The sequence below is a fragment of the Herpailurus yagouaroundi genome, unplaced genomic scaffold (assembly GCF_014898765.1).
Source record: "Herpailurus yagouaroundi ecotype Mexico unplaced genomic scaffold, PumYag 222, whole genome shotgun sequence".
Classification (NCBI taxonomy): Eukaryota; Metazoa; Chordata; class Mammalia; order Carnivora; family Felidae; genus Herpailurus; species Herpailurus yagouaroundi.
Window position 1 is genome coordinate 6,471,441 of NW_024412453.1, and position 71,991 is coordinate 6,543,431.

Here is a 71,991-nt window from a genome sequence, read left to right on the forward strand (position 1 = left end):
TGAAGCTCCTAGCCAGGACAAAAGCAAGTAAAAGAAACAAAAGGAATAAAGTTTGAAAAGAAGTAAACTGTTGTTAATTACACAAAGATTTCTTTAAACCCCTGAAGTAGAACCAATGTCCAAAAAATAATGTATCCTTTGAATAAAATTTGGTGAATTCATTTAATAGACTATCTTCTAGTAACTGAGAATAAAATTCTATAAAGACTGTTCATAAGAGGAGAAAATGTTTGTTACAACCAGCTGTAAAAGATGTATGGAAATATGGACTCATTATTAGATGACTATAAGGAATTGTTTAATTTTGTTAGAAGTGATGGTGAAACGAGGTTATACAATTTTTAAAAAGGCATTTTGGGGACACATGGGTGGCTTAGTCAGTTGAACATCAGACTCTTGATTTCAGCTCAAGTCTTGATCCCAGAGTCATGAGGTTAAGCCCCATGCCAGGCTCTGCACTAAGGGTAGAGCCTGCTTGAGAGTCTCTCTCCCTCTGCCCCTACCCCATTCACTCATGCATATGCACTTGCTCGCTCGCTCTAAAAGAAAAAAGAAAAAGAGAGAGAGAGAGAGAGAACAAAAGAACGAAAGGCATTCTCAATAAGTTTGGGTAAAGTTTTTCAACATCAGCACTACCAACATTTGGGACCAAAAATTCTCTATTGTGGGGAGACTGTCCTGTGTATTATACGATCTTTAGTGGCATCCCTGGGGCTCTACCCGCTAGATGAGTACTCCCCTCACCATGACCAAAAATGTCTCCAGACATTGCCAAATATCATCTGAGTGGGTCAAAATCATCCTCAGTTGAGTACCACTGTTTTAGGGTTAAATATGACGTGTGTAACTTATTTTAAAACATTTCAGGACTCAAAAAGCACAGACAAAAGAAATAAAACATGTATTAGTGTTAATTCCAAGCGATGAATTTATGGTGTTTATTATACTATTCTATCTCCTTTTCAGTATGTTTGAGTTTCATAATAGAAATCAAAATAGGTGTAATATTGCATAAGTGGAAAATGCAATACTCGCAATTGTGTATGCACTACGATTACAAATATGTAAAATTATGGACAGAAAAATACACAGGGAAATTTATCAAAGTGGTTGTGGATGAATTAAAGTGTGGTTTATGGGTGATTTCCTTTCCCAAATTTTAAAGTAATCTATAATTATATGTTTTTCTATTGCAAAAAATTGACAAATCTAAGAGTGTTGAAATGCAATATTATTAATTATTAGTGCTCTAATATTAGAAGAGAATTAGCAGTAAACACAGCAGGGACAGAAAACTTTCAGACTTGGAATCTCTCCTCCTTCTCTGAAAAGAAATCATCTAAAGGCACAATGGCTTTGAATGAGCATACATCTGCATAATGACTTTCCTTTGTTCTTTCCTGGCTGGCTAATTGAGTAACGTGTTAAACAAACATGCCTTCAGACTTCACACCAGATTAGAGCCCTTTGTAAATAAAATTATAGTTGGGAATAGGCTTCCCCTAGCTGGTAAATAAATTTAGGAATTTAGAGATTTGGCATTGCATGTCAAGATGTGTAAGTAAATCTCAAATTCTCCCACAGTTACAAGTAACTGCCAAACATCATCAGATGTCATAGTTCATAAAGGCTGTCTCACCCCCTGAAGCAGAGCCACCTCTAATCAAAACGTCCCACCAGAGAAGTAGCCCCTTTCTCTACCATTACTTGCATGTGGGTGGTCATGATGTTGTGCGTGGCAGGGGTGCTGCCTGGTTTCTATGACAACAGGCCTATAAAACCTCTTAGGATTCTGTGGCAAAAGTCGCTTTTTCCTGAATGCATGCATTTATCCATGTCTCCCTTTAAAATGAGTGCCTCCTAGGGTGCCAGGCACTTTTCTAATCACTGATGTTACAATAGAGAACAAAACAAAAATCCCTGCCCTCACAGAGCTTACTTTTTAGTGTATTCTTATTTAAATTTCCCTAAGATCCCAACCTTCAGAGGAAGGATCCTGGGTATCTTTAATCAAGAGTTCAGATGTTTGGAAAGCAAAAATGAACTTTATTGGGACCTCATCAAGATAAAAAGCTTCTGCAGGGGTGCCTGGGTGGCTCAATCGGTTAAGCATCCCATTTCAGCTCAGGTCATGATCTCGCAGTTTGTGGGTTGGAGCCCCATGTCAGGCTCTACGGGGTCAGCTCCAGCTCAGAGCCTGGAGCCTGCTTCGGACTCTGTCTCTCCCTCTCTCTCACCCCTCCCCACCTGTGCTTGCTCGCGTTCTCTCTCTCTGTCTCTCTCTCTCTCTCAAAAATAAATAAAAACAAAGAAATTTTTTAAAATATCTTTAAAAAAAAAAAAAGCTTCTGCATAGCAAAGGAGCAAAGGAAACAATCAGCAAAACTAAAAGGCAACGGACAGAATGGGAGAAGATATTTGCAAAGGAAATATCAGATAAAAGGTTAGTATCCAAAATCTATAAAGAATTTATCAAACTCAACACCCAAAAAACAAATAATCCAGTGAAGAAATGGGCAAAAGACATGAATAGACACTTTTCCAAAGAAGACATCCGGATGGCCAACAGACACATGAAAAAAATGCTCAACATCACTCATCATCAGGGAAATACAAATCAAAACCACAATGAGATACCACCTCACACCTGTCAGAATGGCTAACATTAACAACTCAAGCAACAACAGATGTTGGAGAGGATATGGAGAAAGAGAAATCCTTTTGCACTGCTGGTGGGAATGCAAACTGGTGCAGTCACTCTGGAAAATAGTATGGAGGTTCCCTAAAAAATTAAAAATAGAACTATCCTACAACCCAGCAATGGCTCCACTAGGTATTTACCCAAGGGATACAGGAGTGCTGTTTCTAAGGGGCTCATGCACCCCACTGTTTATAGCAGCACAATCAACAATAGCCAAAGTATGGAAAAACCTCAAATGTCCATTGATGGATGAATGAATAAAGAAGATGTGGTGTGTGTGCATTCACACACACACACACACACACACACACACACACACACACTGGAATATTACCTGGCGATCAAAAAGCATGACATCTTGCTATTTGCAACAACATGGATGGAACTAGAGTGTATCACGCTAAGTGAAATAAGTCACTCAGTGAAAGGCAAATATAACTTCACTCATATGTGGAATTTAAGATACAAAACAGATGAACTTAAGGGAAGGGAAGCAAAAATAATATAAAAATAGAGAGGGAGACAAATGATAAGAGACTCCTAAAACAGAGAAGGTTGCTGGAAAGGTGTTGGGTGGGGGGATGGGCTAAATGGGCAAGGGGCATTGAGAAGGGCACTTGTTGGGATAATCACTGGGTGTTGCATGTAAGTGATGAACCACTAATTTCTATTCCTGAAATCATTATCATACTATACATCAACCAGGATGCAAATTAAAAAAAAATAAAAAACAGAAAAGAGTGAAGTTGTTTCGGCAGTGTGTGTATTCTCCACGTAAGGATGAAAGTCATTTCATTTTGTACTCATCACACAGCATTGATCTTGGGCCGTTTTAGGAGAAGCTGACCAGGAAGTGAACCTTGAAGTTTTCAGACCAGAATCGTATCTACCTAAGAGATGAAGAAGCTGAACATGGTCACGCTGTCATGAGAAGGGAGCTGCCTGCTCTGGGGAATAAATGTCCCACCCACCATGTCTTCCATCTTGTGGGACAGCCGGATCCTGACTCGTAATGCGCACGTCAAGGGAACAAGAAGTGGGAGTACAGGAGCCTTCCAAGACAGGCTTCTTCAGTCCGAGTAAAAGCCCTGCCACTTACCAGCTGTGTTGTCCTGAACAACACGCTCAACTCCCCGGCCTCAATCTCCTCATCCATAAAGCGAGGATACCAAAAGTACTCCACAGACTTGTCATGAGAGGTGAGAGGAATGTTTCATGGAAAGCAGAAGTACAGTGCCTGTACTGCTCAACACATGTTAGTTACTCCCCACTAATATAGGAGAAAATAGGATAGCATCAGTAATATAATATGATATGATACAATGCTGGTTAGTTATACGTCATTATGGTCTTAGTTACTCACTCAGAATCCCTAGTTACATGCTGAGCACCCACTATGTGTCAGGCACCATGCTAACTGCTTTCTATATGTTCTCCATTAATCCTCCCGGCAGCCTATGATGGAAACACTATCATCCCCATCGTACAAGTAAGGATACCGAGCTCAGGTGAAGCAACCCACCTAAGGCCACACAGCGATGAGTAGCATAGTCAAGATCCAAACCCAGGCCCATCTCACTTGAAATTCCATGCCGTCTTCCCAACACAGCCCAGCTTCCCCATCTTTTGTCTTTCCAGTGATGCAATTATCCCAAGCTTTCATCTTACCATGTTCTTTAAACAACCTACCATTCAGACATTTTTTTTTTTAACTGGCAACTAGGTGTCTTAGTCCATTCAGGCTGCTATAACAAAACACCAGAGGCTGGGTGGCTAATAAACAATTATTTCTCATAGTTCTGGAGGCTAAGAAGTCTAAGATCAGGTTCTGGCAGATCTGGTGTCTTGCGAGAGCCCACTTCCTAGTTCACAGTCATCTTCTCACGGAGTCTTCACATGGTAGAAAGGGGGAAGGGGTTCTCTGGGTGCCTTCTATAAGGGCACTAACCCCATTCACGAGAGCTCCACCCTCATGACCTAATCACCTCCCAAAGGCCCCACTTACGAATACCATCACACTGGAGCTTAGGTTTCAACATATGAGCGGCAGGGCGGGGGGAGAGGCAAACTATCTGACAGCTCATGCTCATTGCTAAATCAGCACCCCCAGCATCTCCGGACCGGACCTTTGGGCACTGTCAGAATCACAAATGCACTCACCCTTCAATTCAGCAATTCTACTTTGAAAAATTTATCCTACAGGTGCTCATGTACCCATGCAAAATGACATACATGCATGTTACTCATTGTAACATGGTCTGTAACAGAAAAAGACTGGAACTAACCTAAAACGTCCATAGAGAGTGGAAAAATTAACTAAATCATGATATATCTATACAACAGAAAAATATGTCATTATAAATAAGAAGAAAGAACTCTTTCTATCCCGATACGGAAAGATAAGCAAGATGTATTATAAGTAAAAAAGGCAGGATACTGAACTGTGTCATAAAATAAGAATGTATACACATTTGTATTTGCTTCTATATGCCTGAAATTCTACGAAGATAAATAAACTACTGACAACGGCTGCCTGTGAAGAGGGGGTGTCAGAAGTGGGAGGGACATTCTTCACTGTATACCTTGGCATACTCTTATTTTTAAACATTTGAATCATGTGAATCAAATGCCTATTCAAAAAGAAGAAAGAATTTTTAAAAATGGTTCAAAAGCATCATATTGGGAATCAGGAATCCAAACAATAGGGAAAACTTGTACAACTTACTTTATCTCCATCAGCCTTAGTTCCTTCATCTCAGAAAAACCTCCAAACCCTGAAATACTATTACCTAATAAGAGCATCATGCTTTCCATCATTGCTACCATTAATTAAATGCCTACTACAAGCCCTAAAAACACAGCTAGTATGTGGTAAAGTTAGAATGTGAACCCAGGTCTCTCTGGATGCCAGGCCTGTGTTTTGACCCCGTGGTTTGCTGCTCCCAATCAAACCAATCGATCTTCTTGTTGCTGCCCCTTCCACAAATGCCATCCACAAGTTACCTTCCCAGCACTGTCAACTTCCACCAGGCCTGGCCCTCACTCATTTCCAATCACCCTTTATCCACCATAGCGTTGGAAATGAACTGTTACTAATGGCTACTCATATGTCAGCCTAATGAATGGGATGCAGACTTCCATTAAAATAATGAAATTAGTGAGTTTCGAATTTGGTTACATTGCATGGCACACAGCCTCAAGTAATTACCACCCCACGCTCTTTCCCTCAAATTAAAGTCAGTTTATTTATTTTAGGTCTTTGGCTGGGCCATCTCTATTAAGCTCACATCATCTACATGGGGATGGATTTTTTTTTTTTTTGGCTTGTTTGTTTAAATGATGTTCAGGCTGTTCCCCTGATTAATAAAGTCATAAACACAGCCAGCAGCAGCTTCTGAACTGTGCAAAAGCAAAGACTATAAGTCAAAGAATAATTCTTTAGGGGTTTGGGTTTTGTTTGTTTGGTGTGTGTGTGTGTGTTTTTTTTTTTTTTTCTCCAAAGGATGGAAACAATGAGAAAGAAGCTCTTTGAGCTCCAGGAACTCCAATTATGCTGACATTTCTGCTGCAGAAATACACCAAGATCCGTTTTGCAGGAACCCAGTGAACTAGCTAATCAGATTTCCTTGGATAATTTGCTCCAAAGGTCAGCTGCCTTAAAAAGTACCCAGTGCCTCATTATTCAGTGAAGCAGGCTGTACACAGGCTAGGATTTGGCACTCTGCATCCCATGGCAAGCAAGTATATCTGGAATTTTTTAGCACAGATCCTGCTGCACTGGCCTTAGCCAAAATTTCATCCAACTTTGTGATGAACCTATAGGCAAAAAATACCTTCAGAGAAAGCACCTGATTTGTAAGATCTCGGTTTCCAAGAGGCACCAAAGATGGTGGATTCACCTGGAACTTCGATGCTGTTGGTAAATTTCAAGAGAGGTTTTCATTGATGTGGCAGGTAGGTGGCCAGACCTTGGTTAAAATCTCCAAATCCAATTCTATAAAACTCCTCAGATACGGTACTCTTCAAAACTATTGAGATCATGAAAACAAAAACAAAAAGCATAAAATACCTAGGAATAAATCTAACCAAAGAGGTGAAAAATCTATACACTGAAAACTACAGAAAGCCTATGAAAGAAACTGAAGAAGACACAAAAAAATGGAAAAAGATTCCATGCTCCTGGATAGGAAGAATTGCCCAAGGCAATCTACATATTCAAGGCAATCCCTATCAAAATAGCACCAGCATTCTTCACAGAGCTAGAACAAATAATCCTAAAAATTGTATGGAACCAGAAAAGACTCCGAATAGCCAAAGAAATCTTGAAAAAGAAAACCAAAGCAGGAGGCATCACAATCCTGGACTTCAAGCTATACTACAAAGCTGTAACGATCAAGACAGTATGGTATTGGCACAAGAACAGACACTCAAATCAATGGAAGAGAATAGAGAACCCAGAAATGGACCCACAAATGTATGGCCAACTAATCTTTGACAAAAGAAGAAAGAATATTCAATGGAATAAAGACAGTCTCTTCAGCAAGTGGTGCTGGGAAAACTGGACGGCAACATGCAGAAGAATGAACCTGGACCACTTTCTTACACCATACACAAAAATAAAGTGGGTGAAAGACCTCAATGTAAGACAGGAAGCCATCAAACTCCTTGAGGAGAAAGTAGGCAAAAACCTCTTTGATCTTGCCTGCAGCAACTTCTTACTCAACACGTCTCCAGAGGCAAGGGAAACAAAAGCAGAAATGAAGTATTGGGACCTCATCAAAATAAAAACCTTCTGGACAGTGAAGGAAACATCAGCAAAACTAAAAGGCAACGGACAGAATGGGAGAAGATATTTGCAAATGACATATCAGATAAAGGGTTAGTATCCAAAATCTATAAAGAACGTATCAAACTCAACACCCCAAAAACAAATAATCCAGTGAAGAAATGGGCAAAAACATGAATAGACACTTCTCCAAAGAAGACAACCAGATGGCCAAACGACACATGAAAAGATGCTCAATGTCACTCATCATCAGGAAAATACAAATCAAAACCACAATGAGATACCACCTCACACCTGTCAGAATGGCTAACATGAACAACTCAGGCAACAACAGATGTTGGCGAGGATGCGGAGAAAGAGGATCTCTTTTGCATTGCTGGTGGGAATGCAAACTGGTGCAGCCGCTCTGGAAAACAGTATGGAGGTTCCTCAAAAAACTAAAAATAGAACTACCCTATGACCCAGCAATTGCACTACTAGGCATTTATCCAAGGGATACAGGTGTGCTGTTTCGCAGGGGGATGTGCACACCAATGTTTATAGCAGCACTATCAACAATAGCCAAAGTATGCAAAGAGCCCAAATGTCCATCCATGGCTGAATGGATAAAGAAGATGTGGTATATGCATACAATCGAGTATTATTTGGCAATCAAAAAGAATGATATCTTGCCATTTGCAACTACGTGGATGGAATTGGAGGGTATTATATGAAGTGAAATTAGTCAGAGAAAGACAAATATCATATGACTTCACTCCTATGAGGACTTTAAGGGACAAAACAGATGAACATAAGTGAAGGGAAACAAAAATAATATAAAAACAGGAAGGGGACAAAACCGAAGAGACTCATAAATATGGAGAACAAACTGAGGGGTAATGGAGGCATTGTGGGAGGGCAATGGGCTAAATGGGTAAGGGGCACTAAGGAATCTACTCCTGAAATCATTGTTGCACTATATGCCAACTAATTTGGATGCAAATTATTTTTAAAAAATTAAAATTAAAAATTAAAAATTAAAAATAAACATTAAAAATTAGAAATTAAAAAAAAAAAGCAAGCAAAGACTGAAAAACCGTCAGAGGAGTTAGACCACAGGAGACGAAGGAAAGACAAGGCTAAAGGCCACAGGGAACTCTGGCTAAGATTCTGGACAGAAAAGGGACATTAGTAGAAAATTTGGTGAACAAATAAAATCTGGCATTTAGTTAACAGGTTCCAATGTTGGTGTTTTAGTTGTGACAGACATGCCCCATCAACATAAGAGGATAGTATTCAAGGAACTGAAACCAGGAACTTTCTGTACTATCACAGCAACTTCTCTATAAATCTAAAATTACTCCAAAATTAGAAATAAATTTTTAAATTGTATATACCATGAAAAACTCCACTGTGTATTATGTATAGTTTGATAAAAATAAGTCTAAGTTTAGGCTACAGTATACTTACATAGTGGTTTGAAAACAAGACAAAAACAAAACACCAAATCCAGAGAGAAGGGCAGTGCCAGTCTTGCAACTCCTTTTATTTATCTTTATTTACATATCTATATCTATTACCAAATATATATCTTTTAAAATCCCAACAAAACAAAAAGAAACAACAAAAAGGAAAACTAAAATTAAATTAGGATGCCATGGATGCTCACCCTCTATCCAGTGAGAAGGGAAACACCCAGACGAAGGATCTGGGGTTCTCAGTGTTTGCTTACCACTGCCAGTGGGCCTGCCACCCTGAGGGATTACTATATCCCAAGAAGAGCCACAAAAGCAAATGGCTCAGCTCCCACTCTCATGGGTTTATAAGACACGTAGCCCCAACCCTCACCCTCTGATCCCTACTGTCCCCTTTGAGCTACTTCATGGAAAGAGATACATGGAGGTGCCCATTTGTATCCCACCAGGTCAATTGAGACCACGTGTTGGTCTTAAGAAGTCATGGCAACCTTGGTGGAGGAGTGCCTGAGCTGAGTCTTGAAGGAAGAACAGAGGGAGTTGGCTAAAGAAAGGGCAGAGGATTCAGAGAGAGAGGACTGTGCATGCCAAGGCACCAAACCTCAAGGCTTAGGTGAATTCAGAGAAGTAGACGAAATGGAGGTGGAAGGAGTAAGAAAGGGCTCTCTCATAATGGTCTCTAAGTCAGCTTGGGCTGCTCTAACAAAACGCCACAGGTTGAGTGGCTTCAACAACACACACTTATTTCTCACAGTTGTGGAAGATGCAAGTCCACGATCAAGATGCTGTCAGATGTCCTGTCTACTGAGAATCCCCCTTCCTGGTTTCACAGACAGCCGTCTTCTCACTATGACCTCACATGGTAGAAGAAGCCAGGCACTAGCCCTGGGACGACCTCTTTCATAAGGGCGCTAATCCCATTCATGAGGAGTTCCACCCTCGTGATCAAATCATGTCCCAAAGGCACCACTGCCTAACCATCGCACAGGCAATTAGGCTTCTAAACAAAACCATTTTAGGGTTTTAGGGGAACACAGACATTCAGTCCATAGCAAAGGTTTTGTGTGCTAACGAATTTGAATTTATCCCGAAGGGGACGGTGCGTTCTAACCAAGCCAGTGAAAGACAACATCAGCATTCCAGAAAGATCCAACACATGGAACAGGGAGGACAGATGGAAGGCAAGACCACAAGGAGTGAGGCCACAACCCAGGCAAGAAACACGAATATCCTACCCAGAGACAACAGTAGAAAGTTCTCAACAAGGGATGTAGGGATGCCACCAGGAACAAGGGACCTTGCCCCAATAAGAAGTGAGGTTACTGCTTCTCTAGGAGCTTTGTAGCTCAACACCATCCCTACTCAAGCTGGAAAATATCCTCTGTCACCCTCCATTCCACATCGCAAGTCCCTGCCCTGTACCACCCACTTTTGCTGCCAATTGTCTGATGCTGTGTTACACTGCATCTTAAATCATCAACCTAAGATCTGTTTATTGCAAAAACCAAGGTAATCACAAGGGCTTAATAAAGTTACTAGCAGTATCGTATAGGCACTGACTATATCTAGGTATTATGCTAGCCTTTAACCTGCAAAGATGGATATAGTTATTCCCATTTCACAGATAGGAAAAATGAGGCTCTAAGAAGTTAAATAACATGATTGTACAGCCCTAAATGAGGGCAGGAACAGGACTGGAACAAGAATGACTCCAATCACACATTCCTCACTGTCTCACTTTTGTCTTCCCTTAGCTCCTTTATTGAATGTTCCTCTGTCCCTTGGAATCACATACAAGACCATATGGCTAGACCAAAATAAAGTCTGAATAGCTACATCTAGCTGTTTTTTTCAATATCCAGTCCTTCCAACAGATCTCTGACATTCCAACACTTCACTTTTGGAGAGCCTGGCTGAACAGCAAGGACAGTAGTTCCAAATCTTTTCCAAGGGATCAGGGGAACAAGGTTAGGCTGCCATCAAGTAATGCTTGCCTTTTCCTCATTTGTGAAAAAAAAAAAATGGATGGATGGATGGATGGATGGATGGGAGATTGATGGATGGAGTGGTGGGTGAGTGCAGGGATGAATGGGTGGATGGATACATGGGCAGTCAAACAGATAGTGGATATGTTTATACACATATTCTCTTTTATTTTTTTAATGTTTGTTTTTTTTTATTTTGAGAGAAAAAGAGACTGCACGTGCAGGGGAGAGGGGCAGAGGGAGAGGAAGAGAGAATCTTAAGCAGGCTCCATGCTCAGAGAGGAGCCTGACATGGGGCTTGATCCCATGACCATGAGACTATGACCTAAGCTGAAATGAATTTATTTTTGAGACAGAGAGACAGAGCGTGACCAGAGAGAGGGAGACACGGAATCCAAAGCAGGCTCCAGGCTCTGAGCTGTCAGCACAGAGCCCGATGTGGGGCTGGAACTCACGGACTGTGAGATCGTGACCCAGGCCGAAGTCAGACGCTCAACCGACTGAGCCACCCAGGCACCCCGAGTTTTCTCTAATTTTAAAAAGGATCCTAGGAAACTATCAACAATGGTTATCATTCCCAGGAGGGAAGAGAGTAGCCAGCACAAAGTGGGAGTGGAAACTACCTTTTACTATAAAATCTTTTGTATCTTTCAAATTCTGAGCTGTGTAATACCTACATTATAATAAATAACAGTATAAAATAATTTTGAAACACTATGTTAAGTAGATATGTGCATGAATGAGTGGCTGGAAGAATGAATGAATCCTAAAAACAGAAAAATTTTTAAATAAATAAATTTTAACTGTTAAATTTACATTTCTCTCCCATTGATTTTTCTTCCACTCTTGGCCCCAACTTCTACTTGTCTGTGTAAGAATCCAACATGAGGCAGCTGGGTGGCTCAGTTGGTTAAGCGACCGACTTTGGCTCAGGTCGTGATCTCACAGTTTGTGGGTTCGAGCCCTGCATCGGGCTCTGTGCTGACAGCGCAGAGCCTGGAAGCTGCTTCAGATTCTGTGTCTCCCTCTCCCTCTGCTTACGCTCTGACTCTCTCTGTCTTTCAATAATAAATGTTAACAAAAAAAATTAAAAAAAAAAAAAAAAGAATCCAACACAATGTGGTATCCAACTTGGCACATAATCAATTACGAAATTTGGTTATGTTAAGTCAAATATGTCAATAATGTGGTCTTCTGCAAGAGCGTCTAGACTTCAAGGTTTGCCCACACAAATCTATTCAAGGACTGCTCCACCGGTAAAGTGAGGGATAAGAGGGCTAAGGCTTGATACATGACACCACATGACTTCTTTACTTTACGTGTAATTTTCCTCTTGTGCATTAACCCCCACCCGTATGCTGGGCCTCTGAATACTGTCCCCTCCCTCCCTGGAGGAGCACAAGGAAGAGTTATGAGTAACTGGACCCTGACAAGGGACACACGGTGAGACAAACAACCTCCCCAGCCACCATCAATAGCACTTCTAGGAGGAAATGAAAAGACGTGACTCTTGGCAGTAAATGATCTATTGCTTTCCTTTCCATCCGTATGGAAATGGAGCAGAGTTGTTTCAAAGCCTGGGGTTTATTTTTTAGCTTTCTAAGGGGCCGCTTGGATTTTACACTATAGAGAGGTTGACAACATTCAACAAAACTTTACAGAGCTTCTACTGAGTTACCATGGGCCCCATGTACTGCCCTCAAGAGCTTTACACTCTAATCCAAGATATGAATGCAACCCAAAAAGGGGGAGGCAGTATTTGGATGTTAAGTGTCAACAACAAGTACCAAATTACTTGCAAGGAGGGAGGATGGTGACGAGTATGTGACATGTTCCTTCTAATTCCCCTGGATGTGGGGGTGGAATTTTTAACCGTGGTTGATGTGACTGGACTATCAGAGGTATGTGAAAACACCTGTGTTCACTGTGGGACACAAGACAGTGCATTTCTTCTGGGACAGTTTGGAAGTCACAAATTTCTCATCAATAAAGAGAACGAAGGGTCTGTCCAGCTCCAGTAGACACACAGTTCCTCGGAGCAAAGGGGCGTGGTTTGGTGTAGTCTGGACCCACCTCCACTATGGGCCCTGGGACTGACCGCAGCCACAACAATTTCTTACTCAACACGTCTCCAAAGGCAAGGAAATTAAAAGCAAAAATGAACTATTGGGACCTCATCAAGATAAAAAGCTTCTGCACTGCAAAGGAAACAATCAACAGAACTAAAAGGCAACCAACGGAATGGGAGAAGATATCTGCAAATGACATATCAGATAAAGGGCTAGTATCTAAAATCTATAAAGAACTCACCAAACTCCACACCTGAAAAGCAAATAATCCAGTGAAGAAATGGGCAGAAGATATGAATAGACACTTTTCTAAAGAAGACATCCAGATGGCCAACAGCGACATGAAACGATGCTCAACGTCGCTCCTTACCAGGGAAATACAAATCAAAACCACACTGAGATACCACCTCACGGCAGGCAGAGTGGCTAAAATGAATAAATCAGGGGACAATAGATGCTGGCGAGGATGTGGAGAAACGGAAACCCTCTTGCACTGTTGGTGGGAATGCAAACCGGTGCAGCCGCTCTGGAAAACAGTATGGAGGTTCCTCAAAAAGTTAAAAATAGATCTACCGTACGACCCAGCAATAGCACCTCTAGGAATTTACCCAGGGGATACAGGAGTGCTGATGCATAGGGGCACTTGTACCCCAATGTTTATAGCAGCACTTTCAACAACAGCCAAATTACAGAAAGAGCCTAAATGTCCATCAACTGACAAATGGATAAAGAAGACGTGGTTTATATATACAATGGAATACTACTTGGCAATGAGAAAGAATGAAATCTGACCATTTGTAGCAACATGGATGGAACTTGAGGGTATTATGCTAAGTGGAACAAGTCAGGCAGAGAAAGACAGATACCATATGTTTTCACTCATATGTGGATCCTGAGAAACTTTACAGAAGACCATGGGGGAGTGGAAGGGGGAAAAAAAGTTACAGACAGGGAAGGAGGCAAACCATAAGAGACTCTTTTTAAAAACTGAGAATAAACTGAGGGTTGATGGGGGGTGGGAGGGAGGAGAAAGTGTGTGATGGGCATTGAGGAGGGTACCTGTTGGGATGAACACTGGGTGTTGTATGGAAACCAATCTGACAATAAATTATATTTTATATGAAAAAAGAAAACCAAAAAATAAAATAAAATATTTTTAAAAAGAAAGAAAGAAAGAGAAAGAGAATGAAAACAGAACAACCATGTTGGCTGGAGGGTGCCCCAACAGTAATGGCTCAAATGCGCCATCTTGTGGTGATCCCTGCCATCATCCCATGAGCGGTCCACAGCCCCTCCCCAGCCCTTGCCTCCAAGTTTTGCTCTTGGTGTGTCTATCGGTCCCAGCAGGCAGCACAGAAGGGATCTGGACAAAACAGCATCCTACAGACTGGAATAATTACAAAAGGCATGTTAAAGGGAAGAAATCTGAGCTGGGTCCTAAAAGAAAAGACATCCAGGCATCAAAGAACAGGAAGGACACTTCCAATGAGGGGCATGACGTGCAAAGGTTGGCAGCTGGAAAATGTCAGGTCCTATGAGGCTGGGAAGTCAGTGTGGCTGGTGAAGACTCACTCCTCAGTTTCTGTGGGTATGAGGCCTCTCTAGGGAAGTGTGGACCTTCTGGGATAAGCAAGACATCTGTTCTTCATGCATTCATCACCTCATGATGGGGGAGGACATTCGTTTCCCTTTAGTAGCCCCACCTTTTCTGTGGCTTCCTTTGGTGTCTCCCACTCCACTGCTATGACTGTCCCTATGGACCTGTACCATGTAAGCCATGTGCATTCATTAGTTCATTTCATTCTCCACCACCCTTAAGGAGGGATACCATTATTGCCTCCATTTTACAGATTAAGAAACTGAAGCTCAGAGATGTTAAATCACTCACCCAAAGTGACTCAACTAACAAGCAGCAGAGCCAGGATTTGAATTGAGCTCTCTACCTGACTCCAAAGCATGCCCTTGTTCCTCATAAGGATGATGTGATGTGCAGGCCTCCACTACTGCTTGTGACAAAGACAATGATCACATATGAAATCACTCAATCCAAAGCACTTCTGCTCTCAGCCTAAGTGGTTGCCCAAAAGTCTGCCCATGAAAAGCTAAAGCTTCTCCTACACCCCTGCAGGTTTGTGCCCCAGGCCTTCTTGTTGCCTGACCAGCGGTAATGGCTAAATCGGAAGGGCTAGGAGGCCAGGGGTCCAAATGCCAGCTCTACTCCTGAGTGGCTCAGGCATAACATTGTCAAAACCAAGCTCCTGACACCCAAAACCTGCTCCTCCCATGATGACTTAATCACCTTCAATTCCTTCCCACTCTCTTCTAGCCACACAGCCCACCCTGCCTTCTTCTTATGTAAACATAGAAGGTTCCTGCCTCAGAGCATTTGCACTGGCCATTCCCTCTGCCTGGGGATCCTTTTCTGTCAGATACACTGGCTGGCTACCTCATCTTCAAGTCTTCATACTAAAATCACCAACTCAGTGAGACCAAGCCTGGCCACCGCCACCCCAACGGCATGCCCCAACCCCTTTACTAGTTCTGCATTTTCCATGGCAATTGCCACTTTCTACAGTACTATACAGCTTATTTACTTGGTTTGCTGTTTCTCGTCTGCCTTCCTCCACTAGAATAAAAGTACCCCTGCATGGTTCTGACTTGTGAAAGGAAGGCAGATTGTACCTGCACACTCTGTCCTCCCTCAGCTTCCATGCCTGCTGACGTGATCCCTGAAGGTAAAGCAACCATTTTGCAACCATAAAGATAGAAGCTGCATGACGAAGCAGGAAGATGAGAAAGCTGGAGTCCCGGATGGCGTCACCGATTCACTCTGCCAGCCATGGCCTGTCTACTGCTGAGCTTATTATTGTTCATGCCAAATGAAACCCTGCCCAACCATGTGGTTATAGTAGAGTCTTCCAACATTTGCAGCCATAGGCAAGCCCCATACAAGATATTGGTGAGTTGAGGGAATCAAAGTGAAATATTCTAAGCCCAGAGGATAGCATATGCAAAGGCCCAAAGATGCAAGTGAGCAAAGGCAATTCAAACAACAGAAAGTTCAGTGTGGCTGGGATAGAATAGATAAAAAGAAGGTAGTGAATGATGAGACTTCAAAAGTGAACAGAGATCTCATCTATTGGGGCCTTATAAATCGAATTAGAGAAGCAGTATAGAGCCACCATAAATTGCTATGAAAAAATTAAGAGTTAGTTTATGTAAAGTGAGCAACATATAGTGCCTGCTCAAAAAAGGATAAGCACTGGGGGCGCCTGGGTGGCTCAATTGTTGAGCATCCAATTTCGGCTCAGGTCATGATCTCACAGCTTATGGGTTCAAGCCCCTTATCGGGCTCTGTGCTGACAGCTCAGAGCCTGGAGCCTGCTTCAGATTCTGTCACCCTCTGTCTACCCCTGTCCTGCTTATACTCCATCTCTCTCTCTCTCTCTCTCTCTCTCCCTCAAATAAAAATAAACATTAAAAAAAAGGATAAGCATGGTATCACTTTCTGTTAAACCATTTAATTGAGGTAAAACTGACATCTAAAAAGCTCTACATATTTAATTTGCACAACTCGATGAATCTGGGGATAAATACACACCTGTGACACTATCACCACCACTAAGGTCATAAACATACCCATCACCTCCCAAAGTTTCCTCTCATCCCCTTTGCTATAATTATTGATACTATTTTTGTGTATAGTAAGAACACTTAACATAAGATCTATCCTCTTAATAACTTCTAAGTGCATATAGATATATACACACTTAGATATACAGACATTTAGATATAGACACTACACTGCATAGTCGACCTCTGAAACTTCATGCCCTTTGACCATCACCTCCCATTCTGTAGAACAAATCAGTCAACAAAATGAAAAGATAACCTGAAGAATGCGAAAAATTATTTGCAAGCCATCCACCTGATAAGGGGTTAATACCCAAAATCTATAAGGAACTCATACAACTCAATAGCAAAAATACCAATTAACTAATTTTTTAAATGGGCAAAGGACTTGAACAGACATATTTCCAAAGAAGACGTACAAATGGCCAAAAAGTATATGAGAAGGAACTCAACATTTTTAATCATCAGGGAAATGTAAATCAAAGCTACAGTGTGATACCACTTCATGCCTGTTACAATGGCTATTATTTAAGGGGAAAAAAAGGTAAATGTTGATGAGGATGTAGAAAAACTCTTGTACACTGCTGGTGGGAATGTAAAATGGTACTTCTAATATGAGGAATAGTACAAACTATTCCTCATAGTTTGTACTCAACTCAAAAAACTAAAAAAAGTGCTACCATAATACCTACTTCTGGGCATTTATCCAAAGGAATTGAAATCAGGATCTTGAAGAAAAACCTGCAATCCCTTGTTTTCTGCAGCACTATTCACAACAGTCAACAACCTCAGGACCCACTGACGGGTGCATGGTTAAAGACAATGTGGTACATACATACAATGGAATATTATTCAGCCTTTAAAAGAAGGAAATCCTGTGGATGAACCCGGAGGGTATGTGAAATAAGCCAGACACAGAACAACAAATACAGCACGACCTCATTTATATGAGAGTATTGTTTTACCTCTGGATAAACACAAAGAACTCTCCAACCAAATGGAGATGCATCACCTTATTTGCAAGCCCACCGGAGATCACAGACACAGGCAGAGGGAACAGAGGACGGGGAGATGAAGAGAAACTATCCAGCCAGGACAGCTCAACCACCACTTTACTAGCATTTGCCACAGTCGAGATTTATTTCCACACAGCGACTCACCCGCAGCACCAACCTCAAGGCCCCTCTCTAACTGACGGCACCCGTGACGCTCAAGATCATCTTAGACAAGAGCAGAAGCTCCAAGGCGCATTGGCCTCCTGAAGCGGCCGTCCCCCTTCCCTCCGTGTCCCTGGGCTGTCTCCAGCAGACAGCAGCAGACGCCTAGATGAGGGTTTGATCAATGGAGGCCAGGTTGATATTGATAAAGCAGCTGCAGTTTCTGCAAATCACCCAGCACTCATAGATACTGAAGATTAATCTTTACAAATACGGGGCAAAGGGGGAGAAAAAAACCAAGTCGATTTAGTTTCCGATTATTACTTGCTCCAGAAAGCACTGAAGAGTCAAAAGTTTAACTGATGTACATTAGACAGGGAGACAAATCCAGAAATATCACCCAATTACCCAGTAGCTTCTAGAAGGTATTTTTCATGACAGCAGGTGGGTTTGCCTCTTCTAAATTAGGAAGGAGACAAGACACCACTAAAAGGATGTTGACTTGGCCTGGCACACAAGTGCTAACCTCAGCGGACAAATGTAAGCCTGAATATTTGTCCTCAGTCTACAGAGTGTCCTTGAAAACACATTTCTACTGATTTCCTTGTTATTTTTATCTTATACTGTATGTGTCTGTAGAAATTATCTGACTGTTCCTTCCTGGAACCAGATGTTTTTTCATTTTTTATTTTTTTACTACAAAGAAATAATAAATAAAAGTACTTAGCCCCCCCCCCATGCCTCTGTTTTCACATCCAGAGAATGGGTACAAGCCCAGGATGTAATGTACAGCACATTTTATCAACATGGACACTAATGGCATTTGGGGCCAGATAATTCTGTTTGTTGGGGGGCCGTCCTGCGTGTTGTACGAGGTTTAGTTGTATCCTTGGGCTCTACCCACGAGATGCCAGCAGCAGCCACCTCCCCACCCCCAGTTATGTCAACCAAAAATGCTCCAGATATTTCCAAATGTTCCCTGGGGAACAAAACCACTTGTGTATACAGCAATGTGCAAATATATCACAAGAGGTGGATTAGTGCATTCAAAAAACCTTCCACAGTGTATTCACATCAACAACAAAATCAAATTCCACACCTCATGCCAGTTATAAACCCTTCATTCATGTCCAGGTCACAGCCAAAGAACCTGAGGCAGAATCTTTTAAAACATGGGTCACAAAGCAGTTTCCTGAGGTGAGGTCCAGCTGCCTGCCTCCATAGCTGCACACAGCCCCATGCTGAGAAGGCCCCACTCTGCTGCTGGTGTCTTGAAATTCCTATTAATTTTTTTAACAAGGAGCCCCACATTGTCATTTTGCCCTGGTCAGAGTGTGTAGCCAGTCTTGTCTGAGGTGTGTTTTAAGCTCAGGATCCCGAATGGAGCTATTATCTCAAAGAAATATCTGCACCCCCAGGTTTACTATGGCATTATTTACACAAACCAAGATACGGACACCATCTAAGTGTCCAATGACAGATGAATGGATAAAAAAATGTGATACACACACACACACACACACACACACACACACACACAAAATATTATTCAGCCAACAAAAAAAGGAGGAATCCTGCCTTTTGCAACAACATGGATAAAATTAAGGGCATTATGCTAAGTGAAATAAGTCAGAGAAAGGCAAATAGTGTCTGATCTCATTTACATGTGGGAGCTAAAAAAAGCTGAACTCACAGAAACAAAGTGGCTACCAGGGGCTGGGAGATGGTAGAAATGGGGAGATGTTGGTCAAAGGGCACACACTTCCAGTTATGAGTAAGTTATGGGGATCTAATGCACAGCATGATGATTTAGTTAATGATACTATATTGTATATTTGCAAGCTGCTATGAGAGTAGCTCTTAAATGTTCACATACACACATACACACACACAGGTAACTGTGTAAGATGTTAGATGTACTAACTAACCTAATTGTGATAATCATTTCTAAAGATATAAGTATACAAAATCATCACATTGTACACCTTAAACTTACATGATGTTATTTGTCAATTATATCTCGATAATGCTGGGGATAATAAAAAATAAAATAAACTCGGGTTCCTGGATCCCACTGTTTATAACAGTTCCACCTGATATAAAATCCTACAAGAAAAACCTCTTTGACTGTTTGACTTAAAGTGACAGAGAAATTTCTTTCTAAAACCTAAGAATTCCAAGTAAAAGTAATCTGTCATTTTAAATGCAGAATAAGTATAGCAGACACACAGGATGGGTCAGAAGACAAAACGCTGACACCAGACTGGGAGGGTTAAGGGACTTCATGGAAATGAATACAAGAATATTTAAAATATTTAAATTTGGGGACACCTGGGTGGCTCAGTCAGTTGGGCACTGACTCCTGATTTCGGCTCAGGTCATGAACCCAGGGTCATGGGATCGAGCCCCGTTCAGGCTCTGTGCTGAGTGTAGAGCCTGCTTGGGATTCCCTCCCTTCCTCTTTCTCTCTCTCTCTCTCAATCTCTCGCTCTCTCTCTCTCTCTCTCTCTCTCTCTCTCACCTTCTCTCCCCCGCCCTCTACCCTCCCTTCCCTGCTCTCTCTCTCTCAAAATAAAGAAATAAACTTTAAAAATAAATAAATATTTAAATTTTCTAATCTTTTTTTTTTCTTAGCTCATTTAGAAGTAAAAACAGAAATCACATCATTTGAGAGGAATGAAGAAGAACAATTTTTATAAAACCAAAATGAGATTCCTGAACTCTCTACTTGCATATGGGGGATAAAACTGACCAAGCATTTTCCTTGTGGACAGGGAACAACCGGGTCCCCAGACTGAGTCCTCTGCTGATGAGAATTTCCAAGCACAATTCACACCTGCAGGATTTGCTGAACCTGATTCCAGTTTAGTATTAATCACTTCTCACTTCACTCCAACTACCTCCCCACCTGCCCACCAAAACATTTAGAGCAAAGACCTTTTATATGACAGGAACTCTCTAGACTGCATTTAGATGCCACATTTAGTCAGCCATCATGAAGACAAGACAGCACTTCCAAGGAGCTGACCCAATGTAATAATATCCTGCTCCACCGGTCTAACATTACACTGGGTGAGATGTACAGTCTCTACTTCAGAAAGAAAAACTGAAGGACAGCATGCCAAAGATGTATTCCAATCACTTGACTGAGTGAGTCCTGAAACCCATGTGGCAAAGGAAGAGATAAAACTTGGAGGATATGGCAGAATCACAGAATATACAAAAATGTTTCCAAAAGGGGCCTCACCCAATACTGCAAATAAGATGCGTGCTTTTGTCTATGGGAAAACCATTAAAAATAGCTTTGTTTGTTTCTTGGCATCCTTCCCCCACCCCACCCCACCCACCCCCCGCCACTCGATCAAAAGTGAATCCTTTGCTCTGCTGAGACTCTGGGTGTGTTTAGAAAAGGAAATTTAGGGGCGCCTGGGTGGGTCAGTCGGTTAAGCGCCAGACTTCAGCTCAGGTCATGATCTCACGGTTTGTGGGTTCGAGCCCCACATCAGGCTCTGTGCTGACCGCTCAGAGCCTGGAGCCTGCTTCAGATTCTGTGTCTCCCTCTCTCTCTTGCCCCTCCCCTGCTTGTGCTCTATCTCTCTCTCTCTCAAAAAATAAATAAACATTAAAAAAAAAGAGGAAAGGAAATTTAGAAGTGGAAACTGGAAAGAGATACCCTGTGTAATAAGAGAGGAAAGGTTCTGGGGTGCCCAAAGAAAAGGAGGGAGGGGTAGAGCTGGGGAGAGAAAAGAAGGATCTAGAAGCCTACATGTGCCAGTCTTCGATGGAGTCCCATGAACGCACACACCCTGTGAGCAGGTTTCCTGTAGGCACTGGGGCTCACGTGAGACATGAGACAGACAACATGGGTGTAGCAGCATTCTCACGCAGAGAATCCAACACCGAGGCTTTTTATTCTAGGAAGCAACTTTATTCCTGCCAGCACAGCTCAGTTGGGTTCGTACCCACAGAACTGAGCCCTGAACACCACGTGGCATAGTTTTTATATATTTTCTACGTCTCTGTCTCCCATATATGGTAATACACACAAACATGCAGTCTGATTAAGTGGTCTCATATTACAAGGTCACGAGGGATGTTGTCACATATGTGTATAGCCAGGTTACCTTGAGGGTTTTTTTTATTTTTTCTCTTTAGAGAGAGGACCCTACTGCATGGGGAGGACCAGGGTAAGAAGCAAATGGGGCCCTCAGAAGAGCCTCCTCCCTGAATTAGCAGGAATTAGTGAAAGTAAACTTCACCTAAGTTTTTGAGGATCAAACAAATCACGACTGACATCCGGATGACTCTCCTTTGTTATAAAATGTTCGGCAGTTGCCAACCTTGCACTGGAAACATGTGACGCCAGAGGTCAGGAACATTTCTCAGCCATCTCTGGGTCCTGTGCATTGGCATGGCAGCCCTATCAGTGCACAGCCCATCCTGGATCTTACCATTAGTGTCCACGCTTGCCCAGGTGTCAACAGCTAATATCTGCACCTCTTTGCTTGAAGCAGAACCCACTGATGGTGGCCAGGGCCCACTACGCCTGTGCATATGGCACGTTAGAAGCACTGGGGAACTGATACACCCCTGGGGGAGGGGTTCACCCAGTGACTGGAGGGGTGTAAAAATACCTCAGTTCCTTTGCTCCTCAGGTGAGATACCTCTGGAATGCATGTTCTATACTGGAGCCAGCCAATTTTTTGTGCACTAGGCCAGAGAGTAAATATTTTAGGCTTTCTGGCCGCTCAGAACTACTCAACTCTGCTGCTGTAGTGCAAAAGCAGCCATAAACAATACAGACATGAACTGGAGTCAATGCATCCAGAGAAAGTTTACAAAAACAGATGGCAAGCCAGATTTGCCATGGGCTATGGTTTGTAAACTCCTGTTCTATGCCATTTTCCAGAGTTAACCAGAGAGATTAAACTCTTTGATGCCCACAGTGGTAAGAACCTTGTTAATATACTAGTTTTCAGTTCCCTTCCCTCCCAGCCTGTCCTCTCACCCCATCGTCCGTAGCTTCACAGATTATTTCCACTCGAATCCTTGCCTCAAAGTCTGCTTTCAACTAAGGCAGTTGCTTAAGGTACTTTTGGCTGCAAGTAACAGACTGGTGAATTAAAAGTGATTTATGGGCGCCTGGGTGGCTCAGTAAGTTAAGCGTCCGACTTCAGTTCAGGTCATGATCTCATGATTCATGGGTTTGAGCCCGAATCAGGCTCTGTGCTGACATCAGCTTGGAGCCTGGGGCCTGCTTTGGATTATGTCTCCCTTTCTCCCTGCCCCTCCCTTCCTCTCAAAAATAAACATTAAAAAAAAATTTAAAGTGATTTACATGACACAGTTTTGTTATACCTTCCACAAAAGCTCAGGTGGTCCAGGTAAGTTAAGTCAGTAATGTCATGGCACTGGGGTTATGATCCTTACAGCTCGTTGCCAAGAACACAGAACACGTCAATGCCAAAAACAAACAGGATAAGCATGCCTGGATGAGGCCACTTGAGGCCCAAGCCCTGGAGCACGGGGAAGGAAGGAGCCCACCTTCTCTGGGCGTACAAACAACTGGCACACGAACAAAATGAGGGAACTGTCAACAAAGAAGAATGAGAAAAGACTGTTGAGGGTAGACAACCAGCATGCACTCAACAGCAGGTGTTCAGTAAATGCTGTTTCAATACACAAATGTATAGGTCAGTGGATGTGAACAATGGATAGCAACTTTCCAAAAGAAAGGTAAAGTAGAAAAGGTCACCCTGGACATAAGAGCAGTGAAGAACAAGCCCAGACTGACTTGGATATTCAGGAAAGATCTTAGAGGCTCTAGATAGCTCGATTATGGAACTCTGAGCCATCAGTGCAAACTAAATGGGGATGTGAAGGTGACTTTATTAAAATCAAACACAAACATGTTCTCCCCGGGTTGATAATGGGTACCGCATTTCACAGTTCATAAAGTTCATGTCCACCCATTAATCTTACCAGTTGATCAAAGAAAAAAAAAAACAAAAAAGAAAAAAAAACAGGTAATAGGTCAGGTACTACAAAGTACAAAATACTTCTGAAAGAGATTAAAGACTGAAATAAATGGCTACAAGGAACAGAGAGTTCATTAACTAGAAAACTCAATATTGTTAAGGCGGACATTCTCCCCAGTTATCTATAGAATCAATGCCATCCCACTCAAAATACCAGCTGCTTTTTGGAGAAATTGACAAAATGAGTCTCAAATTAATATGAAAAGGCTAAGAACCAAAAATAGGCAAGGCCATCTTGTAGGAAAACAAAGCTAAAGACTTATGCTGCCAAGTATCAACATTCAGTGTAAAGCTTTAATAAACTTACAGTAAAATGGCACAAGGGTAGACAGTCTAACAGAAGAGGAAGTCCAGAAAATGTGTGACAAAGACATCACTGTGATTCAGAGAGTAAAGATGGTCTTTTCAGCAGGTGTTGCTGGGTCAAGTGGATATCAGTATCAAATGCTGACAACGAAGCAGGGCAACCGGAACTCGCATACGTCTCTGGCAGAACTATAGCTTGGTATAACCACTGTGGAAAACTGTTGGGCTATACCTACCCAAAGCTGCATATATGTACACCCTGTAACCCATCACTTTCACATCTGAGTACATACGTAACAGAAATTAGCGCATATATCTACCAGAAGGCTTAATACAAGAACGTTTATAGTGGCTTTATTGGTAATTGCCACAGACTGAAAACAGCCCAATGTCCATTACCTGTGGTTTGTTTACAGAGTGGAACGATACACTGTGAAAAAACAAAGCAGGGCTATGGGCAAGAAATGACTGAACTTACCTCAGAAATATGTTGAACAAAGGAAGCCAGAGGCACACACAAAAATGCATAGAGTATGACTCCATTTATACGCACTTCAAGAACAGACAAATCCACTAAGTGAAAGAAATCAGAAGAGTAGTTATCTCTGAGAGATATTGATTGGCAAGGGGCTCAAGTGAGCTTCCTGGGCTCACTTAAAGTGTTCTAGATCGACATGGCAGTTACAGGTCCACATCTATGCAAACATTTATCAAGCTAAACACTTAGGGTTTGTTCACTTCACTATACATGTGTCCTACTTCATTACACATGATAAAAAGTCTAGGAACATGGTTAAGGCGTGTTCAGTGAAGGATTTCCCGAAGATCTGGTACCTAGTGTCCTGAGGATTTAACTGAGTGCAGAGATAAAGCCTCCAATACTAGGAAAATAGACAAGGAGGATGTCCTAAGTCTTGACCCCTCGGGTTATCGTCGCTGGGCTCTCTTGGACAGGGAAGAGCACCTTGACCATTAACTGGGAAGTATAAGACACACAGGAAGTGAAATGATCAGTCTTGCCCACTAGAAAAAGTAGCCAGAAAGAGACAGAGATCGTGGCTAAAAGAGGAATCAGAAGAACTATATCGTTCACCAAATCCCAGAGTAAATCATGATAATAACAGACAGCTTTTTAAAAGTGCTTGCTACATGCCAAGCATTTACAAGTTTCAATCTGCTCACTGAAGCTTCACAACAACCTAAAAACACACCTAGTGAATGGCACAGTTGAGATGCAAACAGAAGAGGATGGCCCCAGAACTCAGCCACCCCAGCCCCATGCCATACTTCCTAAGGACGAAGAGGAATCGTGTCTTGAAGAAGCATTTCCTGCCATCTTCTCTCCCCACTGGACTGGGTCTCAGGTCACACCTATGCATTTCTCTCTTTCTTAACACTCTTCACACTCCCTCATCATTGTCTGGTTTTGTATTCGTTTCTTGAGGCTGCTGTTACGAAACCACGGCAAACTCAGTGGTTTAAAACAACAGAAATGTGTTCTCTCCCAATTCCAAAGGCCAGAAGACAGAAAGCGGTTTCAGTGAGCTGACATCAAAGTGGCAGTGGGGCTATGCCCCCAGAAGCTCCAGGAGGAACTCATTCTTGCCTCTTCCAGCTTCTGGTGGGTGTGGCATTCCTTTGCTTGTGGCTGTATCATGCCAATCTGTCTTCATATTTCCTTGTCCACTTCCGTGTGTGCAATCTCCCTCTGCCTTTCTCTTATGAGGACAACTATAAACAGATTAATGCCCCACTCAGATAATCTGGAATAATCTCCCGATTCAATATCCTTAACTTCATCACACCTATGGACTCTTTTTCCTCATATGGTGATATTTACAGGTTCCAGGGATTATAACCTGATATCTCTGGGTGGCTACTGTTCAGCCTGCTATCTCTAAATAATTCTATCACTATTACCACTATCTCTATATTACCATCACTATCTCTGTATTAACTCTATGCACTCCTCAACAGCTGAGGCCATCTGTAGCCATTTTCATATAGCCACATATTTTGACACTCCTCCTATTAAAAGAGGGATCTACATCCTTTCCCTTGACTCATGAACCTTGTGATTGCTTTGACCGATAGAACAGAGTGAAAATCACACTGTTCTAGTTTCTAATCCAGGTTTTAAAAGACGGTCAGCTGCTACTTCCTATCCCTAGGTACACTCACTCTTGGAACCCAGCCACTATGCTATGAGAAATCCAAAGTGCATGATGAGGCCACATGAAAGTGCCCCAGGCAACAGTACCATCTGAACTCCCGGCCAACAGCCAATCTCAACTGCCAGCCATGTGTTTGAGCCATCCTGAATGGCCAGCCCCGTCAAGACCTCAGATGTCTCCACCCCAGAGAACCACCGACTTTTCAGTCAACAGAGTCACGAGTAATAATGCCAAATATTTGTCTCCAGCTATCATGTGAGCAGGTTGGGTTTTTTTATGCAGCAACAGATGATCTGATCACTACCTTATTCATAGTTCCTCCATACCTAGAGCTATGCCTGGAGGTCTTGATGCCCAAGGAATGTGGAATACATTAAAAACTACCAAACTCTAGCAGGTATGGCCAAGAAGTCGGGCTGGAGATGAACAACTATTGACATTAGATCCCAAAGAAATGACAAGGTGATGGGGTACAAGAGGATGACTGTGAAGAAACACTTTTCTTGGGTACCAATATTATACATAGATTATAATTATGCAATTCCTCATCAAAATCCCCCAAGGGAGCAACAGAGAGATTGATTATGCAGAACTGGATCACACGATTATGGAGGCTAAGAAGTCCCACAGTCCACTGTCTGCAAGATGGAGACCCAGGAAGTCCAGTGGTGTCAGTGAGCCTGAGTCCGAAGGCCTGAGGACCAGGGAAGCTGGTAGTGTTAACCCCAGTCCAAGAACAGAATATGATGATGTCCCAGCTCAAGCAGTGGAGCAGAAAAAAGGGGGCAATTCCTTTCCTCCACCTTTTGTGGTATTCAGGCCCGCCCCCACTGGGGAGGGCGATTACTTTACTGAGCCCACTGATTCCAATGCTAATCCCATCTGGAAACACCCTGAGAGACACACCAAAAGAACATTTAATCTGGGCACCCCGTGGCCCTGTCACAAGCCTTGCTGGGGGTGGAGGTGGGCAGGGACAGTGTCTAGCAGGACCAAGCTCAACAGAGTCTCGATGTTTACTGATTAAGAGGTACACAGACTCTGCATATCATTCGTTTGCTTCCCTTTTAACCCTTCTGTTAATTTAAGAAACCATGTACTGAGTACTTACTGACAGCCAGGCATTGGTTGAGGTGAAGGATATTCAGCAGTCAGCAAGTTCCTTCCTTCATGGAGCTTTCGACCACAGAGTATTTAGGGAGACCTCAAAACCACAGGGAGGGGGCTCAAGGCCCCGTTCCTGACCTTAATTACCTTCCTCTACTGCCGTGCTCACCAAAAATCATTTTCTAAAAACATTAGACCATTCAATACTACTGAGTGTCTCCTCCAAAATGGATACGGTGCAAGCAGTAAATTAGAGAAGATTAACTTGGCAAAGGCCTTCCCTTCGTTTTGTGGCAACTGTTACAATTTCCTGTTGTGGGAGATGGATGGGCCGGTCCCTTCTGCCCAAATGACTGAGCACACCGTGGGGCACAAAACAGGAAGCTATGGGTGCTAATGAGGCCAGCCTGTATTTGTGGACACAGGCAGCCCAAAGACCAGCTTCTCAAGACCACTGTGATGTGCCTTCACCAAATGCTTTTTTCTGCTGTAATAATGCACCAGCAGCCGGCAGCCGCAGTTTCCCTGCTCAGACCTTCTTTTCAGGGGAACTGACTCTTGGAAGCAAAGCTAACCAACAGTCTCCAGCTGCTGCACCTCTGGACCCACCATAGTGTTCGCGCAGGGCCACACTTTCCAGGGCTTTTCCCAGCCAGTGAGTGAGCACACCAGGAGGGCTAGAAACAGGCTATTCTATTCTGATTTGTCCAACAGATAGCTTTGTCTCAGGAAATGCCTACTGGACTGGCTGAAACTTTCTCAGAACAATGCTGAACCCGCCCCCCTTCCTTCCCCCTCTCCTTTCAAAGTATCAGACCTGCATCACAGCCTGAAGGCTCTCCTTGCCCTACCTCCGCTCCCTCTCCACTGTCCTCCCTAGGTACTCTTCCAGTATATTTCTTGCACGGTTAATTCCTGTGGTGCCTTCTTCTCGGAGGACCTGAACTGACACACTATCTAGAGACAACTCTTATTTTATGTGCATTTTCTTCTTTTTTTATTTCATGCATTTAATTTACATGGTTGTCGTTTCTCTCTTTCCCCATTGTATATTACAAGATGAGTGCTGTCTTATGTTGTTATGCTTCATGTATATTATTTATAATCCATAACAGTCCCTTGCATAGCAGAATCATAGAGATCTGTATTAGCTATTAGCTAATTCCCCTTTGGTGTTAGCTATTCCTCTTTGGTTGGACATTCAGGGTCTTTCCAATTTTTTCCTAATTAAATGTTGCTGCGGTAAATGCCATGTGGAGTCTTGGTAAGAACCAGGGGTTGTGGTTCTGATTCTGCCATATCTGAGCTGCACAACCCTGAGCAAAGCACTTTGTTTCTGTGGGCTTCTGTCTCTCCACCATCCCCCCCCCCACACACACACACACAAGACGGAGATAATACTAGAGGAGGATCCTTTGTCAATATCAAATTCATGTCATCATTTTCAAAAGACTTTGGTTACCACGTGCAGGGAGGGTAGGGGAAATGGGAAGATGGTGGTCAAAGAGTACAAAGCTGTAGTTCTGTAGTTCTGGAGACCTCATGTACAGCATGATGACTACCATGAATAATAATGCACTCAACACTGGAAACCTGGTAACAGAACAGATTTCAGGTACATTCACCACATACACACACACACACACACACACACACACACACACAAGTCACTATGTGAGGAGACTAAATGTTAATAAGCTTGACTGTAATCATCATTCCACTATGTACATGGATATCAAATCATGTTGCACACCTTAAACATATACAATTCTTACTAAAAATACACATATATAAATAACTGAAAAATGGGACTCCAGACAGCCCTCTCGCCCTTCCCACCACATGAGGACACAACAAGATGTGAGTTTCTGTTGTTTACAAGCCACCTGGTCTGTGGCAATGTAGGAAAGCAGCCCAAACAGACAGAGACAGTGTGAATCCAAGCAGGAAAATCAATGGGACATACTTTGCAATCAACCTACCTCAGTGGGGCTCATGCATTACCTACTCCCAGAAACGGTCAGGAAGCCGACCCAAGAAGGGAGAGATATAGTCAGGAGGCAGGACCGTGGTGCTCAGGTGTGGAAGCTTCTGCTGAGAAACCTGCCCTTCACAAGCATCTCACACGGTGAGATACAGATGCGACACCAAGGTGGCCCTCAAGAACTCCCGTCAGGGCCTTCGGGAGCCCAGGACCTGATCCCTAAGCTGGCCCCAGACAACCCTCAAAGCGGCAGCTGTCACACGCCCCCGCCCACCTGAGGACATAACCATGTGCAGGAGGCTGCACCCCAGGCTCAGGGAGCTCCCTGCACCCTGCCTGCCGCTTCATCACCAGTGACGATGGCATCGTCCATGACTGCTTCCTCACGTGTCCTTCACATCCTTTCCTTTAGCAGTTATTTGGGAAGAGCTGAAGCATTTTGCTTTAAAAAATAAAAAGCAACAGAACTGGCGTTTTTGGAAAACCAGCTTGAAACACAGTAAACAACTATGCCAAAAGCAAAGGAAAAAATGCTGAAAATGTTTGTGTCTGTTCAACTGCTCTGACCAGGACTCTCCAGGGGATGCTCCAAGGGGCAAAAACACACTGGGATCTGGCCTCAGGACACTGCAGCACCCTCAGCTCATCTTGCCTGGAAGCAATTTCATCACACCACTTCCCTTCCACCTGCCCTTCCCTAACCACCCAGTGACCCCGCTCCCATTTAGCAACAAAAACACAGTCTTCAGAAGGGGAATGACTCTTTCAATAAAAATAACACATCCCTAGCATTCACCCGCCCTCTTCATCCTCACACCTCCTCCCACCAAAAAAAAAAAAAAAAAAAAAAAAAATCTCATTTATCTTGTTGGTTTTCTCATCTTTTCCATACACCACACAACTGGGTAAATAAGTTCTGTGTTCAATCTTTTAACAGGGGTTATTCAATTTACTCAAGCCAATGTGAATATTTCCCCCTGGTTTCCATGACAACCTCTCAGCACATTCAGTCTTCATATAAATGAGTTATTGCTTTTATGTTCTCATACCCTAAGACAATGAGGAAATTAACATAATGTGGTCATACAAAGAAAAAACCATCAAAACAATCACAATCCTCATATCCTCCCCAGAAATTCATAGATAGCATTCTGTGAAAAAGAACCAAAGAGAAATGAGGGCTTTGCATCTGACAACACTGTTAACATTAGAGATTTCATTTCAGATGCATTTAAATGAAGCCAGACCATAGTAGGGTTCAAAAAAGTGTATAGACAGAGAACCAAAATGAAGGAGAAAAGACATGTAAAGCAGGGACCCAAATTTGCCTTTAAACCATACGATTTCCCAACACGGCTGCCACACTCAGCCTCACTGTATGCATTCTGGCCATGCCTGCCCCAGGACCTTCACACATGCCGTTCTCTAGGCCTGGAACATTTTCCCTATGTTATTCTCCCATGCCTGTTTTGCTTAGCTAATTCATACTCATCCTTCAAATCTCACCTTAGAAAAGTTACTGGCTCAAGGAGGTCAAGCTTCACCATTTGACAACATTAGGTTGGATCCCCTGTGTTACATATACCTTCATCGTTCCTCACATTCTTCATTGTTTTAGGTAGGTTTCACCAGAAGCAGATCCTAAGAGAAGGATTTGAAAGCAAGGGGTTTACCTAGGAAGTAATCCCAAGAAACACGGGCATGACAGTGGAGAAGTGAGACAGGGAAGGGAAAGAAGCCAATCCACGATGTGTTGGATTAATATGGACAAGTGGAGCTCGGTCCCCCTGGGGGCTTCTGGGAGCCAGCACAGAGCAGACCTCATCTTAGAGGTGAGGAAGACAACTACCCCCTCTGGTTGGGGGATACTCTCTTGCACGTGTATTTCTCTGCACTTCCAGCCTGTCCCACAAAGGCCTCACTGGAGAAAGCCCCAGGCACCACTGCAGGTGCCTGGGGTATGAAGAGTGAATACCAAGAACATGTGCGCCAGGAACCAGCAGTGCCTACCACATCCTCCGATTCCTACAACATAATTATCATCCGAGACTGGAGATCGATGAACAGGGGACAAAAAGGCTCCACTCAAAGTCAACATGCAAAATGGAGGCCAAATGAATCCGGAGGCCATGGGATCAAAGGGGAAACTATGAATTGTGAAGATATCAAAGACCTTGACTCGAGGCCTGGATGACTAATTAGACTGGAGCACAGGTTTCAGTCAAGGAGCTGAAGACTTTCTAAAAGGGAGCATCTAGGTTCTTTACTCCATCCTAAAATCCTCCACATCTCTTTTGCTGCCTAGGGGCTTATCCGGTAGGATAGTTCAAGGCTGTCAATTCTAGCCGTCTGGTCAAGAAAGAAAAATCTTTGGTCCCAGGTGTAGGAGTGGCTGCTCCCCCAATAGACCTCAGAATGAACTCTTAACCTCTGTATGGTGGACTTAGAATCCTAAGCCTCTAAGCTTTTTGATGGTTCCAACTGGAGAAAGTAATTTGATAAACCGTCAACAAGGAAATGCACCATTAAACAGTGATACAACCATTCATTCAAATATTATGCAACCACTAAAAATGATGGCTGCTAGGGTTGGTATTATTCACAAACATACGTATGTGACAGGATAATAATAGCAAATGTGAAATGTGCTCGTTGTTTATTCACTGTCTTCCCACACCAGCATGAAAGTTCAGCAAAGGTGAGGCTGTTAGTTTTGTTCAATGCTGTATCGTCAGCATATAGGACACTTCCAGGCACAAAAACATCCAGGAGCCAACAGGGTAAAATTCAGTGTCTGGCATCCAATCAAAAATTACTCGGTCTTTCATGGGTGGGGGCAAGGGCTGGCCTCCATCACACCTCAGAGCTGCCAGGCGGGGCTGGGTGACCAAACTCCAAAGTACAGGGAGGGGGCATGCTTTGACCTATAAAACACAAGAGGCAGGAGGGAGCTGGCACATAAATGACTCCCCTTCCCCCTCACGAGGGACAGTGCTGAGATATAGAAACTCCAAAGAGTCTCCCTAGCGATGTCCCATGGGGCGAGCTGTGTTTCCATAAGGCTGTGGCCCATTCAGTCACAGGCACCACCTTGCACTGGCTTCCTCTCCTTCTCTGCCCCACTTTCCTCAAGCCATCACTCTTCCACCCTCGGGATGACACAGCCCCCAACATGCTCTACTGCCAGGCAGAGACAACTCCTCCCCAAATCTGTGACATATGGAGGATCTTTGGAAAGATATGTTCTGGTTAATCCCCAAACTTACTGGCTTAAAACAACAACCATGGTTATTACATCATGACTGTGAGAGTCAGGATCACAAACAGGACCCAGCTGGGCAAGTCCTCCGGCCTACATGCTGTCCAGTGGTGTCATTATTGGTATTTAGCTGACTTCCAGGCCGCTGTGAAGGGGCCAAACAGCTCTGGTGACATGCTAGGGGCCTTGGTGGGTATACTTAGAAGCTGGGTTCCACAGAACCGTCCTCCCGCTCGTGTCATCTCGGGGTCTCTGCACATGTCTCTCTCCAGCAGGATCCTTGGACTTCTTACACGGTGGCTCAGGACTTGAAGACGGAGAGTCCCAAGAAGCTGGAAGCCCACTTAAAGGCTAAGAGCAGAGCCAGTGTGGTATCGCTTCTCTGGCATTGCTAGTTAAAGCAGTCATAGGCCAGCCCAGGCTCAAGAGGAGGGCAGACAGATTCCACTTCTTAACAGTGAAGTGTCAAAGACTTTGCAGCCACCTGCAGTCTCCAGACACACACATGGAGGCATGCACACACACGCACACACACAAACACACACACGCACGCACACAGGCACACACAGGAAACTGGGGGTAGGGATGGAATGAAGACTGAAGCATCAAGGTAGGAGGGATCCCTCCGTTCTGTTGGCCTGATTTTCCACATGCATGTTATTACTTTTTTTCAAATAAAAAATGTGGAGGAAAAGGGGGAGACAAAAACAACGTCAATATGCTGAATCCTCACCTTCTGTGGCAGAGAGTCAATAGAAAATGTCTTAAATTGATAAATCAAGAAACAGCTGCATAAGCATCTTATTTGGAGTTACAGAGATAAGTACCAGAAGTCCTAAAAATGGAAACATTTCCAGCAAATGCCTCTGGGAGACAGGACTCGGGGAGGGGAAAGAGCAGAGAAGGGGCCAGGAACTGCTGCTTTCATTAGGAGCCCTTCCGTTCTTGTACTTTTTACTATGTGTACATATTACTTTGATAAAAAATTTAAAGGGGGAGAAAATGAGAAAAAGTAGGGATGGTTATTTTTAAAGCTATGTAATTAAACCTGAAGAAAATCTCATTTTGCTAACTGAAAAATAAAAAGGGTAGTGGATACAAAACTCTATTAACTATATCCATGGTATGGTTGGAAATACGTTTAATAAGGACAGAAAGAAAACATATATATAGGGGAGGGGAAGACATAAAGAGATGTACCTCACCAAATGACAGAGGGTGGGTTTCTCTTCTGTGTTTCCCAAATTTTCAGCAATGGGATTCTCTTACTTTCATAATGAAAAGAAAAAAATTCGTTACTTTAAATAAATGAACTGAGCAGCAATTAAATAAAAATGTCAGAAGAGTCTCTGAAGAACTCTTGGCCTCTATAACTGAACCGGGTTTAATTCCTGGGCCCTCCCAGGTAGCGTGACGGAGGAAGGTAGCTCTGTTCACAGGCTCTGGTAGACTCTAGCCAGCCGGGTCTGTGCACTTGGTTATAAAATCTTCCCAGAAAGAATTTAGTCCGTGTATTTTTAATTCAACGGAATAATACCTTTTGTAAGGCTCCAACGTATTCAGTTTTGAATCTGAAATGCTCCTTCAGTCATTGAATAAATATTTATCGAGTACCTACTATCTGCTAGACAAAATGCTGGGGGCTGGGGTTAAAATGGTAGATGAGACAAGTAAAATCTCCATCACCCTGGAGCCACAGATTAGTAGGGGAGGCAGTAAAGCAACCAGGCAATTGCATTAGATCCTAACAGATGCTTTGACTGGGGAAAGTACAAGTGGGAGGAGATAACCTGGAGAGCTTCCTGGAAGAGGCTAAATCTAAGCTCAAACTCAAAGGATGAACCAGAGCAGATTTGGCTAAAGAGGGAAAAAGTATTTCCAGCACAGAAAATACAATATGCAAAGGCTCAGAGACAATAGAGAAGATGGCTAATGCAAGGAACTAAGAATGGAAAAAAAAAAAAAAAGATGTCCCATCATCAAAACAGTCCCAAAGGACCCCTTTCATCTGGAGGCTCAAAGGCCAAACTGCCTGAACTAGAATCCCAGCCCTGCCCCTTAGAAGCTATGTGACCTCAGTCAAAGGACTTTACCTCAACTGTGTCTCAGTCTCTGCATCGAGTGTCCTAGTCTGCTTGGGTTGCTGTAACGAAAGACCACAGACCAGGTGGCTTATAAAACACTGAAAATTACTGCTCACAGTTCCGAAGCCTGCAAGTCCAAGATCAAGGAGCAAGCAGACTCAGTGTCTGGTAAGAACCTGCTTCCTGGTTCACACTTAACACCTTCCAGCTCTAACCTCACAGAGCAGAAAGGAGGAGAGAACTGTCTGGGGTCCCTTTTATAAAGGCACTAATCCCATGCATAAGGGCCCCACCTCCTGACCTAATCACCTCCCAAAGGCCCCACCTCCTAATACCAGTTTGGGTGGGTAAGAGTCAACATAGGAATTCGACAACAGACATTCAGACCAGGGCCCTGGGCTCATGCTCCTTCCCCACCCTCTCTCTCTCCCTCAGGAAGCCACACCCACCCAAATCCCTGTTTCAGACGGCGGAAGGAGCCTTAACTCAGTCACACATGCACTTCAAAAGCTATGTGTTACACACCAGGCTGCACCGTGCTCACTTCTAGGTCTACACTATGGGATCAAAGATGCCAATGCCATGCCAGGAATAGAGCCCCCCTACCAGGGAAACGAAGGTGAACCAGACACTGTCTCAGACATGGAGGGGCTAATCCAAAGGAAAAGGCAACAGAAGAGGGGACACAGCAAATTTCAGTGCAGTCTGCTGTATTCTGATTTGGGTGTTGCTGAAGAACACTCACAGGGGCAGAACCTGAGCTATGGAATCAGATCTTGGCCCAGTCCCGAACGTTCCTTAACCTCGGTTTCCTCATCGGTATGGTAGAGATCCCAAGGTTCACCAAACAAGGTAGCTTAAACGGCTGCCAAGGGCAAAGTGGCTAGCATGGTGTCTGCTCCTACTGGGTACTTGGTACTCCTCTACTCCCTTCTCCCTTGAGGCCACCTAGGCATGAATGGCAAAGCTAGGACCCTTCTTTTTCACCCAAATCAAAGAATGTTTGCAAAAGAGAAAACAGACCCATAGCCTCTCCTGTCTCTCCCTTAATAGTTTATCTCTAAGTTATTCAATGCAAGAGACTTAGCCCAGCTAAAATTATTCAAAATCGACCTTGAGATCAGGAACAAATTGGCTACAGCAGTCAGCGATTGGCAAATGCAATCTAAATGCCCCAGGCGGCATTAGAGCCTTCTACGTTGACAGCAAGAGTCAATGTGCATCTTGGAAAATTCCGAAAAAAAAAATTAAAGGTCACCACATTTGTAGGCAGAATGGATTTTCTTGAGACCATTACAAACAGACTGCCTAAATTACAAAGATTCTAGGCTTGACAGCTCCTGGGGGGTGGGGCGGGGGAGGTTTCAGGTACAAAGAACACCACCCTTGACTCCCACGCATCCGGGCTGCTGTCTGTGGCCATCTGAAGGTTCTGCCGTCACCCGTTCTCTCACCGAAACTGCACAACCAGTCTCTGATGCCTCCACAAACTGGGACGACCGGACTGGGGCCAGGCCTGTGCTCCAAGGGTCTGACCAGGCAGGGAAGCCGAAGAGGCGCAAATCACCAAGATGGCACCAAACACTTCTGTAGAAGTGAATCAAGCCAAAGCAGGAGGCCCCAACCCCAAGGCCAAGTCCAGAAGGAAAGGTTGGGCTTGTAACTGGGAGAGGGATTGAGCTGGGAACGCAGGCTGGGAGCCAGGGGTGACAGGCTGCAAGAGTGGCCTTGAGCGGCATCAGCACAGCTTGGGCTGTCTGGTTTTGTCGAAAAGGAGCACTAACTACTGCTACTAAGGACAGCTAACACGGGCCGGGTGCACTCTGGAACCAGGGCTGGGCTAATCCTGTACACGCGCCTCCTCCCTTAATCCTCAGTGCCCAATACGGTAGCTGCATGTTCCCTCCCCGCTTTCCTCAAAACTGAGGTTTCTCCAAGGTTACCCAGGGAATCACGGAGACCCAGGAAATCTGGCTGCAGGGTGCAAGACCTTGTCGATGTCACTTTCTTACATGTGGTAGCTCAAGTGTGTGCCAGCCTCACTCAAAGAAATAGCAAAACTTAACTCTGAACAGCAGCTAGTAATGTGCACTTCATTTTTTTAAACAAGGAAACTAATGCCCAGGAGAAGTAAGGAGAACAGAGCTCTTCACGGAAGCTAGGTTCACGGGAGCAAAAAATACAGAGGCATCCCAAATACGATAAACTGGCATACGTTACTGGTGAGCAAATATTTACACCTTCCCACTCGTTCCACCATGGGAGGAACATAAGTCCCTGCCCCATTAATGTTGGGCTTGCTTTGGCCAAGGGAACACAGGCAGAACCGACCATGTACTGACAGTTTCCAACTCAGGCCTTACAAAGCATCAATTATTTCTGCTCACCCCTTGGAAGTGGCCAGCTTTTGCCAGGAAAACCCTGCTTCTCCAGTCTCAGCCTCAGAAGCGAACAGAGGGATCAGACCTGCATGCAACCCACAGTGTGAAGCAGAGTCTCCCCAGCCAAACCACAGACCTACGTGTAAGAAATAAATGCTTGTTTTTATAACTCACTGTGTTTGTTGTGGCTGTTTATTACACACCAATATGTGACTGATACATTTACACATGTATATATTATACAGGATACATATCTGATGGCTGTGTGACATGGAGAGATCTGTGTGTAAATACTGAACACACATCTTTATATACAGAAGACAGTACAGGACAATAGTGTAGGATCCAGAGGAAGAATTAAGTTTTCATTCTTCCTCTGACATTTATTGGCTGTGTGCTTTGGGGTGGTTACTTGACCTCTCTGAGTACATTTTCCCTTCTGTAACATAGGGATTAAAATTGTGTCTATCTCATAGGGTTACTGTGAGATCTCAGCGAAATAAAAGTACACATAATGAGCTTAGCACAGACCCTAACACATACTTATTCATTTATTCATTCAACCGATACTGACGGAGTAACTACATTTGCCAGGCACATTTTCTAGGTATTTATTTATTTATTTGAATTTTTTAAATGTTTTATTTATTTTTGAGAGAGAGAGAGACAGTGAGGGAGAGAGACAGAGAACAAGTAAGGGAGGGAAGAGAGAGTGGGAGACAGAGGATCCGAAGAGGGCTTAGCACCAACAGCAACAAGCCGGATGCAGGGCTCAAACTCCCAAAACGTGAGATCATGACCTGAGCAGAAGTCAGAGGCTCAACCGACTGAGCCACCCAGGTGCCCCTAGGTTTTTAGAATACAGTTACTAGCTATATAGAACAAGGAAAAGGTGAAACAGGGTAAGGACAACCAGCAGCCAGGGAAGACGAGGGAGGTATTCCAGGTGAAGTGTTCTGCACAGGGTCTGGCACATAATGACCACACGACAAATGGTAGCCACTTATTCTCAGAGTGATTAGCATGCAAGAATGAGGAACTCAGTTGCAGACAAAAGGAAAATCAGCCTCTCTACTCCCCAGCACAACCCTGTCCTTGAAAGCCTCAGCAAACCACAGCAACAGATCAAGGACCCTCACTGGGTGGACACCACCTCAGGCGCTTTTGAAGCTGATACACAAATCCTGCAAATAGAGCCAGACTCCTATGGTCGGGCTGGGAAGAGACAGGCCAGCTGCTGTTGGGAGGCTGGAGCTCCGCTTGTCCATGAAAGAAGGAAGTTCCTGTGGCCTGAGCCATGCTTTAAATCCACTGATCACATCAAACACGGGCTGCTGGCAGGAGGGAGCGGGTGAGGTGTTCAGAAGCTGGAGGGCAAGGTCAGCTGATGGGGACCCTCCATGCAGGTGTTGCGGAACAAGTGATGCTTCAGGGATCTTAGGCGGTGGAGCAATACACCAGCCTTTGCAAACACACTTACTGTGCAGCCCTTGAGGCCACCTCCTGTTTTTCAGCCCTAATTGGCATGTTTTCCCATCTCCTCAGAAACAGCACAGGAGACGGCATTACATAACAGTAAAAGTACGGTCCTTGGAGTAGGACAATCTGGGTTTGCATCCCGACTCTATTGCTTACTAGCTGCCTCCCTGGGCCAGCCGCTTAGCCTAAGGAACTACCCACTCCTGTTGTGTAAGGATTAAATGAGATCACCTTTAACACCTTACATGTAAAACACCTCACAAGCAAAATGTTTAGCACAGTACCTGGTACAAGGTAACTACTCAGAGTCAGGGCTCTTATTAGTGACCCATTTTTTTTTTATCTTTATTTATTTTTGAGAGAGTGAGAAAGAGACAGAGTGAGAGCAGGGGAGGAACAGAGACAGAGGGAGACACAGAATCCGAAGCAGGCTCTGGGCTCCAAGCTGTCAGCACAGAGGCCGACATAGGGCTCGAACCCACGAACCGTGAGATCATGACCTGAGCTGAGGGTGGTCACTTAACCGACTGAGCCACCCAGGCACCCCATTAGTGACCCATTTTGTAAATGAGCACACAGAGGCCCAGACAGGTCTCTGACCTTACCAATGAACCATGGGATTTTCTTCCTTCACCACACTATTCCCAACTGATCAATTTCTCAAATGAACCTCAAAAATCCTCTAAGGATGAATCTGGAGTTTTGTTCCTATATCAATAGCAATTAGCACATAGTATGACCTCATTGGTTGAACAGTATGATCAGGTCACAAGCTCAGATGCTCACAGAGTATGGCAGCACTAGGGTGGCCATTTCTGTTTGAGCAATGAAAGTCCCACATTCTGGAACACCACTCAGAACTGGGCAAGACAGGACAGCTGGTAACCCTGCTGGTAGCATGACTACATGAAGGAGGGAAAAGCTATGTCTCCTCTGTTCAGGTTTTCCACTTCCGAGAAGCAATCCCATGGACTGGTTAGGAGCAAGGGACTAGAGCCAGCCTCACTCGGTTTACACCCTGCCTCCGATGCTCACCTGCTATGGGACCTTGGGAAGGAAGACCCCAACCTCCCCATGCCTGTTTCTCATCTGTAAAAGGGGAGCTAAGAGGGCTCTTGACTACTGACATTTTGGACCCGATCACTGTTTGCCGTGGGGGCTGTCCTGAGCAGTGTAGTCTATTTAGCAGCATCCTTGACCTCTACTCACTTGACGCCCGTAGAACATTGCCACCACCGCCCCCAGGATGTGACCATCAAAAATGTGTGCAGATATTACCCAATGTCTCCTAGGGGGGGCAAGACTGTCCCTGGTTCACAACTGGTCTAGGAAGTGTTGTAAGAATAAACAAGGCGATGCGTGCATCAGAGAGTCTATTTCTACAGAAACAAACTGCAGCCTTGGCAATACAGTGAGAAGATGGCAAGCCAAGAGAGGAGCAAGCAGGACCATGGGTGGGCCAGAGGCTGTACAGACAAGCGACCGCTGTGGGGGACAAGCTGCAAATGGAACCCGGCCTGGCCAGCGTCCCTCTCACATGAGCCTGGACTTCAATTTTACACCATGTGCAAAAAGTTGCATGGATGACTCCTTGGTTGCTGGCACAGCACCATCACGGAGAGCAAAATCCCCTCCAACTGGATATGTTCCTTCTCTCTCAGATGCATATATATCCCTGTAAGGTGCATTTGTTCATCAAATATTGAATGCTTCCTGTGTACCAGGTATACAGTAGTGAGGAAAAAAAAAAAGTACCTGCCCTCATGGATCTTTGAACATAGTGTCATGATTTATGTGTAATGCATTTTTAACCAACAGACGCTGTGTCGTGCGGTAGAACGGACTCTGTTCCTGACGATTTCCCCCTCGGCGCTTTGTTTTTAAGAGATCTATCCATGTTGCAGCGCATACATCAGATCTAGTCTTCCTGCAAAGCGGCATTCCACAGAGGACTTCGTCTACTTTAGTGCCAGAGCTCTCTCCAGAATGGCTGCACCTGTCCACTCTCCAAGGACTCGCCTTTAAAAGGGTCCCAACCCCACTGGACTCACTGACATGGTGTAGACTTCAGGGGCTCTGCCAACAGCTGCCATTAACTCAAACCATTATGCCCCACCATCAGGGAATACACTTGACCACTCTGCCTTAAGCTAACCTTGATCGCTACGTACGTCACAAAATCAGAGCCCCCTAAATGCCGGAGAAGAATCCAGCCCGATCTCCTGGCTTTGCAAAGGGAGAAACTGAGGCTCAGAGACGTGCAAGAATTGGCAGAGATTTTAGGCAGAGCCAGGTTTGGAAATTCCAGTCTCTTGGCATCTTGTTCCTTTACAAAGCCCTCTTCGAGAGATCAGAAATCCATCCATGATTTACGGGAGTTGGTTCACTTTACACATTTTCTTCCATCTCTCCCGCCCGGTACCGCCCTCCCCATCTCATATCCCCCACCCCACCCTGTTTTCAAATTCTTGCTGGAACCATCCATTTTGTGACCAAGTGTTGACTTCAAATGATATATGAGACAATTGACATTTCAAATATTCCAGGCAGGATAGAGAATTCTGATCACAGACCAGCCTGAAACATTCCCACATCTCTTTCCTTACTCCTTCTGGGCAGTAATTGTCCCCCTACCAGCCCACCGTCTCCCCCTCCACCCCAACATTAATTTCCCCTGATTCATTTTTCATGCCTTTGAATTCTGCCTTTCCAAAGCAGAATATGTTTCTGGAGCTGTTTCTCATACCTCCCTTCGCCTTCATGAATATTTCAAATGCAATAGTGATATGATCGTTCAACCTTAGAGGCACACCAACTTTATCTTATTTATCTTACCGAGCTGCTTCCACGCCGGGATTAAGTCCAAAACATCCTTTGAGAGTTTGTTTGGGTTGTTTTCCCCCAGGCCACTGCTGCTGTCTATGTAAATTATAGGGAGAAACAGCCTGTCCTCCGCCCCAGCACCCACCCCCCCCCCCCCCCGCCCCCCCCCCACCCTCACCCCCACCCCCGGCCCTGGAGGCAGGCCCCTGGCCCCAGACACCCGCCTGCCAGTGCCAAGCCTCCTTCTGCTCTTGTCCAAGCCAACTGGCAAGCTTCCTGGTGGGTCCCTGCCGCGGCATAAACCTCCCCCAGCCTCCAGCCCAGTGGTCCCTTGCAAGCAGGAAAAGGACTCTCCATGGGACCTTGGGTAGGTCATTTTGCCACTCTGGGACCAAGTTTCCTGGTCTACATACAAGGAGTGGGACATATGATCCTAAAGGTTTCTCAGCCCTATGGCTCCATGTGACGCAGCGGAACAAAAAGGGCACAGGATTCGGAATCAGGCGGGGTCTGTTTCAAATCCAAGTTCTACCACTACGCTAGCTGGTGACCCTTCACTAACTGTGCCTACCACTAAACTAGCATGTGACCCTTAATGGTGTCAACCACTAACTAGCAGTAGGACAACTGTGTCTACCTCTAACTAGTAGTGTGACTCTTAATTAGCTGTGCCTACCACTAACGAGTTATGTGACACTTAACTGTGTCTACCACTAACTAGTTGTGTTACCATGATGTAGGTTACAGAAGCTCTTGGAGCTTCAGCTTCCTTCCTTGTAAAACACATTTGGTTACAACAGCTGCAGTGGGGTGATGGGCCATCCCATCCTGTGTGCCTGGGACCGAGGAGGGTCCAGGGACACAGTGCTTTCTGGGCTAAAACTGAGAAAGTCCTGGGCCAGCCAGGACTCACAGGTTACCCTAGCTTGTAATACTAATCGGAAGTGAATGAGGTGACATGTAGAGAACCGAGTACACGGAAATAAATTAGGATATACCATTAATTATTGCTAATGGCCGTGGAGGAATTACTTTCACTTCTGATTTTTTCAAGTATTTTTACATTTCCTTTTATCAAAGCAATACAACCACATGAGAAACAAGACTTGAAATAAAAAGCAAAGCTCTCTTGCTGCAGCTCTCCTCCTAGCCCAGCCCCTGTCCCCCAAGGTGAGCTCTTACAACCCTTTGTAGCTTCTGATCTTTCAGGGCTGAGTCTGCACACTCACTCCATCTGCTCCAGTCCTTCTGGCCTTAAGGATCAGCTTCTCAAGGCAGGGTGGTATCCAAGAGTAATAATTCTATGGCAAGGGCACTGAGGAGCCGAGTAGGAAGAGGGGGCAGACCCTGGAGACCCCTCTGCTGGGCCAGGCATTAACTCTGTAGGCGCTGGGTCACGGGGAGGCGGGAGCCGTGGCAGGCAGAAGCAGCAGCTATTGACCACATAGAGTATTTGGACACTGGTGAGCATCAGCGAGCATCAGGTCTGTCTGTGGGGGGCTCACCAACTTCTGAGGTGAGGACATCTTCCAAGAGAGAGACTGGGATAATACAAGCCAGACACCTGGACCTCTGGGCACAGCTACAGCCAAGGCATCCTGGACATGTGCGTTCCATCTGGGTCTCCCTGGCAACATGTCTCCAAGAGATCATACTCTGCTAGTCCAGGTCAATGCAAGCCAACTTGGAGTGGGAGAATAGTGGCTCCACACAGTAGACATAGTCAGCTTCAAGGAACAGTCTTATCTTGGAGAAGTGCAGGGGGCATAGGTGTCTAAGTCATGCCCTAGACAAGAAGCAGGCCCTATCCTGGCTGCTGGCTGCCCTGCCTGGTACAGACCATCAGTTTTCATTATCATCACCCTACAGGTGAGCAGGCTGGTTCACAGTCTTGTCCACTGACATGCCTTGTCAAACACTGGCAAATCCAGAACCGGGACTGAGAAAAAAAGCAAAGCAGTCCTTAAGAGAAGTCTCCCTGGGTGGATCTTGAAGGGGGCAAAGAGAAGAGGGGACACTCCACATCCCCATGGTGTCATCCCAGACAAATCAAAACCCCCTCCCAGAGAAGCCTGGAGTGTTGCAGAAGGATCTGTAGAATGAAAGGCCAGAGAAATAACACCAGCCTTTATTCTGCTTATTTCTGAGGCTGTATCAGTAAGGTGCTTTGGTTGCAAGCAACAGAAGTAAAATCAAACAAAAATCTAAGAGGGAACTCACAGCATCAAAGAATCAATAGTGTACCCAGACCTAAGGAGGTTCCAGGATCCCTGCCACAAACACCTGGACCATCTTTCTACAGCGGTGGCTCCCAACCCTAGGCGCAGGTAAGAATCAACTGAAGAGTCTTTTAGAAACCACTGATCCTGGGACCTCCCCTTCAGAAGGTGGGACTTAATTAGGGTGGGTGAGACTCCCCATCTCACCTCAAAGATGCCCCAGCGATTCTATCATAAGGCTAAAAATGAGGACCACCCTTCTAGGGATGCCACTCCAAGTGTGGGCCACAAACCAGCAGTACCAGTGTCATCACCACCAGGGAGCTTGTTAGAAGTGCATTATACGTCTCAGAACCGCTGGACCTTCTGAAGCAGAACCCACATTGTCACAGGATCCTCAGGAAAGTGTGAAGCAGAATAAAGGTTGAGAAGTCTGTGGCTGGAGTGTCACACAATGACGAGGACCTAACCACTGTACATCCCTGAGACGCTCTCCTTAAGAGCAAAATCCCTACAGGGCGCCTGGGTGGAGCATCTTATTTCAGCTCAGGTCATGATCTCATGATCTGTGGGTTCGAGCCTCACATCAGCCTCTGTGCTGACATCTCAGAGCCTGGAGCCTGCTTCTGGTTCTGTGTCTCCCTCACTCTCTGCCCCTCCCCCTCTCACACTCTGGACTCATTCTCTCTCTCTCTCTCTCTCTCTCTCTCAAAAATACGTAAATAATAAAAAAAAAATTTTTTTTTAAAGAGCAAGATCCCCACAAGACAAGCATCTGATCGGCCGTGCGTGGGTCGCACTATGACAGAGGCTGGGCGTGCAAGAAAGGGTGCTTAGCCTCAAAAGACGCGCAGGCAGGCAGACGGGCTACCCCTTAAAGGAGAGGACGCAGGGCAGATAAAGACTCCACAGGTCCAGCACAGCAGTGTGGACAACTTCAGAGGTGGTAATGCCCACTTCCACTTTTTAAGTGCTTACTATATGACAGGCACTGTGCCAAGGGCTCAAATAAACTCACCCTCCTTATAACCCGTAAAGTAGACATTACTATTATCACGACTACTATTTTACAAAGGAGGAACAGGAGTTCCTGACTCAGTGAGTCTAGGACAATGCCAGGAAACCTGTATTTCTAACAACCTTCCAGGTGATGCTGACGCTGCTAAGTCCAGTCACACAATGTGGAAGCCAGGCATTAGCCCTGCAGGCCGGGAAATAGACTAAAAATCAAGTCAGTGACTTTTCAAGAAGCACTAATGCCCTCCTAAAAAGCAATGTCAGTTATTAGGCAGGTCCTCATTTTCACAATGAGAAATCATTCACCTCAGGTTAGAGAGATGCATTTTCCAGGAGACACATGCAGCTGGCACTGTTCAGAGAGAGCATATGACAGGAAGTAGACCTGTTTAGAAATGTAGTTAATGGGACTTGTTTGGAATTCACAGAATCAAGAGAGACGTTTCCCTCAGCCACACCCCTAGCTGGGAGGGTGACAACTTCCTTAGAAGGAGACTGGGAAGATGTTCACACTAGAGCCCTGACTTTTATTTGCAATGTGCAGCAATGCTTCTGCTCAAATTAGACCTTGAGCAAACTTTGCACAGCGCAGCTAATCACTGGGTAGAGTTACACTCAACTCGTCCTGTCTGTCTTGCTAAAAAGGTAAAGAACACCACCTGTAGAAGGCAGACTGCCCAGGTTCGAGTCTGGGACCCACCATTCACTGGCTATGGTAATTGGGCAAGCTGCTGAACCTCGCTGCGTCTCCTGTCCTCATCTGTAAATGGAGCAATTATTATGATTTCTAACCTATAGGTCAGTGAAAGGACTCCATGAGATAATTTGTAAAATTCTGGGTAAAACAGCTGGCATATCATAAGCTCCCAATAAGCCTATTTAACTATTACTGCTGGTGGAAGTGCTGGCCATGTTAAAATACTGTGGTCAATACCTGAACTGGCTGGATCTCTACCAGTAAGTGCAACATGGGGCACCTGGATGGCTCGGTTGGTTGAGCGTCTGACCCTTGATTTCGGCTCAGGTCATGATCCCAGGTTCGTGGGATCGAGCCCCACGTCAGGCTCCACACTGAGCACGGTGCCTGCTGAAGATTCTCTCTCTCTCCCTCTGCCCCTCTCCCTATTAAAAAAAACAACAAACAAACAAAAAAATCCTGCAATCATGACTCTAACATGTGACCCTCCCATGCTTCTCATGGAAATGTAAACAGGCTACAATTTTTCTAGAAAGCCCTCTGGCAATATATATCAGGAACCTGACAAATACTCATGGTGACCCAGAAAGTCTGCTACTAGGAACTTCCTCTAGGAAAACAATCCAGTATGGGGACAAAGATCATGCCCAAGGATGCTACCACATTACTGCAAAGAGTGAAAAATAAAGTGTCCACCAAGAGGAAAAACATTTTTTTAATTTTTAAGTTTCTTTATTTTGCGAGAGAGGCAGAAACAGAGACAGCACAAGTAGGGGAAGAGCAGAGAGAAAGGGAGATAGAGAAACCCAAGCAGGCTCCATGCTGCCAGTGCAGAGCCCGATGCAGGGCTTGAACTCACCCAACTGCGAGATCATGACCTGAGCCAAAACCAAGAGTCAGATGCTTAACCAACTGAGGCACTCAGGCGCCCCTAAATTATGCTATGTTCATACAATGGAACCTCCTAATATTATTAAAAATAATGTTCACAACTTTTAATAGGCAAACCAAAGTTATGATGTTATACTTTTGAAAACACACATGTAAAAGTCCATGCAGACTATGAACTCAATGAAGGAAATGTGTGAAAGATGAAAGGAAGGGAGTAATCACAAGGTTACCTGCTCTGGGTCTTGGGATGCAACCTCTTGTGGTTTTGTCTATTTTTCTAGATCTTCGTCAGCCATCACCTTTGTAATCATAGAGACTGGGGGAATCTGGTGTGGGAGACTGCAGAAGGCAAGATGCTTCTGCCCAGGTGTGCCGTGGGTGACGGGATCCCCTTTGTAAATGTGGTAACAGTTAAGAGAGGGGTGTCATGTGGCAGAGAGAGAGAAGGGAGGTAAAGAGGAATGAGCAGCAGAGGCAGACATTGTTCCCACACATTCTGGGGAGAGACTAAGACTGATGAGGCAAAGGCAGCAGCGGGAGGGCTGAGGGAGCAAGACCAGAAGGTGCTGGGATGACCCCATTGGGGTGGCCACAAAACTGATCATTAGCAGAATTAAAGTGACAGACTGCACTGAGTGGGAAAGGAAATGGGGGAGATATCCCATGGAAACACATGCCTATGTGAGTTTCAAATTGACAAAACCTCACCTCAAACTGACTCAATTCATTAACTCCGGGTGAAATCTGTCTTCAGATGCACTGGTGTACCTGCTCTTAAATGGTGCGGTCAGCTTGGCTTCCCTTCCTGAAGCAATGCTTTCCTGTGGCCGCATCCTCGGGCAGCCTCTCTCCTCCAGGGTTTGAAGCCTGCCAGCAGCTCCCAGTTTCCACTGCACCCGCTTCACAAACCCCGCACAAAGACAGCACGACTTCCCAGGTGACCTCACAAAAGTCCCTCAACTCACACTCAATGGCCCAACTTAAATGCCTCTTTTTAAATTTTTTTTTTCAACGTTTATTTATTTTTGGTACAGAGAGAGACAGAGCATGAACAGGGGAGGGGCAGAGAGAGAGGGAGACACAGAATTGGAAACAGGCTCCAGGCTCTGAGCCATCAGCCCAGAGCCTGACGCGGGGCTCGAACTCACGGACTGCGAGATCCAGGCTCTGAGCCATCAGCCCAGAGCCTGACGCGGGGCTCGAACTCACGGACCGCGAGATCGTGACCTGGCTGAAGTCGGACGCTTAACCGACTGCGCCACCCAGGCGCCCCTAAATGCCTCTTTTTGAACCAGTCACTACAGCTCGGAGAATGGCATTCTCTGACCTGCCCATCCTGGGTGGGCGACACCCCTTTCCCTTGAGTCACCCACACAGACTGAGAATGAAGAAGAGGATGTTCCCCAACAGCTAAGTGGGATGCTGGTCTACGAAAAAGGAGCATGAGAATGAACAGGCAAAATCAACAGAGAATCACTATGCAGAGGCTTTTTCCCCCAGAAAATAAAGCACTCTACTTACCCCCAGGTGATATGAGCAAGAAGGATTCAACCATGCTCTCTAGCTAGGGTCAACATGGGGGGAGTGGGGAGAGGACTCCCAGGGACGAGCCCAGGGGACACCTGGCAATGACCTGGGGAAGGCATGCTAGCAACATCTAGAGGGTAGAGGCCAAGGATGCTGCTGAACACCCTACAAGGCACAGGATGGCCCCTCCGACAAAGAATCATCTAACCCAAAACGCTGCTCAAAAGTGCAATAGAGAAACCCCACAGGAGGGTGATCATCTAGTTTGCTGTCCAAACCAGAGTGCCTCTGAAATGGACAAAAGCAAGAAAGCATGCATATCAGGGACTGTCCCAGCAAACCAGGACATATGATCACCCTGCCCCCAACACACCATCAAATCACAGGTGAAAGCATCAGCACTGGAGGCTGAGACTCAGGGGCCGCATTGCACCTGCGCGTTTGCAGTTACAGGACCACAGAGGCGCACCTCCCATGCAAGGCATACTTTACCCCTTCTGCCCTCTCCCAGTCCTGTTGCTGCTGGCAGTCCCTGACATCTACTTCTACGAGGTCACCAAGGAGCACCAGGGTGCACACACCAGCCTAGTGGGGTCGCCCGAAGGCCTGCCCACGGACGCAGCTTCATAACACTTCTTGCTGGCATGGCCTGTGCTGCAGTGAGAGGGGCAGACCGCCTGGACAGGCAGAAGGTATCCCACCCCCAATTAAACTGCGTGAGTCCTGATGGGAAGAAGGCAGAGGAGCAGGGGAGTGGGGAGCCTTGCAAGCTGCTCCTGCCTTTCCCTTTTCATCTCAGAAAAGCCAATTTCAAACTTGCCTCGGGTCATAAAAGAAATTAATTTGATTCTCTCTACCTTGCTCAGAGTGGACACATGTCCTCCACTGGAGCATCAGCTGCTGGTAGATCCAGGGCAAGGAAACCACCCCCTTGAAACGATTCTGGTTTCAGGACAGGCCAAAATCATTTACCTGAGGCCTGAGAAGCAGTTGCCCAGAATTCTCTGGGCTATAATTTTTGCTGGCAAGTTCCAAAAATGGTTCTCATAGCTAAGGTGAGACCCAAATCAAAAGTTTACCCAAAGGGGCAGGCATGGGTAGGACTAGTCCTTGACAAACCCCTGAGCAAAATTCATCTTTGATGTCTGTCAACTCCCTCTTCATATTAATAAGCATGATCATGGTGAGTTCTGTATGTGCCAGCCATGGTCCCTAAGCCGCTTACTTCATGCTAGTGACACCTGTTTATGGTGGACAATCTCCTCCCCTGAGTGTGGGCGAACCTGTGACTTGCTCGCAGCCAAGAGGATATGGCAAAGGTGCCAGATGTCCCCAGGTACGTTTCATTATGTATGACTCCATCTTAGCAAACAGACTATGGACAGAGACTCCCTTGCGGGCTGTGAAGAAGTAAGCCACCATGTTGTGAGAAGACCACGTGGCAAGCAGCCCTGAGGAATGACAGAGGCCCTAGCTCAAAATCTTTGAGGAAACAAGGACTCAGTCCTGCCACCACAAGAAAATGAACTCTGCTAATAGCCTAAGCGATCTTGGAATCAGATCTTTCCCCAATGTATCCCCTGATGACACCACTACCCCAGCTAACACTTGGACTAAAGCCTGAGTACAGCCTGAGCAGAGGGCACTGCTAATCTGTGCCCAGACTCCTGATCCACCCAAACCAAGACAATAGTTATGGGGAGGGGGTGCTACCTTAAGTTACTAAGTTTGTGTTAACTTTTACACAGCATTTTTCAGATGAGAAAACCAAGACTCGGAGATGAGAAAGCTGCAGCGACAACGCAGGTGACAGAGTCCGAGGCCACCTCGCTCCACGCTGCCACCACACACTCTCAACACAGAAAAGTGGAAAAAGTCCTCTACATCAGGATCGTTAGAGATGCTTAATGTTTTGGTCTCAGCCCTGCCTAGTGTTCACTGAACAAATCACTGAACTGCTCTCAGACTAAGTTTTGTCATCTATGAAACTGGGTACAGAGCACCAAAATCATAGAACTATTATTATCAGCATCACCATCACCATCATCATCATAAAATGGCTATGTTCTACCTCCCCAGACCAACCTTCCTACTTGGGCTTCAGACTCTGGGTCTCTCTCTCCTCACTCAAACCCTACTCTGAGAAAATGGTATAATCCATGTGACCCTCCTCTGAGTGAATAGTATAATCCATTTATGGAGTACCAGCTGTGTCCTAGGCACTGAGCAGGGGCTAAGGAAATTCAGGAGAATCAGACACTCTCCCTAGGCCCAAAGTCTCACAATCAAGGGTAGGGGGAAAGAGGAATAAATACATGAGCAAACCCAACGTACACATCAACTGAAGCCTCCCCTGTGGCCAAAGAAGAGAGGGTCGAAGCCCATCAGGCATTCTGGCACCACCCAAAGCCCACCCCAGTGTTTGCATGAAATTGCTTGGAGTTTATACTCTCATTTATTTAGCTCCAGGACTCACCCAGGTGCCTCACAGTGTCATCAAGAACCCAGAAGCCTCCCAGCCTGCTCTGCCATGATGTGCCATGTGTGATGAGGTCTCCTCTCACTGTCACCAGATGGTAGCTGATCCATGAATGCCACATCTGCCACCACTCGTCTAAGGCAGGGAGGAAGGGCTGGGACTTGTTCTCCTTGTGCAAACCTCTTTTTCTCAGGGGGCCCTTTAAAGCAGTCAGAAAGCTCCCCCTCGTTCATCGGCCAGGAAAGGATCACATGTCCAACCCACACCAAACACCAGCACAGGAGAAGGGCCTTCACAAGTCACTCTGAGGGCTGAGGACAAGCCCCTCTATTCCCCCAGGTACACGGTCATCTAATACCTGAACAAACGCAGGGTTGTGTGAGCAAGGACCAGGGTGTAATGGCTTCTGGACTAGTCCAGTTAATGGGTCACCTTGACATCCAACAGATGACCAGCTTCGAGATTTTAAAACATCTCTCTGGCTGCAGGGAGAAGACCAGAATGAACAGGACAAGAGTGAGCTGGAGACCAGCTTGGGGGCTAACCCAAAAGTTTTAGCAAAGTTGAGTAGGGATACAGCAGCAGGCAACCCAGCAACTGTCATGGAAATCCACTGTCCAGACCTGTTCACTGAAAAATAAAATACTGAAAGCCACACAAAACACAATGTATAGCTTACCAGATTTTAAGGCAAGATCTTTGCAACCACCTCTCATGAGTCAAGAATTGCAAGTTTTCCAGCCCCGCCCCCACCAGAAGCCCCCTCTTGCGCTTCATCCTGACCACAGCCCCAGCCCGGTAACGCGGTCCCAACTCCCACAGGCTTCCCTTCCTTTCATTTCTTTAGAGTTTTATCATCCAGGTGTGTATCTGGAGATACCATCACAGAGTCTGGCCCAATTTTTTAACCTGATGTGTCTTTTTCTTTTGTGAGTAAACTCGATTTTGGAATAACTCTGGATTCACAAAAGATCTGCAGAGATAAGACAGGGACCACTCATGTTCTCCCTCACCTGGTGTCATCTCCCCTGATGTGAGCATCTTGCATTACTGTGGCACATTTGTCAAAACGAAGAAGCCAAACGTTACTAGTGACCAAACCCTAGACTGCATTTGTATGTCACCAGAGTTTTCATTCATTCGTGTTTTTGCCCCAGGATCCCATTCAGGACACTGCATTCCATTATTTCTTTTACCTTTCCGGCTGTATTGAGGTACAGGTGACAAATCAAAGTGTATATATTAAGGATGTCCACCATGGTAATTTAATATATGTAGATGCTGTGAAATGACTACCACAATTAAGTCAACACACTCAACACCCCTCATGGTTACCATCTGTGTGTGTGTGATGGCAACACTTGAGGTCTACTCTCTTAGCAACTTTCAAGTACACGGTACGGAATTACTACCCCCAGTCACCATGCTGCACATCACATCCCCACCACTCCCTCATAACTGGAAGTTTGTGCCCTCTGGACCAACATCTCCCCGTTTCCCCCTCCCACCGGAAATCACTGTTTCACTTTCCGTATCTATGAGTTTGACTCTTTTAGATTCCACATACAAGTGAGGTATACAAGTAAGTTTTTTCTTCTTCTTAGAGTCTACTTTGTTTGGTACAATTCAAAAACTGAACCAATTCACACTTCCCCCCACCCACCGCAGTTCCTCAGAGACACAGAGGCTGTGGCTCAGGGATCATCCACGATCTCTCCAGGTGGATTTGCCTTTCTGTCTCTGGCTCATCTCACTGAGCATACTGTCTTCCAGTTTCGTCCATGTTGTTGGAAACAGCAACATATCCTTTTTTATGACTGAATGCTATTTCTCAGGATGGCTGAGTGTGACATTTTATTTATCCACTCATCCATCAGTGGACACTTGGGTTATTTCCATGCCTTAGCTATTGTGAATTGACAGTGACCAGAATGGCAAACTCTTTTCTGGATATGACTCAAAACACACAGGCAACAAAACCCCATCACAAGCAGTCATGGAAATCTCTTTAGGCTCTTCCGGTCTCTGACAGTTTCTCAGTCTGTCCTATTTTTCATGACCTTGGAAGTGTCCAGTAGAACTGGTCAGGATAGTACAGAATGTCCCTCAACTTCGGCTTCTCACGATTAGACTGGAGTTGTGTGTTTTGGGGGAGAGACGCCTTTCTCTTCAGGAGGCATCTTTTCGAGTTTCTTTTAATCTGTAGGTTTCCCTTCTACCCCTTCCTTCACCTAGCAATTGATCCATGCGAGAGCCCAGGGCATCTCGCTTGAAGTTACCCAGTCTGGCTTTTGCTGATCAGTCACTTGCGGCAGAGTTCAATACATTCCTCTGTCCTGTGGTGTCAGTGCAAGCTGGCATCAGGATCTAGATTCTCAGATGGAGATAAGCTCATCATGAGGTACAGAGCTCACTCAAGAAAGATGCAGCAGGTATCCATTTCCCAGGGGTGACATAACAAAGTACCACAAACTGACTCGGTGGCTAAAATCAACAGAAGAAGTTCATTCTCTCACAGTTATTGAGGGCAGAGGTGTGAAAACCAGGTATTGGTGGGTCGGGATCTCTCAGAAGCCTCCAGGGGAGGACCCTTCCTTGTCTCCCAGCTTCTGGCAGTCCCTGCACTCCTTGGCTTGTGGCCACATCGCTCCCGTCCCTGCCTTGTCCTCACATGCCAGTCTTCCCTGTGTCCCTGCCTGTGTCCAAACTCCCCTCTTCTCCTAAGGACACAAGTCATGTTGGATTAAGGATCCACCCTACTCCAGTAAGACACCATCTGCACTTATTACATCTACAAAGAACTCCATTTCCAAATAAAGTCACATTCTGAGTACTGGGCACTAGGGCCTCAACACACCTTTGGGGGAGTGGGTGGGACACAATTCAACCCATCACACAGGGTATCCCACAAAATCCAAAGAAGTACAGCAAGGCTTCATGGTAGAAACTAGCAAAGGCCAACACAGCCTGCCTCTGTCTTTCTAGGATTGCCCACCTGTCCTTCCTGTGTCTCTGTTTATGAGTGTCTCCCCCTACCCTTCCCTTACCCATTTCCATCGTTACAGATACCCATGGGCCAGACAGGCTTGTGCTGTCATCAGCCTTACATCCCCTCTACGTTCAAGCACCCACCAGGGATCAGCTCAGAGACTGGAAATTCCTAATTCTTGGGAGAGGGTCCACATGGTCTGGCTTTGATACCATCTTTCTCCCTTGGTACAGTCGGCCACGCCCAGAGCCAAAAGAATCAAAGACACAGAGTTCTGAATTTTCCGGTGCTCTGGGAAGGACAAGTTTCTAAAGAAGGAGGAAGGGGGTGGAAAAGAATTCTCGGCTGAGAACACAGTTGGTGGATGAAATGGTATTCTTGGTAGAGTGTGCAAGAGGCTGCTATGTTCTAGAAGAGAAAGAAAACTCTCCTTGGATTCTCAGGACCATGTGAAAAGGATTTGAAAGCAGCTGAATTCTCATAGAAAAGGCAAAATGGAATCAGAAAAATGCCGTTTCATGACACTTGCTTCAATGCTATATTCCACATCTTGGGGAATATGGTTTACATCCACATATTACTGTCCCCTTCCATGTTCTCCATCTCCCTGGACAAAAGTTCTAGTGTGGGAGTCCAGTCTCTCCATTTCTGAAGTGCAGCATCAGGGACACTATCTTAGGACGCTTGGGCTGCTATAACAATACAGCACAGACTTGGGGGCTTAAACAACAGGCATTTACTTCTCACAGTTAGAAAGGCTGGGAAGTCCAAGGCCAAGGTGGTGGTATGGGGGGGTTCTAGTAAGAGTTCTCTCCTGGCTTAAGGACAGGTGTCTTCTCACTGTGTCCTCACAGAGTGGAGACAGAGAGCATATCTTCCACACCTTTTCTTCTAAGGGCACAAACCCCATTCACGAAGGCTCTACCCTCAGAACTAACCACCTCCCAAAGGCCTCAGCTCCCAATACTGTCACACTGTGGCTTGAGCCTCAAGCTTTGAATTGGAGGGGGACACAAACATTCAGTCCATAGACAGTGAAGGAATGGAAAGCATGGTAAGCTTCATCCTGGGAAGGGCTGGCAATGAACTGTCTGCATGATGGATGAAGCCCCAGTGGTCCTCTGGGCTCCTGCATTGTCCCTCCACACCCCACCCCGCCCCCCCCCCCCCCCGCCGCCCCCAGCGGGCCGGGCCCAGCATTTCATAAACAGCAATTATCAGGAGCCAAAAGCCGCAGGAAGAGCTGGGGTGAAGGCTCAGGGAATGCTAGAGGTGGCAAGCAACTCAACAAAGCACTTTCCCTCAGCTTGCCCTGAATTCATTCCATCATCTCCCCGGCAGGTGGCATGGGTCACCCAAAACACAACTGGTCAAAGACTTCCTGTGTCAAGGCTGAGAGGGACAGGACAGGAGAAATAACTGCCCACACACTCTCCACTCCTCTCCATGTGCGGCAGACAGAATTAGATATTTAACTATGTGCTGATATGTTACTCTGGTGACACTAACCTAATCAGCCCTCACACCAACTTTGTGTTATCCCCATTTTAATGATGAGAACACAGAGGAACAGAAAGTTTGAGTATTATGCCTAATATTACTCAACTGGTAAATGATCTATCTATCTGACTCTAAATCCCTTGTGTTTCTACACCAGACCAAGCTGCCTCTTGGACAGGACCAGTTAGAGGAGACAGCAGGAAAATGGCAGATGCTTCCAGCAGATGTCTCAGGAATAGTTTGATGTAATTTTCACTGTGAACATCTCAGATGTAAGAATAAATGCAGTTGGCTGCATAATGATTTGCAACAATCAGGATTTTTTTCTGCTGCAAATGAAACTCAAATCAAACTTGCCTAAACAAAAAACAAAACAAAGAAATATGTGTGTGTGTGTGTGTGTGTGTGTGTGTGTGTGTGTGTACATGTGTGTATATATAGCTTATTCATTTATACCTAGAGGTAGATTCAGGCATGGCTAGATCCAGGAGTGGCGACGATGCAAACACAAATCTGTACTTCACCTCTGAGCTCTTCTTCCCTTTGTGATGGGTTTATTCTCAGACAGCTCCTCCCATACACCAACCCTCCTTAACAACTTTCAGCTTTTATTCAACCAATTTAGCACCTCCAGCAGACAGACCCTTTGGCTTGGGTCACACCAACTGATCTATCCCTGAATCAATCACTGTGGTTAGGATGCTAGGTAAGGTGATGGTCTAGCACTGGATCACATGCCCACCCCTAAAAACGTGGGTGAGAAAATGTCCCAAATAAACCACATAGCCCAGAAATAAGGGAAAGAGAAGGGTGACATTCAAAATCGTAAACTAGGCGTGTGTAGGTGGCTCAGTCGGTTAAGTGCCCAACTCTGGCTCTGGTCAAGATCTTGTAGTTCATGAGTTTGAGCGCCATGTTAGGCTCTGTACTGACAGGTCCGAGCCTGGAGCCTGCTTCGGATTCTGCATCTCCCTCTCTCTATTCTCCTCCCCCACTTATATGCCCTCTCTCTCTCTCTCTCAAATATAAACAAACATTTTAAAAAATCGCATGTCAGAGGGCCCCACTCATCAGAGTGGATGCCAGCCATAAATAACCAATGAGGCTGTGTGTGCTGCCTAAGCATCAACCCTGGAGAGCAGGGACTGTCCAAAGTAAATTATTCTTACCGGGAGAGCAACAGATGAATGTGGAACAAGTAAAAAAGTAGAGACTTCCTCTCCCGAGCTGCTTGGTGTGCCCTTTTTGCAGGGGCAAACTTCCACCAGAGAATCTTATCCTCTGTAAAGTTGTACTTGTCTACCTCACTCTGCCGCAAGTGGTTCGTTGCCTCACTGGGACCACTTCTGGGCCTTACTGCTACCCCTAGAACACCACCTTCCACACGTTCCCTCGAGTTTTGGTTTACACATCTATGAGTTCCTAGAGCTGGCCCTGCCTTGTGCATCATTTCCCCAGCATCTGGCACTGGGTCTTTCACATGGAACATGTTCAGTGAATATACGATGGATGAATTCATGAATACACATGTAAGTTCCCCCGTGGAACCACAGGGTAAAAGGAGAGCGGGGAGAATCAGAGGAAGGAGAAAGCCTTCCTGGAAAAAAAGTGGTAGAACAAGTCAGACAAATCAAAAACAGCATCCAATACAAAAATAAAGTTCAGGAGGATGAAGGGGTTTCCTCAATTTCACAAACCTAGTAAACGGTGGAGTTGACTTTTCCCATACACTATAGGGGGGAAGGAGGAAGGTAATTTCTGTAAAAATGTCAGGTTAATAACAAAAAAATTCATCTTTAGGGGATGGGGCTGGAGTTCACCCCTAGAAGGAAGCAGGAACATGTAGGGAGGGTGGTTGGTATATCCATCAGGGACCCCTCACATGTTCCTGTCACCCCAACAGGAAGTAGAGAACCCAAGGCCACATCAGCAAAGAGAAGATCCTGTGGACACGAAGGGCGATGAGGGCCTGGGCATTCTTTCCAACGCAAACCTTCATATGTGTTGATGCCTCAAAGAAGGACACACCAGCCTCATGTTACCTAACTTCAGCAAGAAAGAAAGGACCACCCCATACATGAGCCCTAATTGCCCTGATCCCTTCTGGTGGTGATGTTAGAGAATTACCATGCCACTCGTGATTAATACTGCCGTGCAGCCACACAGCACTCTCTCACAAGTAACCACACCCTCCCCAGCATAATTGCCTGGAAAACCCAAATTTATAGCAATCTCATGTACATTTTAGGTATTTGCTAAATTTGGCCCTTGAGAAAGCACAAGGCCGCCCTCATCACAGAAATCAGCTTCCTCCCTGGCCATAAAATTAGAAGCCAAACTGCCAATATGGGCACAGAGCTCACTGCCGGCTGAGATGCCCCCTCTCCAGCTTCTGTGGGAACATTTCAAGTTCTCACCAGCTCTCTTGTCAGCAGGCCTGGAGGGAGGGCAGCAGGCAATAAGAGGGGGCAAGTGAGCAGAGGCGAAGAGGGAAGCAGCTGAGAAGGACCCCGGAGATAACGGAGCCAGTGGCTCACTGGAATGCTTCCTGCTAGCAGGTCAACAGTGGAAACCCAGATACCCAAGGGGGACAATGTGACTGGAAAAAATGAGAGACCAGATCTAGTGTCAGATTCTGAATTTTTACAGGGATCATAACACGTTGCTTAAATGATTCATCTTGATTATCAACACATCCAAATATCCAATCACTCAGAATAATGACTGAAATCAAAAATAAAGAGTACATTATCAGTGGAAAAAAGTGACAAAGAAAGAGTACCGGATGCCATGAGTGTATAATGGTGGCTCCAAACGGTTGGGGAGGGAGGGAGGACCCAGGGGGGTTTTCCTGAGGTGGTGACTTTTAAGCTAAGAATAGAAAGACAACAAGGAATTATCCAAGTAAAAGGTGAGAGAAAGTGTTCACTTAGAGATAATAATACATGCAAAGACCCTGAGGTGAGAAGGGGTGCTGTGTTAGAGGAAATTAGGGGTTGAAAGTGATGGGGAAAATGTGGTAAGAGATTAGCTGGAGAGGAAAGCAGGAGCTAGCTCACAGGACTGGGGAGACTCAGGTAAGTATTTTATAAGTTCACAGAAATCCCATCACTAATAATTGACAAGATGCTAATATGTGTCTGTCGAGTTTTTGGTTTTGTGTGTTTGGGGTTTTTTGTCCATCTTCCCCACTAGAACATAAATTCCATGAAGCCAAAGACCTTTGGTTCACAGCTCTATGACTAACACCTAGAACAATACCTAGAACTCTGGAATGTTCTCCTGCTCACTGCCACACTCATCACCCAAGACCTGTCCCTCATTGGGAAGCTAAACCAAAGATGGTCTCTACCACAGTGACTGTTATCATGGCCTCCAAGTCCACATACAGACTCAAAAATTTGCTAGAAGGACTCACAGAACTCATGAAAAGCCATTATACTTATGGTCATGACTTAAGTACAGATGAAGTATAGGTGAAGAGATACACATGAAAACAGCAAAGGAAAGAGTGAATAGGGCAGATCAACACGGCAAAATAACAGTTTCCCACCATCTTCCCTCCAAAGAACACCAATTTAGACAATTGCCCATGGGTGAGACAGTCTTTGTGGAAGTCCAGCTTTCCAGGGGAGAAGTTCTAGCATAACATTGGAGGGAAAAAAAAAAGTCCGAGATTGGACGCATTGAAGAAGATAAAAGGAATGATTTCATTTAATCCACATCGCCCCTCCCACAAGGCGGCACAGCTCCATGCCAAGAGAAATCTTCTTGGCCCGTGATTTCTCCCAAAGGGGAAGTGAGAGCATATGAGCCCCCAGCTTCCTAAGCTGTGCAGGACGCTGACAAAGAGACCACTTCTTTCTTGTCCCATCCAGAATATGGAGGAGCGCTGGGCAACTCAGGGGCTATAAGAACAGCAGACAGGGCTCTCAGAGGGCACCAAAGGGACACAGATCCTACTAACCACCTTGTGGACTCCAGCAGGAAGCCTGTCCATGAGCTGCTGGGTGGGTCTAACCTGCAGATCCCCCCAACTGGACCTTGGGAACCCCCAATGCTCCATGTACCTCACCTACACACCCCGACCCCACAACTGGACCCTGTGGACACACACAATGGTGGTGCATGCAAGCATCCACAGACGCTTTTCTTTGACACCAAAAGTACAACCAACAAAAGCAAAAGTCAACAACTGAGATGACGTCAAACTAAAAAGCTTCACACAGGAAGAGAAACAATCAACAAAATGAAAAGGCAACCTACAGAATGGAAGAACACATCTGCAAACCATATTTCTGATAAGGGGTCAACACCCAAAACATATAAGGAACTAATACAACTCTGTAGCAAAAAAAATAAAAATAAGAATCTGATTTTAAAATGGGCAGAGGACCTGAAGAAACATTGCAGTATTATTTACAATAGCCAAGATAGAGAAACAACTTTAGTGTCTATCTGCAGATGAATGGATAAAGATGTGATAGACAGACAGATATAGATACACACACACACAAACGTGCACACACACGCATATTCAGGCATAAAAAATGAATGAACTCTTTCCATTTGCAAGACACTCCTATCAGGCATAGAACATTCCAAGGACTGCGAAGTCATCTCCCAGCAGCCTGTCAGGGGCAAAAACTGTCTTTGGAATGTGCAGGATTTGAACACTCCAGACCTGCTGAGTCAACCCTTCAGTACACAAGTGAGGAAGATGCTACACTCTTCAGCTTCTGGGGAGCAGAAAAAATGGAACCAGACTGAAAGAAGACACATTCAGGTAGAACCAGGGGCCACCTCTATCCACCTGAGCCCTATAAAGGACCTACCTCATGGGCATCAGGAACATTACCCCTCCCCAGGGCACTTGGGGGCGAGTGTCTCTCACAGGCCAGAGGAGTAGCCCTCCTGCCCCAAACCCACACCCTACTATGATAAGCCTGTCAGAGGTCAGGTTCAGGGAGACAAATGCAGAGATGGAAATCTGTGTGCAGGAGGTTTACTGGGGAGCAGTATCTGTAAGGAAGGAGCAAAGCAGCACCAGGCAGAGGGAGGAGTGAAACTGTAGAACAAGTAATAGAGACGCCTGAAACATCTGGGATCCACGGGGAGCCTTGAAACTGGGGTATCCCTTCAGAGGCATCCCAATCAAGGCAAAGGGTACGACCTTTGTAAGCCTCAGAGACCAGTCACTGGACACGGGATGCCTTTGGGAGCAGAAAAGACTCCCGAAAACTACACAGCTTCCTTCAGCAAAGGTACAACTTAGCAGTGAGATGTCAGTGGCCAGCTCTCCAGCAGCTGGGGTTCTGTGGTCCAGCAGGGGCTGGGTGGCACAGCACCCAGCACAAAGCCCAAGACCAGAGAGGGAAGAGAAAAGTACATGAGAAACCTTGAACTGATGAAATGATTAAGCTTTAAAAGCCTGGTTGCCTTGAGAATCTTGAACTAACTTTTTATCCAAGAAGACTAGGTTTTAAACCAAAAGGACCTGGGTTTACCTTGACTTGGCAAGATTGGGTGTAAGAATACCGCAGTAAAAGGGGGCTTGTGCAGGATCAGGATCAAGAAGGCAACTGCAGGATGAAGAGGTTTAGGATAAAGGAAGAAATGCATCAGATCTCGTGGAGTGGGGTAACAGTAAATACACGGGAGTGTATTTTTCTCTGAGCACACAATCTCAACGACGCAGGGCAAAGCCCCCAAGATGTAACACACAGACTTCGTTCTATCTCTCAGGTCTGACGAAGAAGCAGGGATGGAGCAAGACGGTCACAACATGTGTGAATGGTCAATGAGCTCCACCAACCTGATCTCCTTGAACAAGGTGATGCTCCCTCCAAGGTAAATAAGAAACTTCTCCTTTTGAACTGGAAGACACGGTATTTTAAATGCACATTCTCTTGGCTCAGCAGCTCCGCTTCCCAACATTCACCCTACGGATGAACACACATACGTGCACGAGGTATACAGACAAGCAGAAGTCGTGGTAGAAAGTGACAGCAAACATCCTAAATGTTCACCACAAGGGAATTGGTTAATTTATGCACATCCTATGCTGGAATATTATACAGTAGTTAAAAGGAATGAGGCACCTCCATATATACTGATAGGCAACAAATACCTATTGTATTTGAAAACAGTGAAGATTCAGAATAATGTGTACAGCATATGAAGGTGGGAGGGGACTACATCTATATACATATGTACTTCTACATAAAGAGAGTATCTTTGGGAAGTTTTCACTGTACACCTCTTTTACGCCCTTTAAACTTTTTTTGCCATATGCCCACATTCTCTATTCAAAAAAGGATTTTTTTTAAAGCTGGGAACAATGAAAAATCTTCTAGGCATGCAAACTAAATTAATTAGCCATTCCTATAGCTCCAACATGCATTTAAATTTGCAAGCATCCTGGCCTCCCAAGATTGACTGGCTGTAAATTGAGAACCTCAGCAATTTCCTTTCACCAGGACAGATGTTGACATTGTTCCTTTGATTTCTCACAGATGTTTGCCTTCCAGCATCTTTAGAACCGGGTTTCTCTGCCAATTTGGAAATCCCAAATTTCTCATATCAAATTGATATGACAGGAAAATTCAAAACCGTTATCACATTTTGAAAGAGTTTATAGGTGGTAACTGGCAACGGGAAAGGAAGGATGTTTAAGGAGAAGCCGTAACATCTCTTCCTTATGTCCTCCTTGTCACAGCATGCCTCAGTTTACCTGATCGGGCTAGCTGGAGGGGAAGTGGGCATCAATATAAGGACATGGGCTCTGGCATCTGGACAACAGAGCGTTCTAATTTTGGCTCCACCCCTCTTCAACTGTAATACTTTGAACCAGTCATTAACTTGGCCTCTTTTACCTCATATGGAAAAGGGGGGTATCACCCACTTTGCAGCTTGGCTTTGCAATTAAGTGGCCTAACAGTGGAAATGCTTAGCCTCTGGAAATGGTTTTTCCTTTCCCTCCTCCTGACCACTTCCCATAACATCTTATCTTCCTTCTTCATGTCCATCTTTTGCTTTAAGACAGGGGGTCTCGGGGAATCCCTGGGTTTATCCACTTTTTAGACATTAGACGGAAAGGTTGGCCAACCTAGAACTCCTTTGACTTGTGTCTCCACCTCCTTGGTACTCTGGTCTCCCTACATGACAAGAGGAACACTGTCCACTAATAAAAGCCAAATCTCTGCTAATTATACATCTCAGCTAATAATGACCAACATGCATTCAACATTGACTCTATCAGGCTCCTAATAATCATTTCACCTGCACTATGTCATAACAGTCTCTCCACAATAAAAAGGCACTATTATTCCCATTTTATAGGTGTAGAAACTGAGCACCAGAGGTGCTGTAACCCCCTACTGAACAGCTGAGTGGCAGATCTGAGAATCAAATAAACCTAAACCCCAGCCATAGACACATCCTAAGGTCAAGTTGGGTCTCTTCACTGTTATTACTTATAAGGGATTATGCTCCCTGGATGGATATGATGGATGCAGTGGTTAATCTTGCTGCCATGTTTGAACGCAATTATTCAGGGAGCTGACGCTTCAACTTGTGCAGCCATGGACAACTCAAGGCAACTCAACTCATGTCTTAGAGTCTTATTTCCTCATTTGTCAAAAGAGGATACCAAGGATGACAGAGACGGTTTAAGGGAGATGTTCAGAAAAGAAAGTGCTATGGACTGCTTGTTTGTGTCCCTTCAGATTCATATGTTGAAGCCCTAATCTCCATTGTTGGTATCTGAAAGTGGGACCTTTGGGAGGTGATTAAGCTTAGACGAGGTCATGAGGATGGGGCCTCCATGATGGAGTTAGCATTCTTATAAGAGGAGGAAAAGACCAGAGCCCTCGCTTTTTCTGCCATGTGAGGACATAACAAGAAGAAGGCAATCTGTGAGCCAGGAAGATCATCTTCACCAGACACCCAACCTGCCAGCATCTTGATCTTAGATTTCCTAGACTTTACAACTGTGAGAAATACACGTCTGTTGTTTAAGCCATTCTATGATATTTCACTATAGCAACCCACATTGACTAAGATGGCGATAGATGGTTGGTCCTTCCTCCAACGTTTCTCCTTTGCAATGCCCACCTTGAGAAAAGCAATCAGGAAAGTGAAAGAAAGCACACCTCACAGACATGGGCACTCTTGTGCTGAATGCACCCACTACTGGTATTGCAAAGATGAGGAAGTCAAAGGAATTACATCCCTGAGAACATCCAATAGCTTGGGAAAACTTACTAAGGGATATTGGGTACACACACACACACACACACACACACACACACACGAGAGAGAGAGAGAGAGACAGAGAGACAGAGACAGAGAGAGAGAGACAGAGAGAGAAGAGTTCTTTGCTTGATTGAATAATTTAGAGAACTTGAGTATGGGAGCTCATAGCTTGATTTTGTATACTGATAGATAATAGCTGCCATTATAAAGCTGATGTTTATTGAGTGAGTCATTTATGCCAAACACTAAATGCTAAGCACATTTTGTGCATTATATCATTTAATCCTCAAAATACTATCATTACGCTTTTGCAAATGAGCCAAGTGCCTCTCCGAGAGGTTCAGACACTCCTCCAAAGTCACAAAGCTTCCAGTAAGTGATGGAGATAAGTTCAGTCCCAGGTAATCTGATTTGAGATTCCATGTTCTACTGCAATAACCCCAGGGGGATTTTTCAAGAGACTAAAATGCCAGCTCAGCCCCAGCCAACCTTTCATTTACAATACCTCGGGGCCCTTTGGAGAAGAAAAACCAACCCAAAGAAGGAAGGGCTAGAGAAGCCAGTTTTATCAAGGTCCCAAGGGGTAAAAGGGTGGATGGTTCCGGCTGCCTAAAGGAGAAAACTGACAACACTTTCCAAGGAGAAAATCCTCAACCCTTCAGAGGATGAGCTGGGCGTGGCCTAAGCTGCCCATCAGCTCCAGCTGTAATGAGATCAGGAAGGGAAGGCTGTCTTCAAAATGAACTAAAGGAGATTTTGAAGCACTTAAAAAATACTGCTCAGAGCAAGCAGCACTGATGCACAAGGTCAAGGAGTCTGGCCTTACCGAGCAAACGAACAGAGAACGCCAGGTGAGCAAGGAGTTGTCTATTTTACTCTGCCAAGCGCCTACGGTTGATGCTTCGGGATCCCAAATAAAATCAGAAACCCTGTCTCTGCACTCAAAAAAACATATTCCAGCAATCTGAACGTAACTTAAAAGCAGTTCCCTGTGTATCAACCCAAAGAGCCTCACGAGGCAGGGCTCTCGGCTCCATCAGGCCCAATGTCCATGTTTTAGAGAATATTTAGAAAATCCTTCTTTATCATCCATCCTAAAAAGAAGTTCGCTGATATTATAAATTGACTTTAACAAATCAACTGTTATTGATTATAATAACCTGATTATAATAAAAAGGAGAAATGAAATAAAAGGAGATATGAAATAATGAAATACTTTATAGTCAAATAACATGGGTTTCTGTTACGAAGATAGAATGAGGTAGCCAGATGTTCACACCTATGTGTGGAGTAACTGGATGGGCCAGTCACAAATCCAGAATGAGCAGACATGTGTTAATGTGGTGCTACTACAAGTGTCATGGTTTCCCAAAATGGCGATTCTTTCATTTTAATGCTCCATAAAAAAACAAAATGCAGTCTTCTCTGGATATACACTTTAGCTACATTCCTGGAAACTTCCTGGAAACTTCCGTGTTCATTCAGTGTTCATATGCAAAAGAGAAGGTTCTAGATTCAGAAAATCATAAATAGGGGTGCCTGGGTGGCTCAGTCGGTTGAGTGTCCGGCTTCGGCTCAGGTCATGATCTCGCAGTCTGTGAGTTCGAGCCCCGCGTCGGGCTCTGTGCTGACAGCTCGGAGCCTGAAGCCTGCTTCGGATTCTGTGTCCCCCTCTCTCTCTGCCCCTCCCCCCACCCATGCTCTGTCTCTGTCTCAGAAATAAATAAACATTAAAAAATTAAATAAAAAAAAGAAAATCATAAGTAGGTTTCTAAACCAAATGAATGCCTGGTAGACCATTAAAATATCAAGTAGAATTTGTTTTTGGTTTTTTTGTTTGTTTGTTTTTGGCAGGACATCCAACAAAACTACTTCCCTCTACCTTCCATCATTAGGCCAACCAAAACCACAGAATTTTTTTTAAACTAAAGTTTTCTTTTTTAAGAAAAACTAACCCTCAGTGATACTCCTAAAGTCCCTTTCTTGCCTCCCTGGTTTTCCTGCATTTCTCAGTTTCCCTATAACAAACCCCAAAAGAGCTCTCTAACCCTCAGACAAGCTGGTATTATTTTGTCCTTTCCCCAACACCTCTCAACCCTTGTCAGGTGGACTAATTTAACCCTGTCTCTACTTTTCAGCTGTCCTTACTCTTTTCCTCCCTCAGATTTTATATCATAAAAATCCCAGGCACCAGCCAGGGCAAGAGCTGGGCTCTCTTTAAAAGGCAAGGAAAGGGGCGCCTGGGTGGCGCAGTCGGTTAAGCGTCCGACTTCAGCCAGGTCACGATCTCGCGGTCCGTGAGTTCGAGCCCCGCGTCAGGCTCTGGGCTGATGGCTCAGAGCCTGGAGCCTGTTTCCGATTCTGTGTCTCCCTCTCTCTCTGCCCCTCCCCCGTTCATGCTCTGTCTCTCTCTGTCCCAAAAATAAATAAACGTTGAAAAAAATAAAAATAAAAAAATAAAAAAAAATAAAAGGCAAGGAAAGCTATGAACCCACCCAAAACTAATCTTTCCCCCAGAGAGAAACAACGTTCGTGCCAGGCCCCAAGCCAGACCTTTGGGATACAACAGCTCTTGTTCACTTACTTGCAGGATAGTTAAAATCCTATATTATTTAGACCAGGGGCCGGCAAGCTACAATCTGTAGTTCAAATCCATGCTACTTGCTTTTCTATGGCCTTCAAGCTAAGGATTGTTTTTACATTTTAAATGGTTGAAAAAAATCAAAAGAATAACAACAGTTCATTATGCAAAAATTGTATGAAATTCAAATTCTGGAGTTATAAATAAAGTTTTACTGAAAAACAGTCACATTCATTTGTTTACACGTTGTCTGTGCCTTTCATGCTACAAAAGCAGAACTGGAGAGCTGCCACAGAGACCTTGTGGCCTGAAAAGCGGGAGAAACTCTGTCTGGGTCTTTATTGTAAAAGTCTGCTGACACCTGGTTCATATGCTGAGCAAGTAAGTGCTTGCAAGTACCTACAATGCACCAGGCACTAAAATTATAGAGACAGAAGGCAGTCAACAAAAAATATTCCTTCTAAAAATTTTAAAAGGATGCTATTCTGAATCAGGTAGACTTGGGGTCCCATCTTGGCTCTGCTGAACTTGAGCGTGTCTCCTGACCTCATTTTCCACATCTATAAAAAGAGGGTTGTGGGGGGCGCCTGGGTGGCGCAGTCGGTTAGGCGTCCGACTTCAGCCAGGTCACGATCTCGCGGTCCGTGAGTTCGAGCCCCGCGTCGGGCTCTGGGCTGATGGCTCAGAGCCTGGAGCCTGTTTCCGATTCTGTGTCTCCCTCTCTCTCTGCTCCTCCCCCGTTCATGCTCTGTCTCTCTCTGTCCCAAAAATAAATAAAACGTTGAAAAAAAAAAAAAAAAAGAGGGTTGTGGATTACCCCCCTCACGTGGATATGTGGCTATCGAATGAGACATCCTATGCAAACGCCTGGAAAGGAGAAAGGAGATCTGCAAACGGCATCGCCTTTCCAGCTCCCGTAGCTTCTCACATACGCCGAGAAAGCAGGCAAGAATGAGTGAGCGAGGTCATATCCTCCTTGTCTAAATGTTTTCTTGTTAGGGAACATTTTTCTTCTTAACATCCCTTCCTACATGAAAAATCCCCGTCAGAGGAATATTAAAAGGCCCTCACCTACAGTTAGATGGAAGGCGAGACTGTGATCTCCCAGCTAAATCATTTCAATTTGCCTCTATACAGATCTAACATCGCCCCCCTTCAAAAAAAAAATAATAATAATATGAAAGTTGAAAAGTGGAAAACTTCATCCTCTGGAGTTTTCAAAAACTAATTCAGTTGTAATCACAAAAGATTGAAACGAGGATTCATGACACATTTCTCTTCCTCCTGGGCAGATGAATCTATGACTTGCATTTGATTTTAAATGTGATTTCCCCTGCATCTTCAGTGGGTTTGATTGATAGAGCGCACGAGGCCACTCAGTAAAATGATACAGTGGAGATCAAAGCATGAAAGATAATTTTTGCTGAAATGTCTGCAGCCGACGGTGAGTTATAAGCCTTTGTCTCCCACTTTATGGAACACAATTTCATTTAAAGCCGAAATCTGTCACTTCAGCATTGTTTATCGAAATGCATCCCATAACACGGTCCCCTGAAGAACAGTGTCAAGTCGAAAGGTAGAAAATCAAATGGGTACAAGCATCCCAGGACAAAATAAAGTATGGGGGAGCATCTTTCCATCTGCATAAATAGGCTTCACCAGTGATGCATCTGGGACGAGAAATGCAGCCATTCATCTGCAAGGTAAATACATGGTGCTGTCAAAGGTGCCTGACGTAGCCCTGAAAACCCGGGGAGTTCTTCCTGGCAGCATGTACGTCTCTATTTGGTAACTTCGCTTTATTCATGGCCCCACAAGGAGAGTCACAACTGGGTTTTTATCTCTGCGTGACTTTTTTTTTTTTTTTACTTTTTGTGTTTTCTTGCATTTATCCATACCTTCAGTACATCATGAGTAAGGATCTCCCCCGAAGAGCGTACAAAGTTACCTGGAAGTCAGGAAAGCAGGACTGCCTTCAGACCTTCAGTTAAAGGATCTGGGCTCAAGCCCAGACACTCCCACTTTGCAACTGTAGGATCTTGAATAAAAGAACCTTCGCCTTTCTGAGCCTCAGTTTCCCCATGACAAAGTGGAGGAAATGAGACTGCAGATGTGGAAAGGCCTATGTAGATTGCTAAGTGCCTCACGGATTCTAGGCCCTGTCACTGATTTAGCAGGCCTCGGTTGTCACTGATTCTGTGAAGGTGTGTCTACACCTAAAGGCTGCTGGTCTCAGTAGAAAGGATTTGTGGAGAAAAATTACTCCACTGAGGACACTCGATTCCTCGAGCACAAAGTGAATCTATGACATTGGGATAGTCACTTTTGAGATTCCTGGGTTGCCTGACTTCTTTACGATGCCATGTTCTGGAACCTTCTCAGTCTCCAGCCCCACCACTCACCATACCCCATGAGCTTTTCCTTCATTTGTCAGATGCTGCTATTGCATATCAAAGAAAGAGCCCCTTCTTCTTTGTTAAAGGAACCCCAATTTTTAGGTACTGAACAGTCACATGATTCAGAATTCAGGCCCCTTTGGGCCCCAACGAGTAAATCTTGACTGATCTAAAGCAGTCATGGTAAAACTGGCCCTCCCTTTGTAGTGACGTAGGAACAGGCATGTGACCACCTCTGACCTCTGAGAGCTGATGGAAGTGCGCTGGGAGCTTTGGGAAAAATTCTTCTTGCGGTTAAAAAGGGATACAACAGAGACAAGTTTTCTCTTGTCTTTGGAACTGTTGTGCAACACAGTGATGTTTGGCACTATAGCAGCCATCTTGCGAACACGGAGGGAAAAGACTGGGACAAAGGCCATGTTCTACAAGCCAGAGCAGAAAGATGGCAAGAGTCCAGGTCTTTGATGATGTAACTGAACCAGAATGTTGTACTATCCCAGAACTAGCAACTGTGAGGAGCCATTTCCACCCCTAGTCCTGGAGGGCAAAGGAGAAGAAACACACGTGGAACCCAATTCAGAGACAGCTGCCTGGCAGGAGCTGTGGTCTTCAGGAGAGAGACACAGGCAACCCGTGGGAACTCAACTGGGAAGAACCAGAGGAATAAATACCCCAACCTCTCTGTCCCCCCACCCTGTACTGTCCTATGAGGGTCCTCTGTTGGTCAAGTGCAACCAGCCACAAGAGAGTGAGGGAGTCCAGGTAAAGCAGTCCACAAAGGGCAGCATCCTGGGGGTACAGCAGGAGTAAGGGCATGGAGTCCATCAGGAGGAGGAAATTCAAACTATCCAGCTCAGATACTATCCAGAGAAAGGACAGGCAGAAGATCTCCTTCACCCAGAACTCCCAGTCCCAGAGGAGCCAAAACTCTCTGGAAAGTTAATCCTACCCCAGCCACAAGCATCATCAACCAGCAGCAGCCTTACCCCAAACTCTGGTGTGCCTCCTTCATCTGTGCAAGTTTCCATCATTATTTTGCTCATAAGCCCACAGGAATCACACAGCTTAGAAGTCTTGGGTGGGGCTTTCTGACTTTGAAGTAGATTTGGGGCTCGAGAGAACCAAGAAGTTCTATGAGTGCCAGAAATCCGGACCCCAGGCAGACGAAATGGGTAAGCTGCCCCCACAGATGTACAGGCTCTCTTCCCTTCACCAGAAGAGCAGCAAACACATTTATCATTCACTGTGGTGCCTTCGCTTCCAACTGGGGGAATAGGAATTACTTTAAAGAGTTTAGTGCCATCCAATATCACAGTCTCTCCTTCATGCACAGAAAACAAAAACTCACTAACTCTGGACAGGAAACATGGACTCAAGCGCTCCTTCTTCTCATTTTGTGTCCACTAGCCCTCAGGAAGTCATTTATGGCTTGTCTATTTTTAAGATTCCAAGAGGGGAGAGAGATTTACCAATGATAAGAAGTAAAAATGCAAATGTTTTTAAATTGATGAGATACACACATACAGTGCATTAGACAGTGCCTGCCATGGAAAAAACATTCAGTAAATGTCAGCCATCAGTATTTATTATTATCATTCTTATTAGTACTGGCCATTTCTTGACTATTTACTATGGGCTAGGCATATTATGGACACTGGATCTTCAACAGCAACTCTGTTTCAGTATCTGTGGTATTTTCTGCCCCATCACCTCTTTTCTAAGGACTTCCCACATCCCCACCCCCCGACAGAGTTACTTGACCCAGGGATAGACACGTCACCCATGCTGGGCAAAAGAGTACTTTGGGATTTTGGACCTTGGGACCCAGAGAATGGGATTCATCTCATTCCTACCATTGAACCAATAAATTATAAATCTTAAAATGTGTTTCAGAGAGAATGCTGCTCTACACAAGAGATACAAAACAACCCTGGAGATGCATCAATCCTAAAACCAGTTTTCCAAAGCCCGGTGGCCATCCTGTCTTTCTATGGCCTCTTGTTCTTGTGAACTATCTAGTATCCCCTCAATAAATTCCTCCTTTGCACTTAAGATACTTTGAGATGGGTTTCTGGCACGTGGAACCACAAACATTCCAAATAATACAAGCCTTTTGAGACGGGTGTCAATACCCCTACTTTGCAGATGAGAACACCAAGTCCCAAAAACAGTGAAAGAAGTAATCTGCCCAGGATCTCCCACTAACTAAATGGTGAAAGCCAGCATTCGAACCCAGCATTGTCTGGTTTCTGTGCAAGCTCCCTCTGCCCCATTAGGTCAGTTATCCTCAGAACAGACTGACTCAGTTACTCGTTTCCTGTACGAGATTCTTAAGAAACGAAGAGGAAAGGGAGTATAGGCTTGCACTCAACTGGGTCAAACTGAACAGAGCTGAAGTGAGTGACTGCGTTTCCACGAATCTAAGCTACATGCTTGTTCACATTTCATCATTTCTAAAACACAGTCATCTTACAATCAATGTGAGCATTTAATGTAGTGTTTCCTTTCCCCCAAAGAGGTGTTCTCAAATCAGTGATCTTACAATCACGGGTACTTGTAAACAAATGGTAAAGCACCGTCACCTTGGGAAGGTACCTACTTATTCCGATGATGCTGCTGCCACTGTTGAAAATTATTTCTGGAATTCCTGAAAACTGTATTTCTTACATGTTCATGTGCACACAGCTCATTTTTGCAGGGAAAGAGACTCCGATGACCATATGCCTCTTGTTGCCACTTGGTGCATGTGCAATTGTTGATAAATAGTGTGTGGCAGCCAGTCTTAAAAGAAAATTTGAATTCTGTAATCTCAGCAAGCTCGAGCACATGCTAGTCTCACTTATGAATACCAGATTTCAAAACCACTTACATGTGGAAGGTTGCCTTAGTCCTAAGCAAAACATTCTTTGGATGTGTACTTCAACAGCTCATTGGAACTGAAGAATTTCATTTTTGAATCAGTTCAAGTCCAACCAGCAGCCAACAACTCACATATGCTGCTGAGGAGATGGGCAGAACACGTGACTTGGTACAATCCCAGTGGAAGGGAAGTTAACAGTATCAAAATCACAAATGTTCATACCCTTTTGACTGAGAAGTTTCACCCTGGGCAAACAGACGCTACACATGATCTTGCACACATGTGTACAAGACTACTCACAAAAACACTGTAATATCAAAACAGTGGAAATGCCATCAGTAAGGAACTGGCTACACAAATTATAGTGTGGCAGTCTGATGGAATACTATTCAGCTGTTTAAAAAAAAAAAAAGCAAAAAAGCAGAAGAATTCTCTACACACTATTTCTATGTAGTTAGTATCTCCCCAAAATATCATACTGAGAAAAGCAAGCTATGGAACAGTAAGTGCAGCACACTGTTTTGAGTAAAGGGGGGAAGAGTTTGTATTTATATTTGCTAGCATGCACATATCTAAATTCTAGAAAGAACCTAAGGAACTCTTGAGAGGGGAATGCATTAGGTATCTATTGCTGTCCAACAAATTACCTAAAACACCGCATCTTAAAACAACGAACATTTATTATCTCATAGTAGGGGCTGTGGATCTGAGCCCACAAGCAGCTTAGCTGGGTGGTTCCGGCTCAGGGTCTCTCCGAAGGCTGCAGGTAAGATGCCAGCCAGGACCGCAGTCGTCAGAAGGTTGTCTGGGGCTGAAAGATAAGCTTCTGAGCTCACTCGTGGTTGTTGGCAGGCCACATTTCTTCCCTGGCTATTAGCTGGAGACCCTAATTCCTCACCACATGGGCCTCTCCCTAGGGTGCCTGTGTGCTGTCACAATATGGCAGCTGGCCTCCTCCAAAGGAAGAGACCCCGAGAGAGAGAGAGAGCAAGAGAGAGAGAGAAATGAGGGGGGAGGAAGGAGGAAGGAGGAAGGAGGAAGTAGGGAGAGGGAGAGGGGAGGGAGAGGGAGAAGGAGAGGGAGAAGGAGGAGGGAGAGGGAGAGGGAGAAGGAGAGGGAGAAGGAGGAGGGAGGGAGAGGGAGAGGGAGAGGGAGAGGG

General features: G+C 45.0%; 1 long non-coding RNA gene across 1 annotated transcript; it reads left to right on the plus strand.

The window, feature by feature from the left end:
* Positions 1–21,787: 21,787 nt before the first annotated feature.
* On the plus strand, positions 21,788–37,854 carry LOC121019559 (uncharacterized). The gene is made up of 3 exons (XR_005785679.1): positions 21,788–21,916; positions 22,758–22,763; positions 37,844–37,854. It is a non-coding gene; the product is annotated as an uncharacterized LOC121019559 (long non-coding RNA).
* The last annotated feature ends 34,137 nt before the right edge of the window (positions 37,855–71,991 follow it).